This window comes from Rhopilema esculentum, chromosome 11 (assembly GCF_057945365.1).
Source record: "Rhopilema esculentum isolate cy_ngs chromosome 11, ASM5794536v1, whole genome shotgun sequence".
NCBI classification, from domain to species: domain Eukaryota; kingdom Metazoa; phylum Cnidaria; class Scyphozoa; order Rhizostomeae; family Rhizostomatidae; genus Rhopilema; species Rhopilema esculentum.
Window position 1 is genome coordinate 779,788 of NC_142825.1, and position 57,018 is coordinate 836,805.

The following is a 57,018-nucleotide window of genomic DNA, read 5'->3' on the forward strand; positions in this document are numbered from 1 at the left end:
ATTTCCATGTGCTATTACTGTACCAAGATTCAGAGGATATAATGGGAAAAATTTTTCTCTGAAGACGATTATATGTTAGAAGGCTTAAGTACGGAAAACTTCACTTCCTGGGAGAGTGAAGAGTTTTTCATTGTTCTTTCTGAAACTTTCTGTGCCAATGCACCTTGGTATGTACTATTACTGATCAGAGTTTCATTCGATTTCATAAAGAGACATTCACGGAAAATGTCATTCACTTTTCATTGGCTTAAGTATAGAAAGTTGTTCCGCATTGGCGTTTTTTTAGATTTCTCTAACTCACAAACCCTGATAAACACAGAATCCAAATTTCGTACAGATATTCAATGCGTTACGCACTATAGAAGGTGTAAGTTTCATGCTAATTGCTGCAGCGATATTTCTTCTAGACTACATTTCCTGACATAAGCAAAGTGTATAGAAAACGCAACTCGCTGAGAGAGAGAGAAAATTACTAAATCTGTGAAGATTAGCAGTTGTCCATGAAATGTATTTTGTTAATTTGTTGTTTGAGTAAGAATCCTTTCTGATGCACGAAACTTTTGCTGTTTTCTATCTCTCAATTTCTTAAGTGCTTTGTTGCTGTAGTGTTTTAAAAGCTAATTGTGACGAAGATATGATACCAGGCCCTCAAATGAAATAACTGTGTAATTATTTTAATTCTTTGGAGTTTAGATCAGAAATCGTTAACATTTTTTATGAATTAACATACTTTTTTAGGAATTTTTATTCTTAAGAAATTTTCAGATGATGTTTGTATAAACAAGCACCATGGACCAATAACGGCTAACAGGAATATCGTGTTGGAAAATTTTAATATTTGATTCAGAATAAACAGGGAGCTTTGAGGGTGGCCCGCAATTATGTCTTAAAACAGCATCACAAGTGAACAAAGATTGAACGAAGTGCTTTAAAATGAACATTACAGTTCTAAGAATGACCTTAGAAAATATTTAAAAAAGCCCCTTTAAGTCGACAAGGGCTAAGAGTGTACGACTAGAAAATTTTAAAATTTGTTGGAGAACTTTAAAATTTGATTCTGACTAAATAGGAGAACTTTTAGGAATAACCCATGAAATTATGTCAACGAGGATTAATAATTGGTGGGGGCAGGCAGAAGCATGTTGTTGTCAAGCTTTAAAGTAGAATTCAGAATAATAAGCAGAGTTTTTAGATAAGCCTGCAAAGTATTTCAACGATTCATCAAGAGATAAAAAAAGATGGACACTTAAAAACATTGCAATTAGAATAAACAGGAGAAATGAAGAGGGTAACACGTGAAAATATTTAAACGAGGACCACGAATCATCAACGACACTCAAACAACAAAATACCCTGTTCTCCCAGGCTACGCAACCACGATATCTAAAGTCCAAGAGCAGCCATTAAGTAAAGTTATTTTATGGCTCGATACTGACAGCACTCTCGAAGGAACAGCATATGTTGCATTGTCCAGAGTTAAATCGTTGACAGATCTCCTTTTTTTCATTCCTTTGTCACAAAACCAGTTCTGCCCTGTTGCCAATTAATTTTTTTTTATTTTCTAGATGGCTTACATTCATGCAAAGAAGCTCAAGGGAGTTGGCTACTTCCGACACTTTCCGAAGAATTTTTTAAAGCCCTACGGACGTGCCGAAGGGTTCCCAGCTGATCCAATTGCACTCTCAAGACTTCGCCCAGAAGGATGTGAGTGGCTAAGAAGACCACACGTGGCAACGTCTGAGCTTTGCTCCACTATTACTGAAAATATTTCCTTGCTGCAGGAGGACGGTCTTCTCTTAGACAAAGATAAAATCCGCTCCTTCCTCTCAAACATACAACCACTTGCCCTCACTCTTCAAAATTTTCACAAAGACTCTCTCACAAGCCCTTCGGACCTTGACAAACGTTCCCTTCTCTTAAATCTACTAAATCTCTCTCCAGACCTTGACTCCCAGCTCAACTCGTGCATCGAGATAGGTGCAGCTCTTTTTCCATTGGCTTTAATATACGAGTTGCCCATCTCCTCATTTCAAACCCCGAAAAATACGCAGATCTACTCACCTTTGCCCCAAATCCAGAGCCACCTTTCAAATCTTCGAAAAATATTTTAGATCTCCTTCCCTTGCTTCATCATTCAAAATCAACACTGCCACCTTCTTCAACGAACATTGCCCAATTAACCTCTTTGCTACGCTCTTCAACAACACAACAAGCCTCTGCCACATCAACATCCTTAACTTCCCTGCTCACAAATAACCCAACGATCCCCTCTTCCATCTCCACTCATGAAGTGCCATCTCCATCATCACAAAGCAGCACCTCATCCCATCTTCTTCATCCCACTCCCGCTTCTCAACAGCAGCTCTTTCCAGTACCTCAACTACCTTCCCCAAGTCAAATCATGCCAACAGGCCATGGCTCAATATCTTCAATCTCCACCAGCTCCACCTCCTCCTATGGCTCCACCTCCTCCTACAGCTCCACCTCCTCCTACACCTCCACCTCCTCCTACAGCTCCTACTGCTCCTGGATCTTCACTGGCTTCTGCACTGTCTCTACCTTTATCAACTCCTGCAGCTGCACCGCTTCCTGCACAGAAGAAACGAAAACGACGGGTGATTGCAGACGATGATGATGAAATTCCTGGCAGTAACAGTTCCTGCAAAACATCGTCTACAAAGAAGAAGCAAAAGAAACAATAACTTTATAGACATTAAATACGCCTTTCTCCGACTATTACATTGTTTTGCATAAAACATACACTTAAAAAATATTTTCTCTCTTCGCCTTTCTTCTTCAAGTACAAAAAAAACAAGGGTTGGGAGGGTGGGTATAAAATGATGCAAATAGAGTCTCTGGTCATCCCTGTGGTAACTTTTCTGACACCCCTAGCTTAAAACTCGTAAAGACTAAGGGATCGATAGGCCATGCTTTCACAGTTTGTATTCATACTGAAAATCAAAATCAAGTGAGCTTTTACCCTTTTGTTCTACATGAGATTTCCGTTCTCATTGAGCTCACCTTAGGACACCTGCGTTATCATTTAACAGATGTGCCGCCCCAGCCAAACTCCCGACCTGATAGTGTCTTCGGCTCGGATCGACCTGCCGAACGAGGCCTTAATGCCAGAAAGTGAGCCGTGCAGCCCGCTTCCGTTCAACCGAATAAGTAAAAAAACGATAAGAGTAGTGGTATTTCACTGTCGCATTGCTGCTCCCACTTATCCTACACCTCTCATGTCTTTTCACAGAATCAGACTAGAGTCAAGCTCAACAGGGTCTTCTTTCCCCGCTGATGTTGCCAAGCCCGTTCCCTTGGCTGTGGTTTCCCTAGATAGTAGATAGGGACAGTGGGAATCTCGTTAATCCATTCATGTGCGTCACTAATTAGATGACGAGGCATTTGGCTATAACTGGTATCCAATAGTGACACACTCACGGGGCTAATCATTCTGTTTGAAATCATAGCTAGAGTGGTTAATCATTATGGATTACGATTCGAGCAGATGTGCACCTACCACCCGCTTTCGCTAAGGTAAATAGCGTGCACTGGCTGCCCTCCCACTATAGGTGCGCCAGAGTCCAGTCCACGTTCGGCCCATCGTTCACTACAAGCGATGAACTTCATACGCTGGTCTCCGGTGCGTCCCTCGTCTATGTGCAATATAGGTTTTCATTCCATCTGTCACAGTCTTCACGCTTATAAGCTTGAGATCATTCTGTGACAGGCCAAGTTCGGTCATTGACTGAAAGGAAAGTGGTGCCATTGCACCCCTCCAATTCATAGCCATCGCAGTATACACTACAGCACTATTCCCATGGAGCCTCTGCACAAAGTCAGTCACACACTGAACTTCATACTTGCTGACTTTGCTTCGATGTTCGCTGTCCAGGTTCGCGTTGTCCGCGACCACGGTAATATCAATAACATAAGATACCCCATCCCTGGAAACCACCAGATCTGGTTTCATCTTAGTACCATTTGGAAGGTTCATGAATACCTCTTGGCTAACACGGTATCCTTTTCGTGTGAGCTTTCCCGCCACAAAGTTGCATAGATTATCGTGCCGTCTTATGCGGTGGCCCCAGGTCCGCGGACATACCTGGAGGATGTGTCCAACAGTTTCAATTCTTCTGCAAGCATCACAATCGACCCTTCTAGCAGGTCTTCCTCTGCTTGCACGTTTAGCTGTTGGTAGAACACCAGCACGCAACTGCACGCAACCAATGAACTTTGCTCCGCTCATCAACAAGCTTCCATCACTAATCCACCTATGAATCTGGGGGACATCGGGGTGAGATATCAAACCTCGGCCATCTACACTCGAGTGGAGGAGGTCACGCCAACGCAAGGAAGCAGCTGTCTTAGAAGCCACAGCTACTCCTCCCAACTTCGGCAACTTTTCAGATTTCCGAAGCAGGTGTTGGAACTTCTTCGTGCCCAACATCTCAACAACAGCAGGGTCGGCACTGCTCACCAGCTCTCCTAATCTATTGCTTCTCATGATGGGGACGGAGTGACGCAGTGAAGGAATGGCCAGGCCACCATCCCTTTCTTTGGCATGGAAGAAGGCGTTCGTCGTGTCCTTCGGTAATCGTAACCAGCTTCTTACTGCTGATCTTACGCAACAGTCAAGCCACTTGAGAGTCTTATCGGTAACATTGGAAAGTACAAGTGTGTGGTACAACTTGGGAATGAGATGAAGCCGTAGCAAATATAGGCGCTGCTGTGGCTTCAGAGGCGCCTTACTCAGTTCCTTCATCCCATCATCCAAAACCTTTTTGGCTATACAACTAGCTCTGCTAGCAGAGATAGTGATGCCTAGGTACTTGTAGCCCTGCGTTACTGATAACGCAGGTACGCTTTCCTCTCCTGCTTTCAAGAAATCGTGGGGACTCACAACCCACCTTTTGGCTTTCCCATCCAGGTCAATTCGGAGGCTGGCGGACTTCCCATTAGCTCCAGCACTAATTTCGAGTCCTCCCCTGCCCAAGCTCTTCACAAACGCATCTAGCTGGCTTTGAAGACCTTTAGGTGACGACGCAAGAAGCACCACATCATCAGCATAAGCTAATGCATTAAGCTTCTCCTTACCAACATACACACCAATGTGGGGATCCAAATCAGCAAGGGCCATTTCCACTACTGCATTAAACAGGTAGGCAGATAGAGGATCTCCTTGCTTAACCCCACGCGCAGTCTTGATCTCAGCACTGCGCTCTCCTCCCACTTCTAATACCGTTTTAGAGTCCCTATAGAACTCCTTAAGGTATTCCACCAATGGCTCGGGTACACCCATCCTCCTAGCTGCAATGAGGATGGTTTCGTGGCTTACGGAGTCGAAGGCTTTCTTGACATCCACAAATGCCAAGCAGAGTGGTGTCAAGCTATTCTTGTGCTCTTCTATAATGTTCTTCAGCAGCCACACGTTCTGTGCAATGCCGTCTCCCTTCATGAAAGCCTTCTGCCGGACATTCCAAGGTAGCGTACTCTCGAGTCTATTCGCCATGATTTTGTGAAAGGTCCTTATCACATAGGACGCAATCGTGATTGGTCGCTGCTTCAGGGGATCAAGTGATCCGCGTACCTTCTCAAGGAGGACAGTTCGCCCAAGTCGCATTGGACTTGGCTGATACGATGCCAATTGCCAAAGGTTAAAGTGGCTCACCAATGCATTGGCCGATATTCCCTTCAGCTGCTTCCAAGAGATACTATCAGGACCGGGAGCAGTCTTAGAAGAATTTCTAAGGGTCTGCTCAAGCTCATGGACTGTAACTGGAGCGCGTAGCTGCCACAGTATTGGTCCGACAGACACAGGGGTACGAGTGTCCGAGACTGACGGAGTCTCCATAATACCCCTCCACACTGGCTCCATATCCTTCATTTGCACAGAGGTGCCAGCCACCTCAGTCCACTTTCCGGAGAGCACTTCATCAGCACAGCGCCCATGATTCCGTTTATATAGCCCTTGTATGCGTGCATACTGGTACCTTCGCAGTTTTGAAGCATTCATCCCAGCGACATTCCTTGCCATCCCACCTGGTCGCCTATTCCTAGTGACAGGAGAGATGATGACGCTTCTGATCCATTCAGCAAATTCGCTGTCTATAATAGGCAGGGCATTCCTCTCAACCATCGACCGCATTGCCTAACCTTTGTTTTCTCGGCTGATTATGAAACTTTATGGTATAAAGAATAAATTAAGCCCTTACAACATTTTCAAAAATTCATCAAAGTCACGTTACCGATGACGTCAAAAAGGTTATGTTTCCTAGACTCAAAACCATTGTAACTTCTTAAGTATACGTTTGACGTCAATATAACCGCTAGATTTGGGCTCGCCTGAAAGAAAGCTTTCCAATGATATATACACATCAGTATTTTAACGATGTCAGCAATTTTCAATGATGACGTCATCAATTTCAAAATGGCCGTCGACCAGCGAGCTGACTCTGATTTTGCTAGGCACAATTTGGCATTATCGCAGTTTGACATCATGCATGTTTTTGCTTGGCACTTTCTTATAACGGAGAAGAAGCTGCTCCTTCGCCATCCACAGTTTTCATTATTATTCTTTTAATTTCATTAATTAAACCTAAAATAAAAATTGTTTCCGAAGACCGGACCTGAAGCCATCGGTACGAAACCGAGCTTTGCACAAAGGCCAAGGGCTTATATTATTGGCATTGCTAGGAGGCAGGAGGAAACAGTTATTATATGGTTTATTACTTTAAAGCCTTTGTTTAATACCCCTGACAGGGCTAGATAACTTGCCAATTACTCAAAAGGTGCCTGTCTATCCAGTATGCAAGGAATATACCTTGATTCTTTCTTAGATATGATCTTGACATATTTCATGTTTTTGTTCATGCGGATAAAATGGGGGAAGGCAAAGATAAACCAAATTATGGGAACGGATGCTGACTTGTTTAGTCAGATCAAGGTGCTGATGGGTTGCTTTCATCAACTCATGGGTTCGCCAACATCTGTTCCAAAAAACCCACACAGTCAATGCCCATAAGCAATGGCAGATTGATGCAAAAAACTATTGATTCTTGAAAATCGTCAAAAAACATGGTAGCAGCTGTGCAGAAAAGCAACACTAAGCTACTTTTGCAAGCAGTGTGAAATATAATTCTGCTTACATTTGCATTGAATCACATAGACTATGCCCGCTACTGTACATACCAACACCTGCTTCTCCATTGCACTTCAATCATTACTGGGTAAGGGTGAACAAACATAGCATTCCAAGATTGGAACAAATAAGGATTTGGCGGAAATTTCAAAACAAATTATCTGCAATTCATTGCAATTTACATACAGAGCTATTTAATCAAGAAGCTAAAGGGACTGTAGGCCCATAAAGGTCTGGCTTCAGCAAACATTAATGCGGTTAACACTTGGATTGCTACGTCCCACATTCATAGCAAGTTTAGAGAGGCTCTGAAGCAATACTTTTTCGTAAATTCATCATCAATTCACAAGTACAGCATTCCAGGTGGGATAAAGCTCCTTCAGAAGCATAATGATAGCCTTAGGGAACTCTTCGAAGCAATGGCACCAATCGGTTTTCTGTTGCTCCTGCAAAATCGACTTTAACTGGTAAAGAATTACATCAATAAAGTTCTACTGACCTCCTTGCAGCGTCGATCATAGGAGAAGAGAATATGCATCGCTTCACAAATGATCGCCTGATTAATGGCACCGATCAAGAAAAAAAAAGCTGAAGCCAGATCTAGAAAAGGTCAAGGGGACACCTGTAGCAATTACCGTGGTCAAGGAACACAAAAACAGGCCTTTAACTACTCATTTTCAAGGCAGGAAGTCTGCAAGAGGCATTTACTAATCCCATGACAACCGTTCCTCTTTCAATTGCTATCGCTACAGCTGGTTTAACTTTGTGTCAGTCAGACAAAGTAACTTTGCAACGACTCTTGCTCGAAGAGTGGCAATGGATCAAAGACATGCCTCCGAAGTCTGCCGTTTGGATAGTAGACGGAGTGGAAGCAGTTCGCTCCATCAAGCCGATGCCAACGTACCAAGCGCGGATGCACAACCTTATCAGATTTGTTGCTCCTGAAGTTGGGTGTAAGTTGGTGAACCTGGGCCAAGAGGTCATTTAGAAGTGTACTATCAAAACATGTTGCAAGGATATAAATGCCACGAGCTCCTGTATCGAAATTAGAAGCAAATTGATTTTATAAGACTGATTTCTGAAGGAAGACACATTGGGTTTTTGCTTTTCTCCATGTAAAACGCAAATGGTTCCCATTTCGGAAGAGATGTTGGCCTTAATCTACAGGCTTAACATGCGTTATCTGGGTGTAATTGTAGATCCTATTTCCGCAACGTAGGAAAGGTAAGGTTGCTGAAGACAGTCATCAAGAGCCCGCGATACCTTGAACTAGTTTCCTCAATACCTTGAAAGCGATATAGAAGATTTTCTGAAGTTTGTTCAAATGGTAATGTATTCTGGCAAGGTCAAGAGAAGCTATGTGGAACAAGACTAAAAATGTATAACAAAATGAAAGTAACATTAAACTCCTCCCTGATTCACATTCCTAGAAGATAGCCTACTGCTGGTTGCGTTGCGTAGAACCATCCGTCAAGACTTTCTTTCGAAAGTTGTGGCTTGAAGGGTCTTCTTAAGTGTCTTCCTTGAAATCGTTTTGCTTCACGTGCCCTCTGCTGCCTCCTTCTTTGAAGTCAAGACGGAAAGACTTCAGTTCGTCGGAGGATTCTGGCGGTAAATGGATTTGAAGCGAATATATACCGTTAATCCTGGAATTAGCCTGGAAATAGCTATTTTTGGATCGGGGCTTATTCGAGAGAGGGGGGGCTTATACGAGGGGGGTTATAAAATTATTGTAGACATTGAGAAGACATTATTAAAAGACATCGTTTATTTTAATAGGAATTTCTTTATGAGCATTTAATTAATTACTAGCAAACGTATGAATTTGTTGTGGTAATTCAATAAAACGCCGTAGGCAACGTCAGATGGCAAAAATCATTAAATTGAGGGGTCCCATTTGAGAATTTATGGTAGCAGTGGGGGCCTATTCGAGGGGGGGCTATGACAATTTGTGGTTTTAGAGTGGGGGCTTATTCGAGGGGGGGGTCTTTTCGAGGAGAGGGGGACAATTCGAGGATTTACGGTATGTACCTTGCAATGTTAAATTTAGTGATGTAGAATAATTACCTGACAAAACATTGCCACAAAACGATCAAGAAATGCGTTTGATTAGATCAGGGCTTTTGTCTTAAAATGTACTGTTCGACGGCCATTTTGAAAGTGATGACGTCATCATTGAAAATTGCTGACATCGTTAAAATACTGATTGGTATATATCATTGGAAAGCTTTCCTTCAGGCGAGCCCGAATCTAGCGTTTATATTGAAGTCAGACGTATACTGAAGAAGTAACAATGGTTTTGAGTCTAGGAAACATAACCTTTTTGACGTCATCGGTAACGTGACTTCAATGAATTTTTGAAAATGTTGTAAGGGCTTAAATCATTCGTTACACCATATAGTTCCATAATCAGCCGAGAAAACAAAGGTTAGGCAATGCGGTCGATGGTTGAGAGGAATGCCCTGCCTATAAGGGATCTGGTCTCATCTGTCGGTCTCCCTGGAGCTATAGACTCCAGATCGACCGGACAGGCCAGATCTTCAACATTGATGGCTGTCTTCAAGTCCTGCGCCCAGCTCATATTGTCACGCAAGGCTGGGGTGGTACTAGAGGGCTCAACGCACATTCCGGGATCCACTCCATCTCAGCAGGCAGAGACACTCCCAGCAGTCACAGGAGACTGCTGTTCTTTCAATAGTTGAGCCAGAATCATTTTGTATTTCTGACTCTTGACTCACTGTCTTTTAAATTGATCGATGGTATATTTAGGGAATAATACTCTAAGTCGCTGGTTTAGCCGATTTCTCAGCCCAGCGCCAACGAGCCTAGCTTCTTCCCTAGCAAGGAGGTGGAGGACCTCCTCCGTCCATCTTTCCCTTAGTCTAGTTTTCGGAAGCCGTTCAGCATGATACGCTTCCGGTTGCTCAGTTTACTTGTTTGCATTTCCAGATGATTTTTCTCTGAGCATTGTCTTTCCGTCCTTTACCATAACATGGAAGTAGCTGCCCTTCTACGTGAAGTTGTTAAAGAAAGAGATGCGGCGATTGCTAAAAAGAAGGAAAAGCAATTACAACTGGCAGCTAAAAGAAACAATGAAGATACCGAAGTTGCTACTACTAACAGCGCAGAGGAAGAGAGAGCCCTTGTCGAAGTAAGTGATGAGATTTCTGCACAGACTAGTTTGGATTTTTAGGACGTAAAGGAGGGTAAACCGACTTTACAAGATTTACTAGAGGTCTTTCCAAGAATAGACCTCCCAGGAGCTCTCCCGCAAGCTGTTACCTTAATGGAATTGGCAACAGTAACATTGTAACCAGTGTTCACTGCGAACGCGTCTTTAGTAGATTGAAAAGAGCTGTGTCACCCACTAGGAAGGAAATGTTGGTGTTTCTACAAGTGGAACACAAACTATTGTGGTGGTTGGCTCAAAAATCAGATTTTCATAAATACCTTATTGCACTCTTTAGTTCTTTTAATCAACACCGAATGGAACGCTTTTCTTGCAAATAATGTTTTTCAAATCTTCTTTTACTTAGAAATTAGAAAATAAAAAATTTGAAAAGATTTCCCTTTGTCTGTGTTCGTCGATTCATCTTTTTCCTATCACTAATTGTGAAGTAAGTCATTTTAACAGTGGAAAAATTAGATGATTAATGAATCATGTCGAGTTACTTTGAAATGGGCATATCCCCATTCACCAGCAAAGTTAAAGGCGTGGCACCCAAAAAAAATTTGGGGGCTCTGCCCCCGGACCCCTGTTGTCACTTCTGATAGCAGTTCTACAGTCTTTAGAATTTCGATCAAGGAAAATAAGACGTGATTTATTCGCCTGTCGATGCCGTTTAGAATGCGTCTTTCCGAACAGCCTGGGAAAGTGAGCAAACATTTCGGGGATCTGATCGTCAAGTTATGTCACGCTGTCACCTCATAACACTCCATCAACAGTTTTGTGCACTTGACAACTGTCTTCTGGACTTTCTGACACAAATCAGATATTGGCCTCCGACACTGCAGCAGATGCGACAGCTGAACATGGAGAAAGTGCTCATCAGGGGTCCAGTGACATCGGATGCAGTTGTTTCTGTCTTTTGCCAGCATCCAGATGCACTGTTTCTGACCATCTCTAAGAAAGGTGCACGCTTCGTTAACACATCCATTATTGATTCTTTTGCTCACTTGCCTGTGCTCTCCCTCATTAAGATCACAAAGGACCAGCACATTGTTCCTGTCTTGCCTCTCATGCCTCACAAAGGACATGCCTCTCATGTTGCTGGAGAACAGGGACAAAAGACTGGGTTTTGTCAATGGACAATTGTGTAAAGCCTTGTGCATGCAAGGCTCAACACTAATTGTTCGGTTGAACACAGGTACTATAGTCACTGTATATCCTCTAACCTCCTATGTTGATGAACACCCTGTCACTTATTATCCCTGCACCCCTGCATTCTCTTGCACTATTGCAAAAGTGCAGGGTCAAACACTTTCCAAAGTGGTCCTCTGGTTCGACACGCCTTCTGCCCCTAGAGGAACAGCCTATGTCGCTTTTTCCCGTGTAAAAACTTTTCATGATTTGTACCTGCTCACAGAAGTCAGTCCAACACATTTTCGTCAGGTCCAGGTCTCTTTTTCTACTGCAAATTAGGCGTTTCTTTCATTTTGACATACTATCATGCCAACATGCTTTGTAGACTTGCTTGTTGATTAAAAGTGCCTTGTTACTCAATACCATTTTGCAGTATTTCTCTAGTAATTGCTTGTAGCCATTAAGTAGCATTCTTTTGATATCGTCCATTTTTGGTATATAGTATATAGCTGTAGACAATTATTCAGGTCCCCTCTACAGTAGCTTCAAGCACTATGTTGTTCCTTTTCACTATCGCCCTAGTTTGAACTTCCGGTAACACAAAAAACTTGTATATTGAAAGTCTAGTATCTCAACTCTGTGTTGTGTATCACAATTTTGTATTATGTAGTTACTCGCCATCCAATATATTTCTTTTGTTCCTTTCATAGAATGGCACTGAGAAAAGAAACAAAACAGGGAGAGGGAGTCTCATTTTTCTCCCATTTTCCAAAGAATTTCTTAAGGCCATATGGCAAAGCTGAAGAGACAATCACTGAGGAAACCATATTGAGGAGAATTACTCCAAAAAATTGTGAATGGCTTTGTCGCCCACAAACCGCCATCTCAAAGTTGCATGCCACACTCTCTGGCAACATAGAAATACTTGACAAGACACCTCTTCTGACCGCAGAGAAGATTGAGGAAGGACGAAGCAGTATGAGGTCATTAATGGAGCCAATTCAGGCCTTCTCTATATTCAATGACCTTGAGCCGAGTCAACAGAATGTCAAGGACTTCTTCAATGTTCTCTTAACCGATGAAAACGCCGATGCATTCTTCAAAGAAGCCTTTGCTCTCGGCGGGGCCCTGTTTACAACGGCGATACAGTTTTTCACTGTCAAGTCATTGGTCATCAACAATGACGAATTTGGAAAAAGAATAGCAATGAGAGAGGGAGACTTGGAATTCAAAAATTCCCCATCGCTAAAGACGCTGAGGAACATTCTTCTCGGCAAAAAAAGAAAGCAGCCCGTTCCTCAGCATCTACTGCTACTCGTGCTACTCAGCTTCTCGAGGAGCTGGATGAAGACGATGATGACGCTCCACAGGAAAAGAAGAAGAGGAAGAAGAAAGAAACAAAACACCATCAGGACATTGACGAGCCACAACAAAAAAAACTTAAAAAGGCCTAGACAAAATGCTTCTTCTTTGAACAATAGCATCACGCTTCAAGTGTTCTAAAGATTAATAAAGTCAATCGCTGCTTGCTGCTGTATACGTTTTTTTGCTTTTTGATCTTGCTAATGATTATAAAATTTTACCTTCTGGTTACTAATTTCCGTCATTTTTTCTGTTCCTTGCCTCTAGCATCCTGATTCTGAAACATATTTCATTCAAGGCAAAATAGATTAGCAGTTATACTTCAGCATCTTTCTTCATGTTCCCTACAGAAATATGTCCTCCTTTTCTCCTGGCCAAATGTGAAATTTGCCATTTTTATCTTGCTACTCCCTGTGGTTACTGAAACTAGGGTATCTTCAACAATTGACAGGCATTTTTACTGTTGCACAGCATCTTCCATTGCCGTACGGCTTTTTGGCAGGTGAAATTAGGGTAGGGAGGGTTGGGCAAACCTTCGTTTGGTATCGTGGATACTAGAGGGTCTCGATTATCCCTGTGGTAACTTTTCTGAGACCCCTAGCTTAAAACTCGTAAAGACTAAGGGATCGATAGGCCATGCTTTCACAGTTTGTATTCATACTGGAAATCAAAATCAAGTGAGCTTTTACCCTTTTGTTCTACATGAGATTTCCGTTCTCATTGAGCTCACCTTAGGACACCTGCGTTATCATTTAACAGATGTGCCGCCCCAGCCAAACTCCGACCTGATAGTGTCTTCGGCTCGGATCGACCTGCCGAACGAGGCCTTAATGCCAGAAAGTGAGCCGTGAAGCCCGCTTCCGTTCATCCGAATAAGTAAAAAAACGATAAGAGTAGTGGTATTTCACTGTCGCATTGCTGCTCCCACTTATCCTACACCTCTCATGTCTTTTCACAGAATCAGACTAGAGTCAAGCTCAACAGGGTCTTCTTTCCCCGCTGATGTTGCCAAGCCTGTTCCCTTGGCTGTGGTTTCGCTAGATAGTAGATAGGGACAGTGGGAATCTCGTTAATCCATTCATGCGCGTCACTAATTAGATGACAAGGCATTTGGCTATAACTGGTATCCAATAGTGACACACTCACGTGGCTAATCATTCTGTTTGAAATCATAGCTAGAGTGGTTAATCATTATGGATTACGATTCGAGCAGATGTGCACCTACCACCCGCTTCGCTAAGGTAAATAGCGTGCACTGGCTGCCCTCCCACTATAGGTGCGCCAGAGTCCAGTCCACGTTCGGCCCATTGTTCACTACAAGCGATGAACTTCATACGCTGGTCTCCGGTGCGTCCCTCGCCTATGTGCAATATAGGTTTTCATTCCATCTGTCACAGTCTTCACGCTTATAAGCTTGAGATCATTCTGTGACAGGCCAAGTTCGGTCATTGACTGAAAGGAAAGTGGTGCCATTGCACCCCTCCAATTCATAGCCATCGCAGTATACACTACAGCACTATTCCCATGGAGCCTCTGCACAAAGTCAGTCACACACTAAACTTCATACTTGCTGACTTTGCTTCGATGTTCGCTGTCCAGGTTCGCGTTGTCCGCGACCACGGTAATATCAATAACATAAGATACACCATCCCTGGAAACCACCATATCTGGTTTCATCTTAGTACCATTTGGAAGGTTCATGAATACCTCTTGGCTAACACGGTATCCTTTTCGCGTGAGCTTTCCCGCCACAAAGTTGCATAGATTATCGTGCCGTCTTATGCGGTGGCCCCAGGTCCGTTGACATACCTGGAGGATGTGTCCAACAGTTTCAATTCTTCCGCAAGCATCACAATCGACCCTTCTAGCAGGTCTTCCTCTGCTTGCACGTTTAGCTGTTGGTAGAACACCAGCACGCAACTGCACGCAACCAATGAACTCTGCTCCGCTCATCAACGAGCTTCCATCACTAATCCACCTATGAATCTGGGGGACATCGGGGTGAGATATCAAACCCCGGCCATCTACACTCGAGTGGAGGAGGTCACGCCAATGCAAGGAAGCAGCTGTCTTAGAAGCCACAGCTACTCCTCCCAACTTCGGCAACTTTTCAGATTTCCGAAGCAGGTGTTGGAACTTCTTCGTGCCCAACATCTCAACAACAGCAGGGTCGGCACTGCTCACCAGCTCTCCTAATCTGTTGCTTCTCATGATGGGGACGGAGTGACGCAATGAAGGAATGGCCAGGCCACCATCCCTTTCTTTGGCATGGAAGAAGGCGTTCGTCGTGTCCTTCGGTAATCGTAACCAGCTTCTTACTGCTGATCTTACCCAACAGTCAAGCCACATGAGAGTCTTATCGGTAACATTGGAAAGTACAAGTGTGTGGTACAACTTGGGAATGAGGTGAAGCCGTAGCAAATACGGGCGCTGCTGTGGCTTCAGAGGCGCCTTACTCAGTTCCTTCATCCCATCATCCAAAACCTTTTTGGCTATACAACTAGCTCTGCTAGCAGAGATAGTGATGCCTAGGTACTTGTAGCCCTGCGTTACTGATATCGCAGGTACGCTTTCCTCTCCTGCTTTCAAGAAATCGTGGGGATTCACAACCCACCTTTTGGCTTTCCCATCCACGTCAATTCGGAGGCTGGCGGACTTCCCATTAGCTCCAACGCTAATTTCGAGTCCTCCCCTGCCCAAGCTCTTCACAAACGCATCTAGCTGGCTTTGAAGACCTTTAGGTGACGACGCAAGAAGCACCACATCATCAGCATAAGCTAATGCATTAAGCTTCTCCTTACCAACATACACACCAATGTGGGGATCCAAATCAGCAAGGGCCATTTCCACTACTGCATTAAACAGGTAGGCAGATAGAGGATCTCCTTGCTTAACCCCACGCGCAGTCTTGATCTCAGCACTGCGCTCTCCTCCCACTTCTAATACCGTTTTAGAGTCCCTATAGAACTCCTTAAGGTATTCCACCAATGGCTCGGGTACACCCATCCTCCTAGCTGCAATGAGGATGGTTTCGTGGCTTACGGAGTCAAAGGCTTTCTTGACATCCACAAATGCCAAGCAGAGTGGTGTCAAGCTATTCTTGTGCTCTTCTTTAATGTTCTTCAGCAGCCACACGTTCTGTGCAATGCCGTCTCCCTTCATGAAAGCCTTCTGCCGGACATTCCAAGGTAGCGTACTCTCGAGTCTATTCGCCATGATTTTGTGAAAGGTCCTTATCACATAGGACGCAATCGTGATTGGTCGCTGCTTCAGGGATCAAGTGATCCCCGTACCTTCTCAAGGAGGACAGTTCGCCCAAGTCGCATTGGACTTGGCTGATACGATACCAATTGGCAAAGGTTAAAGTGGCTCACCAATACATTGGCCGATATTCCCTTCAGCTGCTTCCAAGAGATACTATCAGGACCGGGAGCAGTCTTAGAAGAATTTCTAAGGGTCTGCTCAAGCTCATGGACTGTAACTGGAGCGAGTAGCTGCCACAGTATTGGTCCGACAGACACAGGGGTACGCGTGTCCGAGACTGACGGAGTCTCCATAATACCCCTCCACACTGGCTCCATATCCTTCATTTGCACAGAGGTGCCAGCCACCTCAGTCCACTTTCCGGAGAGCACTTCATCAGCACAGCGCCCACGATTCCGTTTATATAGCCCTTGTATGCGTGCATACTGGTACCTTCACAGTTTTGAAGCATTCATCCCAGCGACATTCCTTGCCATCCCACCTGGTCGCCTATTCCTAGTGACAGGAGAGATGATGACGCTTCTGATCCATTCAGCAAATTCGCTGTCTATAAGGGATCTGGTCTCGTCTGTCGGTCTCCCTGGAGCTATAGACTCCAGATCGACCGGACAGGCCAGATCTTCGACATTGATTGCTGTCTTCAAGTCCTGCGCCCAGCTCATATTGTCACACAAGGCTGGGGTGGTACTAGAGGGCTCAACGCACATTCCGGGATCCACTCCATCTCGGCAGGCAGAGACACTCCCAGCAGTCACAGGAGACTGCTGTTCTTTCAATAGTTGAGCCAGAATCGTTTTGTATTTCTGACTCTTGACTCGCTGTCCTTTTATCTGGTCGATGGTATATTTAGGGAATAATACTCTAAGTCGTTGGTTAAGCCGATCTTTCAGCCCAGCGCCAACGAGCCTAGCTTCTTCCCTAGCAAGGAGGTGGAGGACCTCCTCCGTCCATCTTTCCCTTAGTCTAGTTTTCGGAAGCCGTTCAGCATGATACGCTTCCGGGTGCTTAGCTCGCATGTGCACGCTAAGACCCCCTTTACTTTTGCACATAAGGCCGCAGAGATCGCACCGAAGTGGATCAGCAGGACCTTCATCCAGCACAAAATTGCTAGGACCAGCCGCGGTGGCAGCTGGTTCCTCTTCTCTTGTTTTTCGCTTTGGAACCCTTGCAAATAACCGCAGTCGGGTGGTTAGCCCGACTGTGGTTGGCAGATTCGGCAACCGGTAATACCAGCCAAACAGCATGCACCGGTGAAGGATCGATGATTACCCAGATCAATGCGCCGGGGCATATGACTGCCCAGGCGCATGTCTCTAGAACGACCTTCACACACGAGTAGGTATCTGCCATGCGCTAAAGGGACAACTACTTCTCTTAATATATCAGGATCAGTGGTGATTGGAGTAGATGTATGGTGTTTTTTGATAGCAGGGTGTCATCATGATAGGTTGATCGGCAAGCGACTATCCTCTGCTATAGGACAACAAGCGAGCTGGGTTCTACTAATATTTCACCCTTATGCTTCAACTTGGCCCAGCCGAAATTAGCTCTGTCGTGTGAGTGAGTGTATTATAAGAGAGTCATAGTTACTCCCGCCAAAGTGAGTGTAATATAAGAGAGTCATAGTTACTCCCGCCGTTTACCCGCGCTTGGTTGAATTTCTTCACTTTGACATTCAGAGCACTGGGCAGAAATCACATTGCGTCAACACCGTTTCCGGCCATTGCAATGCTTTGTTTTAATTAAACAGTCGGATTCCCCTTGTCCGTACCAGTTCTAAGTCGGTTGTTAATTGCCTGCCGAACTGCCATCGCTGGCAAAGCTGGGCCCATTCACCGGCAGTCTCTTCCGAGTCCAAAAGGGCCCTTGCGGGCCACTGCCAGCCAAGGACTAGACGACCTGCTTCAGGTCCCAGCCCGACAGACCCAACCCTTAGAGCCAATCCTTTTCCCGAAGTTACGGATCTATTTTGCCGACTTCCCTTACCTACATCACAGAATAGAAATAGGGCAGAAGGTTCACTCCCTTCAAAAAAGCCTGACTCCAAAAATCTTATACGTCTAGCGTGGAAACGAGGTTACGCAACCCGAAAAAATTTTCTGCCCGGGAAAGCTGCAACGCCACTGTCAACTTCGCGATTTTAGCATTCAACAAATATCCGCTAGCATGTCAAGAAAGGAAGAGAAAGGAAGTTACTGCTCGGCATTAAATTGTCAAAACAGTAGAAGGTCACATCCAGATGTCAGTTTTCATCGTTTTCCAAAAGATCCAGTGCGGTTAGTAGGCCTAAAAATATTTGATTTCCTTTGCATCTGTAATTTCCTAATATTCAACTAGTGTACATCTTAATAAAGTTAACTTGATAACGAAAATTTTTATGAAATTACAGTTGTAAAGAATGGCTACAGAGCTGCCGAAGGCAAGATTTGATGAAAAAATCCGCTGAATACTTGTCAAGAAACTGCTACATCTGTTCGCAACATTTTGAACCACATTTATTGCCTTGCTTCACGAATTCTAGAAAACGACTACCAGCTGATGCGAAACCGACAATTTTTGATATACCAAACCCGCCACCACGTATTGGAATGAAAAGGCCTTTACCGTCACGAAGCAACTCAGGTATACAAAATTCCACTTTTCTTTCTTCACATAGACAACAAACAAAGTACAACAAATATAATGAATAGTCAATTTTCAAATAGATGCATAACGAATTTAACGTTTTTTTCTCTTTTAAAGGAACAAACCAAAAGAAAAGCAAAAAGGACTAGGACAGTTCTAGCTCAGCAGACCATACATATGGTGGGTAATTTTTGTCTACCACTAACATTTTATTTTGGTAACAAAGAACATATTTGGCTAGTAAACTTTTTTATGGTAACATTAAAGTTAAGGTCAAGTATTTTCCCTTCCACCAAAAATTATTTTCATTGGCAAGGTTTACAAGCACTTACTGAATGGTCTCGTTAACAGAAATTATAATTTTTGGTATCAGTTTGTTGTCTGGCTTATACTGATTTGTTTGTTAACCCTTATTCTTGCAGGAATTTTTGTTGATAAGGAACCACAAGAGATGACAATAAAAACAACTGAGCCATGTATGTGAAAAAATTATCATACTCAATTGTAAAATAAACAAACTGCTTAAATTATTACATTATACTTTGACTACATGTAGGACACTAAATTCTACCAAGTGATAGTACTGTATATCATTGATTGTTCCTATTAAGGGAATTTTAGAGCAGAAAAGTCTTTTAAATTTCCATTTTAGCTAGCCCTTTATGCACCAAAATTAAATTAAGACATATTCATACTTAGAAGACAATAACTGAACATTTATTTTCTGTTTATCACAAACATATAGGTATTGCAGATTCATCGATAAATATCGTGGGTTGCAAAAACACAGAAACGATTGGATATGATGTGCCAGAGGCTTGCCAAACACCTGCTTCCATCACTTCAAACACACCACGCAAAAAGAAATTACGGAAAATTATCCATAGGAAAAATGAAAAAATTTCAGTTCTACGATCTAAGCTCAGTGCTTTAAAAACTGATAAAAATAAGAAAAGAATTGAAAATGCCAAACAGGCTTTGAAGCTGCTCGAGGGTGTTGTTTCAACGGATCTGTTGACTTTCATTGAAAAACAAATCCACTTTTCAGCATCAAAAAGTAAAGGTCAGAGATATGATCAAAATTTCAAGGCATGGTGCTTAACTTTATATCATATCAGTGGAAGTGCATATAGATTTTTAGCAAAAACATTTAATCTGCCTTCGAAAAGGACCTTAACTAGAATGGTTTCCAAATTTGCTTCAGACATTGGGTTTTCTAGTAAGTCACTGTTCGTAATTGAAGAACGGGTTAAGTCTCTCCCTGCTGCTGGTAAGTTTTGTACCTTATTGATGGATAAATATCTTTGAAAAAACATATATTTTATGATGCATCAAAAGATACACTTGTTGGCTTAGAAGATTTGGGTACAGGCATCTCCTCTGGAAAGTTGGCTACTTCTGCATTGGTATTGATGCTGAGAGGTATAGTGCACAATTGGAAGCAACCTCTAGCATATTATCTTGTTAATGAATCTTGTGATTCTCTAAAGTTGAAAGATATAATAAGTGAAGCTCTTGGGCATCTTAAATCTATGGGCTTAGAGGTACTTGCACTGGTTTCTGATCAAGGATCAAATTTCCTTAAATTTTTTAATGATATGGGGGTTACTGTAGAGAAACCTTACTTTGAAATGGACGATAAGTATTTTGCAATGTTTGACCCCCCACATCTTTTGAAATCATTGAGAAATAATTTCTTGAAATATAACTTTGAGTTTAACAGGAAAGTTGCAAAATGGAAGGATGTTCGTGACTTTTTTGCCAAATATCAACAGCAAGCGATTAGAATTGCACCTAAATTGACTGAGAAACATCTTAACCCAAAAATGGCTTTGCTAAGATGAAAGTAAAATTTGCATCCCAGGTATTCAGTCACTCAGTTGCTGCTGCTCTAAACACCTATGTTGCTTTAAATGGGCTATCTGGCGATGCTTTAGACACAGCACAGTTTATTGCAAAGGTTGACCAAATTTTTGATTGCTGCAATTCCCTAAGCTTCAAAGACTCAAAGTTTTGCAGAAGGCCATTCACAGAAGACTCTCAACACATGGAAGTAATGATAAGTGGAATACATCTGTTTAAGTCCATAAAGGTTATCAATCCTGGCACTGGTCAAGACAGAACTGCTTCCATCAAATGTCTGAAGGGGTGGTGTCTCACTCTTAGCGCTATAATTGCTTTGTGGGAACAGTTACATCACAATGAAGCAGTCTCTTTCCTTGTAACAAGACAACTTAACCAGGATCCCTTAGAAAACTTTTTTGGCTCCATAAGACAACAAGGAGGAAATGCTGACAATCCAACGCCAATTCAGTTCAAACGTGCATACATAAAAATTATTCCACACCAATCTCTTATCAGTTGTTACAGGGAACTGTGAGCCTGATAATAACGAACCGTTGACAAAACTTGCAAGTTTAGAAGGTATTGCCACTCCCTTAACCAATGAGTTATTGTCTATTGATCCCCTAAAATTGAAAGCAACTGACTATGCCACCGAAACAATGCAAAACAAAGTTATCAGGCAAAATGCAATAACTTATGTTGCAGGATATCTCTTACATAAGGCCTTTGCAAAGCACAAATGTCCAAAATGTTCCATTCTTGTTGATGATAGCATTGATACCAGCACAAGCACCTTCCTTTTTTTCAAAGCCTATGATACAGAATCCAGTATGTTTGGGGGGTTAATTGCTCCATCACAAGATATGATTTTGTATACAACGATGATTGAAGACAAGTTTGTTGACTATTTCAATACTCTAAACAAGACAGTGGGTATTGGTCATGAACTACTGACTTGCTTAAATCAAGCTGAACTCAATGTACCCTGTGGAAATTTCGACAAGGACTATCTTTTGAGACTTTTCATCAGGATGCGCATTTATTACACTTTGAAATTTGCAAATCAGGATTTGGCAGCACCTACATCTAAGAAAAAGAACAGAAAATTTGTCAAAGTTGCACATCTTTAAACAATATCATATATTGTGTGTGTCTACAAAAAGCATAAAGGGTTTGGGGCTTAAATGATAGGGAGGTTTGGGTGCAAATTATTAGGAGTTTGAGGGCAAAAAATAGTGGGCTGGGGGGAAATTACTGAGAAAATCTGTGAAAATTGTGGAAAAGGGAAAAGAGAAGGCTGTTCAAACAAGAAACACTGAAGGAATGCTGTTCTTACTTACCCGTTCAAAAGGACAAGACCCGATAGCTCAGCGGTAGAGCACTTGACGTACAAAGTCGGGGGTCGTGGGTTCGAGTCTCGCTCAGGTCGGTTATTTTCCTGCACTCTCTATTAATTATCTTCAAAATCCTGTTGTCTGTAATATTTATTTTTCTTTCAATTTACAAAAGGTGGCAGGTTAGGTCAATGAATTTAACAAAGGAGAATTGAGACACCTCCTTCCTTCTGCCAGTCTTGGGGTTGTGCCATGGGCAAGCACAAACTACCTCTTTGGCCCCCTTGGCCAGGGTTACGACCAGGAATTTCACTTGCTTCACATTCTTAGTCTTTCTCAATGTGAAAATCGGCATTTTGTGCAATAAATTCAAACATCCGGTCTGCAGCTGAAAGGGAATAGAGAAGCTATCTTTCACGAAGTTTTTCCAAACTATCTAGCTGCACTGACGAGCCCTGACATTGGGCGAAATCGGTTTTGCCTTGTTAGATATCAAAACAAACAGCGTTGCGGTTGTAGATACGATAGCAATGGCAAAACAAAGATAAACAAATTAGGCCGTAACCAAGATATGAATACTATGCAAGATGCTCTTTGGGCAATCTTTTATCGCAGTATTCTCGACAAAAATGAGACCCTTCTGCAACAACATAGGTTTTGTTCACAGGGTCAAAACACGTTGTGTAAATTTCAATGTGATTTGGCTACAAAGACAAACACTTATTCAAATAACAGATGTCTGCCATCAATTTTTCGTGAGGAGCTAAGAGCAATTTTTGAGAGATGGAGCAGCACACCATTACTGCAAAGATGCCTATAAGGTGTTACCCAGAGCCAAAATGAAGCCCTGAATAATACACTATGGGAAAAATTCCCAAAACCTATTTTTGTTGGGAAAGCAAAACTTGAGAATGCTGTTTGGGCAGCAGTTTTTTGTTATTGAACAGAGGAGCCGCAGGAGTGCAGGAATTGCGCTGGAGTACAGCAGCCGGCTTTAGATCAGAGAACAACGCTTGGATTGAAAGCATGCCTGTTAAATGGAGCAGCAATTATAGACAAAGAAGGAAGCATCTTCCTCAGGAGAGAAAAATAAAATTGTTATTTGCTTTCCTACATGTCAGGTGGTTTTGTTGTTGGCAAAGCTGCAGAAACAAAAAAGAAAATATTTGGTTAAAAAATGCACTGTTAATAATGGGTGACATTATTAATATTGGTCTCGTTAAAAAGTCAGATGTTATCCTAAAAATGCATCAGAAAGGGAGAAGGAAAAGAAATTGTAATCATCAAAATAAAGGTATAGACCCATTTTTAGTTGAGGGATATAATTATTTGTGTTGATTCTATGAGACTAACCAATATGAAATGCAGATAAATTCATATGTTGAGCAAAAGCAACTTTGTCAGTTTCAAGTCATGGTACCTTTTATGTGGAAAACTTTAAATGTGTTTTTCTTCAAACATTATTTTTCACATTCAAGTAAGGATATCTCATAAACGGTATGTCAGAAAAAGATGGTTTTTAGAGGGTATATGTAATTTACGATAAATACTGATATGAGCAGAGGAAATTTGAAAATTTTATGCTAGCATATTGTTACAGCAAAATAAACTAGTGGGTGGTTTCCATCTTAACAGTTACTATGACTTTTGGGTTCAAATATGGCATGTTCCTGTCAAAAATTATGCTTAGTTACCCCTTCCCCCAAAGTTCTTCTTTTTTGGACGATTAGAAATGCAAACATCCGAAGAGAAGTTATTTCTTTTATTACCCATGTAAGAGAAAAAGTCCAACAATTGACTGTATAAGGGAACTAAGCAATAACGGAGCCTCATCACATTTAACCCTATCCAGAATATGTGGAACGGAACAACCCCACTCGACCACAGATAGAAGCTCTCTCGCTTTCTTACATCTTGAGCATCGATTGGCTCGTGGAATCATGTGCCCTTTGTTCCATTGTATGGATCAGCGAATCAAACCGCAAGAAGAAGCAGAAACTTTTCTGCCTCATTTCTGCCTGAGAAAAGGCGAAAGTTCCCAAGAACCGAAGCACAAAAAAACGAACTACACTCATTGCGGTAGATCAATCATCCAGCTTCGATTCAAAACCTTATCAGAGGAAATCTGCCCTGCCCTTCTGGCAGGAGAGGGGATAGATTTCGGACCCTGTGGATCCATTGTTGTGGGCTCATTTGCATGTTAGCACTTTAGTATTAGTTAGAGATGAGGGGGTGTTATTAACAAGACAATAGGGGCAACAACTTTGATGTTTTAATCTTGAATCTGCCAGGAAGTAGACGAATGTGATTCAATATTTGGCGCCAGACATTCAACATTAGTACCACGTTTCGGAAGGAATAAGAAGCATTGAATTCTCTTGAACATAGATCAACGAAAATGAGATGATTAATCCATAGAAAATATTTCAAAATATAGAAAAGCTATTCAATAGTATTTCTCGAGTATATAACCCAACTGTATCTAAATCAATGTGAGCGTTTGGAACTACATATGATGATCAAAAGGCAATTTATAGGTGTATATCAATGATATCATCCAAGGCTATTGCATTTTTCAATCCTCTTGAAAAATTTTCTGGCCTTTAGTGATGCAAGGCATAAAGATTTATATTGATTACTAATTAGCATCTTTGGAGAGAGAATCTTTGCTCTTAGCAAATAAACCAAGGTATTTGTAGCAGAACTAGAAATCGAAATATATGAAAACTTTGTTCCATGATGCAAATCTGTATATGTTCCATAGCTCGCAAAAGGGTTTCACTACATTGAAACTTCACAAGATTGGTAAGGTCTCTGGGCAATTAATAATGCACTGCTCTTAGATAGAGCCAGAAGCATCAAAGCAAGCGTCGAGAAAGAATTGGACTGGTTTGCAGAGCCATTCTTAACACCTACTGCAAGTATAAACAGTTTTGAATTGCTTCTATTTTCAAAATGGCGGGAAAATTTCAAGGATGCGTTTTCGTCAATTTTTCTAAATTGATTTTCCTGCCGTTTTCAAATTTTATTAGATCCCAGTCTTATGGCGTGAGTGTATTCGCCATTTTCATCACATAAAATTGGTAATAATGGTCAATTGTCTGGACAATCATGATTGAAATTACTTTCGGCTGTTGCTGAAAATTTTTCACTTTTATGAAGCAGATTTTTATTCCAGAGGACAAAGATACATTTATTGAGTTGGAGGGTGAATATGAGAGTCTCCGCACCGTTGTGATAATTAAATTGGCGATCACTGCCGAATCTAAGGCTGAACAGTGAGTGCATCTTTGACGGGATTATGAACCATTCCTATATTCAAGGTAAGTATATAATTGATTTTGTCTAAATGTGAAATGTCTATAGCGTTTTGGGTGGGGAGAGGTAAAAACCTAATTAACATGAATCTCGACACAAAATTTACCGATCATTTGCGAGGTGTTTTTTTATATTATTCTTTGCGTTCGAACAGTGGCGCCAATATAGGTTAAATAGCAACGCATGATGATGAACTGGACAAAATATAAAGTGGAAATTCGCTTTGTAGAGGCATGCAATGTTTTTTGTAGACAATGTGGTAAAAACACGCTGAAATGGGGAAAATGGGCCTAATTCTAGCTGCGAGGCGGTTTTGTTGTGAAAATCCTGTGTGCTGATTGGCTTAGAACATGGCAGCGAACAGAGCTCTCAGCCAATCAAAGATTTGACCGCTATGCTTATACTGCATATATTTGAACTATACCATGAGCAATCCTGAACACCTTATTACAAGGAGATTTTCCGGTAACAGACCACTCCGGCATCCATTGTCTGCATTGTTAATGTTGGCAGAGAAGCCAACAGAAAAGTATTTCTTGGAAGTGATTGAAAACAAGGAAATCATTGGGCTACTATATATGTTGATCCATCTAATAAGCGTATCACATACTGTGACTCACTCGGTTGGCCTCCGCCTGAAAACATGTATCAACGAGTTAATGTGGTATTCAAAGGAATGTACGGATACGATATGGTAGGATTTACAGTCATTGGAGCCCATGACTTCACTCAGTCTCCATCTGGCAGTCACCTTGCAACAAATTTACTTGTGCAACATACTTCCCTTTTCAGACATGTGCCGAAAGTTGGGGGTGTTGCTGCCATAGTCGTAGCCGCAATAGCAAGTCTCAGCCATTTTTTAGATACATTACAATTGACCACCATAGACATTCCCAACACGTCCCAAAGCTATATATTCAGCAGCCAAAAAGGTACGCACAATTTTTAAGATGTGTAATCATGTCATGGATTGGATCATATTTGATTGATATCTGTCTTCTCGTTCCCCAAGTTGACACTTTAAAAACAAATTTGAATCACCCATCCAACCCTTGTTCTGATTCTGACGAAGATGAAGACAAATATACTAGAAATCAAGCAGGCGAACATTAAATCAGAAATAATTGACGTTTCAGTGTTTGAAAATGCAAAGGAAAGAAAAAAATCCACGGAAAACAGGGATCCTAAACAGTTTGCAAAACAAGAAAGGTTTCAAATGATCAAGATTTGCCAGCCAAAAAACAAATTATTTTAATGGTTTTATCCTTTTCTTCAATTCTAACTTGAACCATAGTTCTTGACGCTGCCCAAATGATATCTAAGTCTTATAATAATTATATATTAGTGAGACAGATATGTGTCTTCACATATGACTTTTTTGGTAACATTATCTCCGTTGCCTAACGACAGAAGCAGTTTAAAGTAACCTGTTTGTTATTTAAAACAGTATGTTGTAGTATTCACATTTTGTAACACTCAAAAACAACAAAATTTATATTGATATATTTGATTATAATTCTTTATAGATTTCGAGGAATTGAAAAACAATGTAGAGGAGCAAGAGTTGTGCTCGTTCTCGTCCATAGTGGGATCTAAAACAAAAGAAGAAGGCTCTAAGTTTACTTATTTGCAATGTAACCGTAGCGGATCTTACATTTCAGCCAAAAAAGGCAAAAGGCAACAGAATTTCCAAGGTATCTTCCTATTCATAAAGCATTCCCTAAACGACTGTATCTTTCATCAGCATTAACGTATGGCCAAGAAACATATCCCGGCGGCATGACACTACGTATACCATCTCTTGCTGACCCAGCATGACTTAAATTCATTGATTTTAATTTTAAAGTTAATTTAATCTAAATGAACTAGCATCATTTGGAATTAAATTAAAAGGATGATCAAATATCTTGCTTTCACATCTATCATAAATTACTATATTTCAGAAAATATTTCAGGAAGTATTGTTCAGTGAATTTTTGGCGGGGAGTGAGTTGGAGTGTTGTAAAGCAATTCAAACCTATCAGAGTATTTTTGAGGCTAGCAAATAATTAATTCAGGCTGCTTCAAAACCAGACTGACTTCTCACCAATACCATGAATTCGATATTTTGGATAGATCAACAAGATTGCAAATCTTTATAACCTAGTTTAGTATGAGATTTATGATGAAAGGTGTATGAGATCCATTAAGGATGTTTTCGGTTTTAAATAATGGGGTCTAACAGTTTAGACTAGGCATGCATGCACCAATTCAATAGAATGAACGCAAAAAGAATGCTTTTTTCCTCTTTAGGAACTTGCAAGATAGAAAAAAAATTGCACTTCAACAATGAAAGTTACAAAAAACGCAGATTCGACTGTCATTGTTGAAGTATGTTATACACACTACGGGCATCAAGAAGAATTGCAGCACATTTGGCTTTCAAAAGCGGATTTTGGATGATATTCGAAATAGTCTTGGTGCATCCCCATTACCTTGTTGAATCCAGGGACATGCTTAATATTAAAAAGGAATTTGGATTAAATGAAATGCAATGTCATGACAATGATCAGCGAAGCGTGTTTGCATGGATAAAGGAATGGGAACAAGTGACTCAAACCCAGTCATGTTTTATAAATTGCAAGGAGAAGAATGCCGTGATAAATTATTGTCACTATCGAAGAATGACTTTATTGTCATCTTACAGACAGAAGAGCAGAAGCACCTTGCAAGACAGTTTGGTCATAAAAGAGTTTGTTGCGACTCAACTCACTGAACAAATGCTTATGACTTCTTTTTAAGAACTGTGTTAATAGTTGATGAATTTGGAGAAGGTATGGTGTATATCTAACCACAAGACGTACGATAAGATGAAAATATTTTGTTCAAAGGTGAAAGATAATGTTGGCTCTATATCTCCGGCTTGGTTGATGTCAGATATTGTGACACAGTTTTATGACGCCTTTGTAGCTGTTAATGTATGCCAACCAAAAAGCTCCTTTGCACATGGCATGTAGATAAAGCACGGCAAGAGGCAATACATCAAAAGATAAGGAATTTCAGGAAACAGGCAGATGTGTACACAATGATGAAAACTGTCTTGGACGAAACTGAAGAGGCATCATTTCAAGATCGTTTGAGCACAGTTTTTACTGGATTTGCATCTTCGCAAGGAACACATAGCTTTTACGAATATTTCAACAGTTACTGGGCAAGCAAAACAAGCAAATGGGCATACTGCTACAGGCTACGAGAGGGTATAAATACCAATAAGTACAGATACCTGCGTGGCAAATCCAGTCGTCGACTAGACAACTGCCTGTTCCACCTTCTCAAGTATAGCCAAGACAAATGCTTTTAATGTGTTATAAAGCTCGCCAAAGGAAAGTCAAGCAAACGCATTAACATGATTCATGGCAGACACAGGTAGAGCCTCGAACTGTCCTTCAATAGAATATCATAGACAGAGTTGAGCACAGTTTGGAAAATACAATTTTCTGAAGGTGCCGAGAAGTATAGCTTAAAAAAGATGTTCAGGAATGCATGCTTAAAAAAGATGTTCAGGAATGCATGCTCTGGTGCCACGAATGTATAATTTGCTGCCACATGTACATGTGTAACTGTCCTTATTCCCTGATAACGTGTCATCTCTGCAAGCACATACATCTTCTTCACAGGTACCTACAAGAAAAAAGTAGCAATGACATGGTATCAAGCAATTGTGAATTTGACAATGGCCAAAATTAATCTAATGCTTCTACAGAACTTCAAAATTCCGTAAAGATGATTGCAAGAAGTGACCAAGAAGCAGATTTTGAAAGAGTGAAACTAATGCAAATGGAAAACTAAAGCTAATGGAGCAAGCACTGGACGAAAGCACACGAGAGGATGTAGAAGTAATTCAACAAATAAGTGCCTATCTTATAGCTGCTCTCAGCAAGTTCCAGTCACTTGTCAAAAGAAAGGGAACAATAATTTCACTTAAGCGGAAAGAGCCACCAAATAAAAAAATTGCAGTACAAAGATTTTTCTCCACTAGAAAAAAGCAGAAAATGATCAACAGAATGCGATTTGCAAAACCAGATAGGAAAGTCATGGAGAAAATAAATGTGACATTCACGGAAAAGATGATCAGCATCAAAGGTCAACAAAGAGATGGCCCTAACATACCTGCAAGAAATATTTTGGATACGAAATGCAAGATTTCAAAAGGTGAGCTTCTGCCTATTTAAGGTTAGAGCTTTGTGGCAACATACTTCAGTACATTAGAATGGAAACATTTCTTAATTTCAATAGAAGAAAAAACTAGCAAATTTTTCTGGCTCAGACAAATTCTAAAATAAAAAATTTCTGCTCATTAAAGATAATTTACAATTTCTTTTAGATACATTAAAATTAGATATTAGGACATCAATCATACTGTTAAGTGATCTGTTGCAACATGAATTATTTTTTTCTCAAGCTTAAGTTCATGGTCATCGCTATTATCTACTAGCTAAATGGTAACTGACAAAACATATACCTAATTTCAATGAAAGGTATATCGACAAAAGACAACAATGGATGGGTTTTTGCAATTTTGTTATCGCAAATCTCTGGTTATATCCAAGAAAGATTTTTCTTCCATTTTTTCATTATACCAAGTCAGGCAAGCTTGTCTTGATTGGTATCTCACCCTAAAAGCAACAGCCAGGGGACTTGGAATAGAGATATCCAAGTAGAAAAAGATTGAAAAGTTAATTAGCAGGGAGACATATTAGGTGACATATGAAGTGTCAAATTTTACCACATTGCACCTCTACACCTGTTAAGTAGCCAGAGAAGAGACAATGTGTGTTTAGTAGCGAAACATATACATAACATTTTAGCATTTACACGAAAACTAACATAACTCAGCAGTGAGCTCGTTAAGAATGTTAAAAGCGATTATTAAGCAATTACGAATGTCATGTGATTGTCATGTGACTCTGATTGTGTGTTTAGTAGCAAAATATATACATAACATTTTAGCATTTACACGAAAACTAACATAACTCAGCAGTAAGCTCGTTAAGAATGTCAAAAGCGACTATTAAGCAATTACGAATGTCGTGTGATTGTCATGTGACTCTACTTGACAACACCTCTTTTTAATATCATACCTAGCTTTTTATCTGTTTTCAGTCCACGATAAACTTCATTAAAGGCATTGCTGCATGTGCATGTATGCAGTGAAAGTTGAAAAAGATGTCTTTATTGCTGGAATCGCAAGAGTGATCAGAGTAAGTGCCGCCCCCTTAAAACTGCAGGGCAGTTGCAGACAGAGAAAGTCGCAGCATCTACAGCATGTCGAGCATCAACTCATTTTGGGAGTTGATGCTCGGACCTCTGGATAAAGAAAGGGAAAGTTTAAAGTTTTTGTCAAGGGAAAAATATCTAGATCAGAGATGTTTAAAATATTATAGCCATTTAACCATGAGGACTTGGGTCCGCATTTTATATTCACACTGTTTGTAGTTAGAACCGGAGGGTATCATGTTTCAAGTTGAGTTGTTATGTTGAGTTTTGGTGAAGTCGCAAAAAGAGAATTCATCGCTAAAGTTTCGCTATTTTATACGAGCGAACTCGCAAGGTTGGGGTATTTCCAACAGAGACATGTTCGTATGGGAAACATGCAATTAAGAAAACCAAGATTGAGAATGTCACTATAAACATTGGTTTGAAACCATTTGGGGAAAGCGTCTTCCTATCACAATCAACAGAAATGCAGCTTACTGTCAACTTTTGGGGAAGGCTGTGGCATAGTGGGCTGTTTTTGTCAGAGGTTATGGAAGTCTAACAGAGTACGTGCTACTGTATGAGAATGGCAGCTCAGCTTTGTTTTTGCCAAATATCAAAAAGGAATTTTTTGAGTTGCAAAAGTACAAAGGATTTTAAACGTATCACCCTATATCTCTGTTTGACTCAAGACCATTATGAGGCTGAAGGCATTCATTATACTGAAGAGCCAGATGATCTGGAAATAGCCAGCACAGACTTATTACCAGGCAATCTTTGTGACATCGCACACTATCGTGAACACATAGATTTGATGCAAAATGCAGTTGCACTGCCAGGTGAAACTCACAGCTTAGTGCTAGCAGATGAAGTTTATTGCAGTAATTTCAAAAACGAACTTGATTCACTACCAAAGGAGGAGGATTCAAGTAACCAAATAACATCAGGCAGTGATGTATTGAAAGTTTTACAAGAGAAGGTCGACAAAACAAAGCAATTCTTCCTTACAACAAGGGGGGGAGTACAGTTGTCTCGTCTCCTTCATTTTCGGCAGAGACAGGAGAAGAAATCACTTGTGACTGACACCTCCGTGGTGAAATATGTTGGGGAAGATGGTAAAGACCAGGGAGCATTGTCAAGCGAATTTCTTGCTGATACTAAATCAGATGTGTCAAAGCACTTCTCTCCAGGTGGGAGTCCCATAAATTCAACACTTGATGTTCAGGATGGCAACTTTATAACATGCGGGAAAATTGCTGTAATTTCTCTTTCACAAGATAGCCCCTCCCGTGCTTTCTAGTAAAATGTGTTTATGATTCCATGTTCAGAGATAACAATACGCAACAAATCACCTATGATGATTTCACCACAACTGAGCAAAATATCATCAATGAAATCAAGAAAGATCCTCAAGCTCATACGGATGCTCTTCTTGATAGTAGTTACCCTGGTATGATAAATCAAGAATACATAGGTAATATCTGCAATTCCTTAAAATTAAGTGTCCTTTAAATTTCTAAAAAGCCCAGTAACAATTTTGTTAAAAGTAAAGTTTAAGTATTTAAATCTGAAACGTCAAGGTAATGCTGATACACTTATATGAAACTCTATATGAAAGAGTTTGCTAAAGGCCTTGAGCAACATGTTTGTGTGAAAGAAGCAAAGGGGAGTTGTTAGCAAAAAGTGTACTGATGGCTAGGTCAGTTGGTTTAACTTATAGGTTTTCCATAAATTTGATCCTTTTGAATGCCAAGTATGTTTGAATTTTTTACAAGGAAGTCTAAACTTTTGATACTACAAATAACTGTAAAGCGATGTTCTTAATAAAGACAAATTTCAATATTACCAGTTGGACAGAAGAAAACGACTCGAAGCTTCTAGAACGCTGGCATCCTGCTGCGACTATGAACGCATTGACAGAAAACAATGAAGATATTAGACATGCTGAGTAGACACTTAATAAAAAAGAACAATAAGCTTCGTAATGAACTAATTATAGAAATGTTGCGTCATTCCTTTGTAATTCGTACAGCGGCATTCCTTTGTAACTGCTTGACCTATTAATTACCGTGATTTCTTGTTTATTCTGGAACTTTCCGTTTAAAATGGTATAAAAGAAGCATTTGTACGATTTGAGCTTTAGTATTAGTTAGTTTGATAGTTAGTCTTTACGCTCTTCGACGATAGACGATTATTATTAAGACTTATTATTGCTCTCATAATCGGAGAGTTATTTTTCTATGATCAATCTTCGGATCATAATTTGGTAGCATGAACTGCTAGAATGTTGCCATTTTGCAAATAGACAGTGGAGCCTTTCTCTAACTTATCATTTTTGAATTTACTGGGAAATTCACCTCTGTTTGTTCGTATTGTTCCGCAGCAATAGATTTTTCTATATAATAGATCTTTCAAAAGTTTGACACTTGTATAGAAATTGTCAAAGAAAAGATGAAAACATTTGTCGAGATAACATCCCATCAAATCGAAAACAACCCTTTGTACAAGTCCATGCTCTGCTGTGCCATCAGTCTTGCCAGCATACACTTGAAACTGAAGACATTAGCCCGTCATTGCTTCGCATAGTGCCCATACTTTAATCCCAAACTTTTTAGGCTTTTTTGGCATATATTGCAAGAATCCAATTCTTGACTTTGTGCCAATCATTTGTTTATCTAAGCTTAGAGTCTGGGAAGGACAGTACATTTCCTGAAAAGATTTATTCAGGCTGGGGACAATATTTCCAAATTTGAAAAGCCTATCTTTGTTTGGATCATTCCGGGGCAGATCTTTAGAGTTATTTACAAGATGAAGATAACGCAAAAGTTGTTTGAAACTGTTTCTTGTAAAAATACCAGCAAACCATGGCATATAAAAAAGACTTCCTTTTGACCAGTAGTCATCCATTTCTGGGAGGTTAGCAATTCCCATAGCAATATTCACACCAATGAATGCCATTATCTCCTCAGCAGTTGTTGCTGTCCATTTCATTGGTGGAGGTTTCAAAGTTTTCAATTGTACTTGGTAGAGATTTGTTTGCTCGGCTATATTTTTGAACATTTCATAGGAAAAGAATAAGAAGAAAAAATCCAAAGGGGATTTTGCACTCAAAGCTTTTCTGCTCAGCCCGCTATACTCCAAAAATGGTTCAAATTGGTTCGGGTTGACAAACGTCCCAGTTACTTCCTGCCAGGAAGAGTCACCATCAGCTTTTTTCTTCAGTTCTTTGTTGTTATCTGCTCTTTTTGTTACTGTTTGTTTTTGCTTTCCTTTTGCACACTTTATTTTTTGCACTGCCTTTTTTTGATAACATTCTTTGTTCTTGCTGACTGCAATACAGCGAAGCTACTCTCATTTTTGGAACCATAAAAGCTACTCTTTGGTATTTCTAAAAGTTTTTCATTGGTCTCCCTCTGTAGCACTTGGCCATTGTCAGAATCCGGCTCATCATCTGATTCCTCAGCACTCACAACCTCTACCTTTTGCATAACCTCTTCCTTCAAGTAAAATTAAAATTAAAGTCAAGGAAAATCAAATTTGTTATGTTTTGCAATGAGATTGGATATTATAGATTTATAGGGAGGATAATGACCCTTTTGGCCTACAACGCTACATCCTTGCGATAGAAGAACCGACAAATTCTAATTTTACTTGAATAAACTAATAAACATTGCTGTATTTCTACAAAATCTAGAATAGAATTATCAAGCTTGAAAGGAGTAAACTTATCTCACTCTCTAGCAGTGTTTCTCTGTAACATGGCGAAGGGAAAGTTGCAGGAAATTGATGCGGTAATATAAAATTGTTATCTTCTCCAACCGAGGTATCTAAATCATCATCATAAGAATTTTCATCATCAGTTTCAGATTCATCAATATATTCTTGATTATCTTCATCAAAAAAAGTAGCCAAAGCTTCCTCTGTTGAGAGCTGCTTCGCCATTGTTGTTGTGGTCTGTAGGCCCGATGTCGAAGGATGGTCAGCCATCTTGGAACTTTGAGAATCGAACTATTCTATTCCTTTGTTTGATAGTAAAAATTGTAAACGAAGGCTGAAAGTAGCTTAAAACAATTGCCTAGGCATTAGTTAGCCTTTTTCTGACAGCTTTGAGGCTCAAGATAGCTCAAATGATCTTTTCTGATTGGTTGTTTAAGGGGGGTCATTAATGACCCCCTTGGCTGCGAACAGGTTAAAATGCTCCTTCGGAGAAACGGGGACGAACTCTACCGCCATTAACTCATAATGCAGTTCTAAGTTTTGTAGGGGCCGATCGAACTGTTAACGTTCCAAAAGTTCGTTAATGGTTGCTATACAGTTTTTGGATATTGCATTTATTCACTTTTCGACGTAGAATGCCACGCTTTTCAACGAAAAAACGGAAAGGATTTTTTGGTAAAAAGAATTGGGAAATTGTTCGCCAGGAAACAGCTTCAGATACCTCTATTGGTGAAAGTGACGATGGGCCTAGGCCAAGCACAAGTAGAGCTGAACATTGTGAAACTCCTTCAAAACAAAAGCATCCAACAGCTATAAGAAACTTGTCTGCAGAGAAGCTGTCAAATACAGATTTTGAAAAAGTCGAAAAAAGAATAATTACAAGAGATTTCAGTAAAAGAATTGGCTTATCAAAACCAAAAGCACATATCGAAGAAGCTAGCGGAGTTAAGATCCAAGATTTTTCACTTTTTCAGCAATGCCTTGAAACGTTTGCAGTTTGCTCTAAATGCAAAAGCTCAAAGTCCAATTCGAAAATCTTTCAAGACAATAAGAAAAGAAAGGGATTTGGAGAATACTTTTTCATGAAATGCAGTCACTGTGGGCTAAAAAGGAGTTTTTATCAAGCAAAAAGATGTCTGGTCAAGGAGGTGGCTTTGAAGTGAACAGAGAAAAATTGAAAAGATTCTGTGCACGACTGAATTTGCCACCACCAGTAATGGAAGCATCATACAACAAGCACTTGAAATACTCATAGTATCGCTACAAAACGGGAGAACCGTTTAAAGAAAATTGTTTTTGTGGAAATGGCGCAAGGTTTTGAAGATTAAATCTTTGAAGACGAACGTTTAACAATCAGAAGACTTCAGATTGAACCATTTATGTTCGAACCTGGTGCTGACGGATTAGAGAGAGAGGATAGTTTCTTAACTAAGCAGGGATCAACTAGCGATAGCGACGAAGAAGAAGAGATGCCTGATGTAAATCTAGAAAGAATCGGAAATACTGAGTGGTATGTTGATTTCACCTACACCTTTGCATTTTGTTATGTTTTTGAATGCGGGCGTTCGGATTTTTGCTTTTTTTGTCATGTTTTGACTATTGACTAAAACAGTGTGGTCATTCATTAGCTAGGCCTCTTGATAGAGATCTCTAGATAGAGATGAACTTTGATATGCCTTATTGACCGGAGGCCAGTAATAGTAGAACGATGACATAAATTTCAATTTATCTCCCGTTTGTAAACATTTTTAGGTGCCAATGGGGGAAGTGCAAACGTATGCCTGAGAGTTTGTGTTGTCGCGAAGTTTACAGGGTGTGGCTAAAGGCAGATGACAAGAATTTACAATGTATAGGTGAAGACGAAGATTTTAAGACCGTATGCTTAAATACAGCAGTAATATTGACAGCAATCTACCAGTATGTTGAGGATGAAACTTACTTGGATGATGAACCAACATTTGAGTAAGTTATATTATTACATATTTTATCTGAAGCATTTTAAATAGTTAGAGGGCACAGCAAGGGGAGGACACTGGTATGTCTCACAAAACTGCAATTATCCTAAGAGTACAAATGACTATATACCTACTAAAGAATTTTCATTGAATGTAATAGGTTGGAATCTACAAATCTAATATTTCTAAAATATGTAAAAAGGACACTTATGACAAGGGGCACTTTTTCAAATTTCGAGACACATGTCCCTGATCCATAGTGCCCCTAATTCTGACATCTTTGCAATTGTTTATATGAGCACCCCTTTCATCAATTTACCTGCAGGAGTTATCATCAGTACAAATTAACATATGAAAAGAAAAATTCCCTTGATATGAATAATCTAGTCACTGTACAGTTTTTTGTTCTATGTACACATTTTATGTAAGGTAACATGTTGTTTATAAAATCTTGAATGAATATGAGAAAAACTATGATGAACTTTCTTTCTACATCAATCACTAGGTATTTTTCAGGAGGTCCTATTCATAGGTGTTTTGTCTAGCACCAATTGGCCATGTGAAAAACCTATTCAATTGGCCATGTTAAAAAACCTATTCTCTCATTTATCTATTCTAGATTGTTTCGATACATCAGCTACAGACAGTTTGTAAGATGGATTTGGCACAGACTTGGAAAGCACAGACGAGAAATACTACCTGCTTGTGTTGTCTGCTCCATAAGGAAAAAATTTCCTTCAAATGAATATACCGGCTTTAAATACCCAAAACTGGACATCTAAGATTTAAAGCGCAAAAATGATTATATTTTAAAATTTTAATCCCGAAAAAAATTTACTGCTTCTAGCTGCTGTGTAGAGAAATTGAATACACATTTATAATTTTGCAAATCTTGTGTGATGCCTTTCAATTTCCTCTGCCTTTGACATATTTTTGTGCTTATCCGAAAGAAAGGCTGGAGTATCACAAGAGGAAGAAGCTTCTTTTGCAGCATGTAGCCTGTTTTCTTCTCAACTCAGCTGCTTTCTTTATTAATGCAGTTACGTATTCTGCAAAGAATATTCAGTAATTGACTTCTGATTTTAATCAGTAATCAGTAAACCTGGGTTTAAGGTATTTATGCATGTTTTATATAAGGTTTTATGCATGTCAACATGGGTTTAAGGTATTTATGCATTGGAATAAAAGAATCATCAACTCCAACAACCAGAGCCAATTGATGCTGTTGAAATGCATTTCTGATGATAACCACATTTACAAAGGAAGCTGAACAGCGAGCTATCATGCAGCGAGCTATCATGCTAACAAGAGAAACTGGGAAGCGTTTCAATATGTCATACAAGTTATCTTTAATTCTATCACTGTCAGAAAGAATGTTACCTTTGTATAGTTTATCTATCATATCTTGTGTTGGCACATGATAGCAAATATGATGGAGAAAATTAGGTAGAATATCATCCTGAGTTCTATGTTGCAGATACAAATCTCGCATAGGTTTTCTGCAGTATATGCCAAAGAAGCCAAAAAAGTTTGGGATAAAACTTTGGGCTCTATGTGAAACAGCATCTGGCTACTGCCTGCAGTTTCAGATCTATACTGGGAGGTCTTCTGATGGTGCAGAACATGGGTTAGCAGTGTTTGTAGTGTTTGATCTGATTCTTCCTTACTTGGACAAGAGATATCATTTGTTTTTTGATAACTTTTACACAAGTTTGAAACTTGTGAAGGACTTGCTGGCCAGAAACATATTTTCTTGTGGGACAATCAGAGTTGACAGGGGAGCCTTTCCAGTTTCATTCAAGAATACAAAGCTTGAAAGGGGTGAAACAGTGTATATCAGGAATGGTGATATTGTTGCGGTTTTCATTGGAAGGATAAGAGAGATATTTTCGCTGCTTCCTCTTTCCATGGAACATCAACAAGATTATTGAAGAGGCATGGCAAGGAAGATATAAGCAAACCAGAGCTCATTTGTGACTACAATAATTTTATGGGAGGAGTTGACAAGTGTGACCAATTTCTTTCTTATTATAATTTAGGAAGAAAGTGCAAAAAATGGTGGAAAAGGTGTTTTTAGGATGGTGGAGCTATGCATCATAAATGCAATGTGCCTTTATTTTACTTCAAACCCAACCTTTGCCAAAAAGAGAGGATCTCATAAGAAATTTAGAACCATCTCGATTCATGAGCTGGTTCAAAAATATTTGGATCTTAGAGAGGAGTTTGAAAAGCCACACTCAAGAACATCAGAGATTTCAGAGGCAAAAAGCAATAAACACCATCATAGGGTTTCAAGAGCAGCAAGACTTACCGGAAAACATTACCCAGTCAGCAAATATCCAAAAAAGGAGAAGTGTACATCCTGTGCATACAGGATTTGTGAGGATACAAAGAAGATGCTGGGCACCCAGACATGCAATCATTGCCCAAAATGTGATGCTTATATTTGCAAGAAATGTTTTAGAGACTTTCACAGTAAAAGTTTGCCATAAAATGAAAGCTAAACTTGTGTAGTCACCCATATGGACGCTTGTTTTGGCTACTTTGTTTGACTAAATTTTTATTTTTTTTATTTCTATAACCAGTATATTATAGTATACTTCACCTATTTTGAAGCTAATCTTCTACAGTTGAAAAGGGGACGATGCAACAGACTAAATTTTGTCAGAAATGTATTTCTTTGTAATGTGCATTGATCCCCAAAAGCCCCCCCACCCCAAAAGTATTAGAGTTACAAACAAAAAACCCCAACAAGATAGGCAATAGATCACATTCAGTGAATTTTGTTCAGAAAACAAATGCACACACCTGTTACAAAGCATAGATATTGAAGTATACAATGTGACTGGGAAGGTACCTACAACATGTGCTTACCCCCTGTTTCATTGAGAAACAATTTATCAAAAATTCGCTTTTCCCTTTTGTTGATATGGTTAGGTAAAGTGTTTTCAACAAGTATTTCTTTGTAGTTATATGATTATAAGAATGAAACACAAATGTTGTAAACAATGCATCATAAATTTTTTATGGCGAAGAAACAAAAACATACTTGTTGACCCCCTGACACTCAACAATAGAGGTGAAAAATTTTTTCTCTTGTGCTTCACTAACAGCTTTTTTTATAAGCTTCAAAATGATACATAGGTTTTTATGGGTAAAATTTTTGTTTTCCATTTATGAAATGATTTTAAGCAAATGGTGTTATGTTTTCTTTTTTGAGCAAATTTGGCTGGCTGCCAAAGGGCTAGACAGCTCCCTTCTGGCGTCCACGAACCATTCGCACATATCCACAACTTACATCCGCAAGTAGTTGCATCAACTGGGATGCAGACAACAAATGCTAGTGGAAAAAGCAAATATTCAAAGGCTATCAATGCGTTTTTTGTTCACAATCTCATGAAGAAATCAATTGTCATAATGTAAGGGACTTTAGAGAACCTAAAAATATTGCAAAAAGTACAGTCTTTGCTTTGTTTGTTTAGCAAAGGGACATTTTTCTTTCAAATGTAGAAGAAATATGTCATGCAGTATTTGTATGGGTAAACACCATAGTGAACAGGGTAATGTTTATTCTACAGCGAATAAGGATGCCCAAAAGGTGAAAAGAATACCTGTGTAAAGAATGTTGAAGGTGGGGGAGGGTAGCTCTCCAACCGCACAAGGTTATGTTGAGAGTTACGTAAACCAATGCTTTGATATGTTGCAAGGAAAATGCGCCAATGGAAGCCTAACACTTGTTTTAATATGCGAAGCCCAGATTTTGAAATCAAATGCGAAGTTTGTGGAGAGATATGCAGAAAAAAAAGGACTTCAGACGTTTTGCCATTATTGAATCATTTAGTGGTTAGAGTTATTGGTTTCTTGACAAACACTGAAACAATGGAAGATGCTACCAACATAATAAGATTATCTTATATTGCATTCATGTCAGAATTTACTACCCCAAATGAAGTAGATGCTTTTGACAATTTATCAATAATAATGAATGAGTTCAGAATGAATGACGAATAATGTGCGACGGAAAAACATACAGATATTGATAAAGAAACTGACTGTGGTGTAGCTTTAGTTGCACTGAAGTCCTTTTATGAATTCCAGAAACACAGAGTGACACTCACAAGCTACTGATTTACCGTCAGATGACTTTAAAACAAGAAACAAGTATTTTTTTCCAAGGTATATGGATTACCTCCAGTTAGTTATCATACCATATCTCCCATTGTGGACCAGAATCATTTATAGACAGTTTCCAATGAATCTATTTATAGACACTTTCAAAGTTTTGTGGTCTTGGGCAGCGTGAAGAGCTCGTAGAATGCTAAAAAGGGTTAAAGCGTCTAGAGAGGTCAACTAGAGAGGCTTAAAGCATCTAGAGAGGTTACCCAAATGATGGAAACATTTTGTTTGAAACTAGCAGCGAAGCTGAAATAGAGGAAAGGGAAGAATGGCATAAACCATCAACTAGAAAAGATACCAGTCATAGTTCTGGGCAGTATTCTTAACCACCAACTACTCCAATTGTTTTCAAAGCAGCGCCTAAACCATTAAACAGAAAGGTGAGCCCTAAGTAACAAAGGACTTAGACCTAAAGATGGAAAAATGCGATTCAATGCCTACAAAGAAAAAAATTCATGTGTATCTAAAACACTGCCAACTACCGAAAAGAGCATAAATGAGCTGTGAAGGAATTTTCTGAATCTGTCTGATTCAGCAAAGCAGGTAATTTCTACACTAAAGGCTCGAGGTAAAGAGGTAAACTGTATTTGTAAACAGCTATTCAGGCTGTCGCACTCTTGCATGCTTTAGAGGAAGTGATACGAGGCTCGCTGTGTAGAAAAATGGCTCCAAATGAAAGTCTCATACCTTCAAAGATAGTAAGCAGGTAATGCTTAAATTTTGATGAAATATAGATTTGATTTTCAAAGTTGTGGTACCTTACATTTACATCTGCTTGCCTGGCTTAAAAGCATTAATAGCAGATTCAATTTGATAGAATTCATGGAGATTAGTAATTCAAGCAAGACATTCTTCTATTCTGTCAGTAGACATTCATTATCATAAGGTATTGCAGCTCAAAGAGCAACTATTACAGTTCTTGACACAAGGTGACATGGCTTTTCTAGATGGGACAGCATCACAATGTTACAATTGAAATAGATCAGCTCTTATAAGAGAGTTTCTGTTTGCAGACAAAGCTACAGCAGGGATGTTTGTGAAGCCTGAAAAATGAAAAATTCCAGATTCATCCACAGTCTACACTTTTTGAGAAATGAATTTGAAGTACTCAAGATCTTACTCTAGACCGCGGGACTTTCTTTACATTTCACCGTTCTCATCATGAAATTCATACAAAGCCTAATTCTATCTTTGAGGGTTATTAGTATACATCTTTCGGGGAAATTTTGGGGCAAACCTGCCCTGACAAGTGAGAACATTGCGCCACAAGCCTTCAAAAAGATTCAAAATACATTTTTTGATCATATTTATTGGAAATCGATTTTGATTTTAGCAATTTTTCTCAATAATTGAAATATTGCATTTAGTTTTAAGGATGTAGCTTACCCCCATATCCCAAAAAAAGACAATACCCCCATATCTCCTGGTTGGTAGCACGTACAACTTTGAAAATATCAGAAAGGGAATCAGCACCATTGAAGCCTAAAGGTAGATATAGGTTTCAGTGGCATATCTAATAAGCTTAAAAATGAAATTCAGGGAAACATTGTCAAAAGTACTTGAAAAGCCAAGTGATTTGTGTTGTGTTTTTATATTTTTCATTTTTATTCCTGGATACTCCTTTTTCCCCACTCTAAAACAATGTTGATAATTTAGAAAAATATCATAAATAAAGCATGAAATAAAGTGCTTCCTAAAATCATGACTTTTTTCATAGTAAACCTATGTTGTTCTGTGGGGAAGAGGGAGATGATTGATTTTGATCTTGAAAACTGAGATCAGTGTTCTAACACTTTTGGCAAGGATGGTACTAGAGAAAGACCTATTTCATATCTTTTGTAAAAAACTTAAGGAATAAAACTTACAACTTACAAAAACTTACACTTTATGGAATAAAAACAAAAAAAAACAAAAAACCAAACACCGCTTTATACCAAGAGTGACATTGAGCATTAGAATATAAGGGCCCCACTTCATATCAGATTCGTTTCATACCAGATAGGCCTTCTGTTCACACCAGGAAGACCTGATCTGATATGCTTTTGCTCCGTTTTTGCAGAGTGGAATCACTCCACTAGAAATGTGGCATGAAATCAATCTGATATATACCGGATTGCCAATTGTAAAATTGTCTAAGAAATTTTTACGATGTGGCTGAAACACACTTTAAAGTGCTGGACTCTATGATGGTAGATGAGACCACATATTCTTGTATCATCGTTTCGTTGCTGCTCAACAAATCGCTGGAAGCTGTTCAACTCAGTATGTTGTGAGCTGTGAAAGGCTCTAAAGATTTATCACTTTCGTGTTTTTTGGAAGTGCTGAGAAGCAAGCTGAAAGTACGAGAGTCACACGTATCAATTTTTAAGTCAAACTTTGCTAGTTCGTCTGGGATGCAGACAACAAATTCTAGTGGAAAAAGCAAATATTCAAAGGCTATCAATGCGTTTTTTGTTCACAATCTCATGAAGAAATCAATTGTCATAATGTAAGGGACTTTAGAGAACCTGAAAATATTGCAAAAAGTACAGTCTTTGCTTTGTTTGTTTAGCAAAGGGACATTTTTCTTTCAAATGTAGAAGAAATATGTCATGCAGTATTTGTATGGGTAAACACCATAGTGAACAGGGTAATGTTTATTCTACAGCGAATAAGGAAGCCCAAAAGGTGAAAAGAATACCTGTGTAAAGAATGTTGAAGGTGGGGGAGGGTAGCTCTCCAACCGCACAAGGTTATGTTGAGAGTTACGTAAACCAATGCTTTGATATGTTGCAAGGAAAATGCGCCAATGGAAGCCTAACACTTGTTTTAATATGCGAAGCCCAGATTTTGAAATCAAATGCGAAGTTTGTGGAGAGATATGCAGAAAAAAAAGGACTTCAGACGTTTTGCCATTAGTGAATCATTTAGTGGTTAGAGTTATTGGTTTCTTGACAAACACTGAAACAATGGAAGATGCTACCAACATAATGAGATTATCTTATATTGCATTCATGTCAGAATTTACTACCCCAAATGAAGTAGATGCTTTTGACAATTTATCAATAATAATGAATGAGTTCAGAATGAATGCCGAATAATGTGCGACGGAAAAACACACAGATATTGATAAAGAAACTGACTGTGGTGTAGCTTTAGTTGCATTGAAGTCCTTTTATGAATTCCAGAAACACAGAGTGACACTCACAAGCTACTGATTTACCGTCAGATGACTTTAAAACAAGAAACAAGTATTTTTTTCCAAGGTATATGGATTACCTCCAGTTAGTTATCATACCATATCTCCCATTGTGGACCAGAATCATTTATAGACAGTTTCCAATGAATCTATTTATAGACACTTTCAAAGTTTTGTGGTCTTGGGCAGCGTGAAGAGCTCGTAAAATGCTAAAAAGGGTTAAAGCGTCTAGAGAGGTCAACTAGAGAGGCTTAAAGCATCTAGAGAGGTTACCCAAATGATGGAAACATTTTGTTTGAAACTAGCAGCGAAGCTGAAATAGAGGAAAGGGAAGAATGGCATAAACCATCAACTAGAAAAGATACCAGTCATAGTTCTGGGCAGTATTCTTAACCACCAACTACTCCAATTGTTTTCAAAGCAGCGCCTAAACCATTAAACAGAAAGGTGAGCCCTAAGTAACAAAGGACTTAGACCTAAAGATGGAAAAATGCGATTCAATGCCTACAAAGAAAAAAATTCATGTGTATCTAAAACACTGCCAACTACCGAAAAGACCATAAATGAGCTGTGAAGGAATTTTCTGAATCTGTCTGATTCAGCAAAGCAGGTAATTTCTACACTAAAGGCTAGAGGTAAAGAGGTAAACTGTATTTGTAAACAGCTATTCAGGCTGTCGCACTCTTGCATTGTTCAATGCAATGTGTGTGAAGACTGGTTCTAGTCTTCACGCATTAGACTGGCTCATCAATCTTCGGCAAATTTGATACCCCGATACCACTGTAGCATATGCCTGAAGAACATATACTGAATAGCATATGATCGCTATTGATACCAGTCGATCGTAAAAGGTCTAACTAACTTTTATTAGCAAACAGTTGGTAATTTCTCTCTTCGACAGAACTTTGACCTTTGACCTTTGACGAATAAAAGCCGCAGTTTTTGATGAAAAATAATTTTAAAAGTCGCTCTCAAATAGAAGCTATGTTCAGAAACAATAATGGAGTAGCCGCCCTTAAATAGAAGCAGCATTTATTTATCAACACTGTCAGGCATGAAACGGGATGGTTACAAGATGTCATTAGATTGCTTTAATCTAGCCCCACCGCACATATCATTCTTACATACCCTTGATTTCGCACATGCTTTAGAGGAAGTGATACAAGGCTCTCTGTGTAGAAAAATGGCTCCAAATGAAAGTCTCATACCTTCAAAGATAGTAAGCAGGTAATGCTTAAATTTTGATGAAATATAGATTTGATTTTCAAAGTTGTGGTACCTTACATTTACATCTGCTTGCCTGGCTTAAAAGCATTAATAGCAGATTCAATTTGATAGAATTCATGGAGATTAGTAATTTAAGCAAGACATTCTTCTATTCTGTCAGTAGACATTCATTATCATAAGGTATTGCAGCTCAAAGAGCAACTATTACAATTCTTGACACAAGGTGACATGGCTTTTCTAGATGCGACAGCATCACAATGTTACAATTGAAATAGATCAGCTCTTATAAGAGAGTTTCTGTTTGCAGACAAAGCTACAGCAGGGATGTTTGTGAAGCCTGAAAAATGAAAAATTCCAGATTCATCCACAGTCTACACTTTTTGAGAAATGAATTTGAAGTACTCAAGATCTTACTCTAGACCGCGGGACTTTCTTTACATTTCACCGTTCTCATCATGAAATTCATACAAAGCCTAATTCTATCTTTGAGGGTTATTAGTATACATCTTTCGGGTAAATTTTGGGGCAAACCTGCCCTGACAAGTGAGAACATTGCGCCACAAGCCTTCAAAAAGATTCAAAATACATTTTTTGATCATATTTATTGGAAATCGATTTTGATTTTAGCAATTTTTCTCAATAATTGAAATATTGCATTTAGTTTTAAGGATGTAGCTTACCCCCATATCCCAAAAAAAGACAATACCGCCATATCTCCTGGTTGGTAGCACGTACAACTTTGAAAATATCAGAAAGGGAATCAGCACCATTGAAGCCTAAAGGTAGATATAGGTTTCAGTGGCATATCTAATAAGCTTAAAAATGAAATTCAGGGAAACATTGTCAAAAGTACTTGAAAAGCCAAGTGATTTGTGTTGTGTTTTTATATTTTTCATTTTTATTCCTGGATACTCCTTTTTCCCCACTCTAAAACAATGTTGATAATTTAGAAAAATATCATAAATAAAGCATGAAATAAAGTGCTTCCTAAAATCATGACTTTTTTCATAGTAAACCTATGTTGTTCTGTGGGGAAGAGGGAGATGATTGATTTTGATCTTGAAAACTGAGATCAGTGTTCTAACACTTTTGGCAAGGATGGTACTAGAGAAAGACCTATTTCATATCTTTTGTAAAAAACTTAAGGAATAAAACTTACAACTTACAAAAACTTACACTTTATGGAATAAAAACAAAAAAAAACAAAAAACCAAACACCGCTTTATACCAAGAGTGACATTGAGCATTAGAATATAAGGGCCCCACTTCATATCAGATTCGTTTCATACCAGATAGGCCTTCTGTTCACACCAGGAAGACCTGATCTGATATGCTTTTGCTCCGTTTTTGCAGAGTTGAATCACTCCACTAGAAATGTGGCATGAAATCAATCTGATATATACCGGATTGCCAATTGTAAAATTGTCTAAGAAATTTTTACGATGTGGCTGAAACACACTTTAAAGTGCTGGACTCTATGATGGTAGATGAGACCACATATTCTTGTATCATCGTTTCGTTGCTGCTCAACAAATCGCTGGAAGCTGTTCAACTCAGTATGTTGTGAGCTGTGAAAGGCTCTAAAGATTTATCACTTTCGTGTTTTTTGGAAGTGCTGAGAAGCAAGCTGAAAGTACGAGAGTCACACGTATCAATTTTTAAGTCAAACTTTGCTAGTTCGTCTGGGATGCAGACAACAAATTCTAGTGGAAAAAGCAAATATTCAAAGGCTATCAATGCGTTTTTTGTTCACAATCTCATGAAGAAATCAATTGTCATAATGTAAGGGACTTTAGAGAACCTGAAAATATTGCAAAAAGTACAGTCTTTGCTTTGTTTGTTTAGCAAAGGGACATTTTTCTTTCAAATGTAGAAGAAATATGTCATGCAGTATTTGTATGGGTAAACACCATAGTGAACAGGGTAATGTTTATCCTACAGCGAATAAGGAAGCCCAAAAGGTGAAAAGAATACCTGTGTAAAGAATGTTGAAGGTGGGGGAGGGTAGCTCTCCAACCGCACAAGGTTATGTTGAGAGTTACGTAAACCAATGCTTTGATATGTTGCAAGGAAAATGCGCCAATGGAAGCCTAACACTTGTTTTAATATGCGAAGCCCAGATTTTGAAATTAAATGCGAAGTTTGTGGAGAGATATGCAGAAAAAAAAGGACTTCAGACGTTTTGCCATTAGTGAATCATTTAAGCCTAGCGCACACAGCAGATATTTGTCGCAAAAGACGAAGATTTTTGTCTTTTTCATAAAAACTGATTGCCCGCACACAGCACGATTTTTTTCGGATTAGTGCCTCGATTAAGTTTTGTGACCTCTTTTTCACATTGTTTGAACTTCTTGGCGCGTAAAATAAAATTCCAAACACGAATAAAATTGCTCAAGAAACTGACAAAGGTTATGAATTTGACAAAAAAGAAAGCACGGTTGGCTATTATCCTTTTAATAAGACGAAGAAGAAGGAGGCGAATTGCGAGACGAATGTGGGTGAAATCCTGGATTGAGCGTAGAAATGAGCTGGGAGCATATCAGAATCTTGTTCAGGAGTTAGCATCGGAGGATAAACCTATGTACCAACGCTATTTTCGTCTCAACGAAGACCTTTTCAAATCTCTTCTTGCCAAAGTAAGACCAATGATTCAAAGAAAAGACACTCACATGCGAAAATCAATTAGTGCAGCAGAAAGACTTGCAGTCACACTACGATACTTAGCAACAGGTGAGATTTCACAATAGTCTGCCAGCTTGATTCAAAGAGAAAATATAGGATACAAATGAGAAAAGTAAAAATATATTTGTGAATAATAAAAATAACTTTAAATATTCTAAATGTTTCTTCTACAGAGTTCGTAGCAATACTTAATAACAATAATGACAATACTTCTTACTAATTGATATCTTTCACAAACCATTTCACCTTTAATGCCAATCATAATGAGCATTTTGAATTGAGTATCATCAAAATGAATGCAATCATAAATCTGATAATCTTACATGGAGAAATTGAGGTAATCATATCATTTTAGATATTGATTGGTATAATAAGATGTTGCATATCTTTACAGGAGAGTCATTTCACAGCCTGGGATTTTCATATAGACTTGGAGAAAGAACAATTTCATCAATAGTGACAGAAACTTGTGATGCAATTTATCAGAATCTTAAGGATAGATATCTTAAGGTACATAACATTTTTTGTTTTCTACTTTTTGGTTTTCAATACAATATTTAATGTGCTAATTAAAACCAACTCACATAACATTGAAGAGTGCAGTGAAAGCAATATACTGTATGAATTTTAAAGATTAGAATTGTCCGTACGATGGCCCTTCACTCATATCTTGCTGGTCAAGTGACTGCCTGAAAGACTGCATTCTAGCATGTTGACCAGCATGATATGGGTTGTTGAATTCATTTGAGAAAGAGCCCATCTGTGCCTGAAAAAGAGCATTTTGAATGTTGTTCATTGCAACAAGTCTTGTTTTCTCATCCATCACAGACAAAGCATGTGTAACGTATTCCCCAAAGGCAGCTGAAGGGCTTGGCTTTGCATCCTTTTTTGCAGCTAAATTTTCATCTGCAGAGAAAGATGATGCAAGAGACTTCAGAATGGAGAGTTCTTCCTCTTCCTTTTTCTGCTTTGCAGTTTTGGATTTTTTAACAGCAGCCAGTGGCCTGCTTGTTGAAACTGGTGTCTCTGCAGCAGGGGCATCATTGTCGTCCAAGTCTCCATCACAGTCACTGTCACCAGTGTTAAGCTGTGGCTCAGATAAACTTTCAGTTGAAGACTAAAATTTAATATTTTTGTATTTTAGATTCCAAGCACATCTCATCAATGGAAAACAATCAGTGATGGTTTCTACAATTTATGGGACTATCCTTTTTGTGTTGGTGCATTAGATGGCAAACACATTGCAATCAAACAACCAAAAATGTCTGGATCAGAGTACTTCAACTACAAGGGATATTTCAGCATAGTCCTTCTAGCATTGGCAAGTTATGACTACAAGTTGATATTTGTTGATGTTGGTGCAAGTGGAAGAAATGGTGATGCTGGACTTTTTGAAACATCGCCTCTAAATCAACAGATGAAAGACAAATCAATTGCCTTTCCAGAAGCTGAGCAATTTGGGGAAACATGCATCAAATGTCATTATCATATCATTGGTGATGATGCATTTCCCTTGAGAAATGATATCATGAAACCATTCCCATTTAGACAACTGTTACATGAACAGCACATTTTCAACTACAGGCTTTCTAGAGCACGACGGGTTGTCGACAAAGATTACAAAGACAAAGACAAAGCTGACAAAGATTATGTTGGAGCCTGAAAAGGCTAAGCAAATTGTGCTGGCAATTTGTTGTCTGCACAACATGCTGATTGATGAGCAGCCTTCATATAAAAATGCATGTGACAGTGAAAGAGACAACCATGAGCTTTTTCAAGGCAGCTGGAGATTAGACAAATCTCTAACTGAGTTACAGAAGACAAAAAACAGAAACTGTTCATTAAGTGCTAAGGGTCAGCGTGAGCTTTTGAAACAATATTTTTGCTCAACATCTGGATCAGTATCATGGCAAGATAGTATGGTTGCAACAAAAAATAATGAACTCAACTAGCTAGTGTTGTATTGTACCTGCAAATTAGAAATAGACACTCTGTTGGATACATATGGGCTTAAAAATTGAAGGCGGTCTTCTATCCATTGAGTCTTCTTCGTCTCTTTTGGTCGTGCACTTCCACTGCTTGGGATTCTGCGGGAGCGTGCATATTGCGTGCGCAGAGATGCGATTCTTTTTTTTACTTGATTCACTAGAATGAATAAAACATGAATTCGTACAGCAATGTTTCACTTCAAATTGAGTAGGCCTAAGAAAAGAGGACTAGCCTAGCTAGCTAGTCAAAATTATTCACTCACCGTTTGAAGAAAGTTTAGTTGCAATTTCGTTCAGGGCTGCTAGCTTCTTGTTTCTGTCTGAATATTCTGGAGACGTAACCATATACAGACAAGCCTTTTCTTGCCACAGATCGACAAGCTGCTCCTCTTTGCTTGCTGTCCATATACCGACTTCGTCTTCTGTATTCTCCATGGCGTTCTCAATCTTTTTTCTTTTGGCGGGAAAGAAAGGCTCCACAGAATTCACGTGACCATATAATCCAAGTTTTATTGGTTTAAAAATTAAAAACTTGTCTTTCGACCCCGCACATTGCACGATTTTTGTCTTTCGTCGTAAAAGACAAAGACAAATATCAAACATTTTTTATCTCAAAGATAATCGTAAAAGACAAAAATCTTTGCGATTTTGCCCCGCACACTACAGATTTTCGTCTTTTGAGACAAAAATCTTCGTCTTTTGCGACAAAAATCTGCTGTGTGCGCTAGGCTTTAGTGGTTAGAGTTATTGGTTTCTTGACAAACACTGAAACAATGGAAGATGTAACCAACATAATAAGATTAGCTTATATTGCATTCATGTCAGAATTTACTACCCCAAATGAAGTAGATGCTTTTGACAATTTATCAATAATAATGAATGAGTTCAAAATGAATGCCGAATAATGTGCGACGGAAAAACACACAGATATTGATAAAGAATCCAGAAACACAGAGTGACACTCACAAGCTACTGATTTACCGTCAGATGACTTTAAAACAAGAAACAAGTATTTTTTTCCAAGGTATATGGATTACCTCCAGTTAGTTATCATACCATATCTCCCATTGTGGACCAGAATCATTTATAGACAGTTTCCAATGAATCTATTTATAGACACTTTCAAGTTTTGTGGTCTTGGGCAGCGTGAAGAGCTCGTAAAATGCTAAAAAGGGTTAAAGCGTCTAGAGAGGTCAACTAGAGAGGCTTAAAGCATCTAGAGAGGTTACCCAAATGATGGAAACATTTTGTTTGAAACTAGCAGCGAAGCTGAAATAGAGGAAAGGGAAGAATGGCATAAACCATCAACTAGAAAAGATACCAGTCATAGTTCTGGGCAGTATTCTTAACCACCAACTACTCCAATTGTTTTCAAAGCAGCGCCTAAACCATTAAACAGAAAGGTGAGCCCTAAGTAACAAAGGACTTAGACCTAAAGATGGAAAAATGCGATTCAATGCCTACAAAGAAAAAAATTCATGTGTATCTAAAACACTGCCAACTACCGAAAAGAGCATAAATGAGCTGTGAAGGAATTTTCTGAATCTGTCAGATTCAGCAAAGCAGGTAATTTCTACACTAAAGGCTTGAGGTAAAGAGGTAAACTGTATTTGTAAACAGCTATTCAGGCTGTCACACTCTTGCATTGTTCAATGCAATGTGTGTGAAGACTGGTTCTAGTCTTCACGCATTAAACTGGCTCATCAATCTTCGGCAAATTTGATACCCCGATACCACTGTAGCATATGCATGAAGAACATATACTGAATAGCATATGATCGCTATTGATACCAGTCGATCGTAAAAGGTCTAACTAACTTTTATTAGCAAACAGTTGGTAATTTCTCTCTTCGACAGAAATTTGACCTTTCACCTTTGACGAATAAAAGCCGCAGTTTTTGATGAAAAATAATTTTAAAAGTCGCTCTCAAATAGAAGCTATGTTCAGAAACAATAATGGAGTAGCCGCCCTTAAATAGAAGCAGCATTTATTTATCAACACTGTCAGGCATGAAACGGGATGGTTACAAGATGTCATTAGATTGCTTTAATCTAGCCCCACCGCATGTTTGAAGCTGTAAAGTTAAAGATAATACATTGGGTGATGAAATGGTGGAGGTTGTTTTGGAGGGCATACCGTAAAAACCAGACCCTGAGATCCTTAGACCTAGGACCCTAAATTACTAAAATAAAAAAGGACCCTTAACACCAGAACACAGAAGGGTCTTCCCCCCGATAAGACAATAATCGATCAAAGTTGACTGTCATCATCGCACCATGATGACAGTCAAATCTGCATAATTATTTGGGTTTGAAATTATTGTCTGTGCCACCTCGAAGTTAGCCCCAATCGAAAAGAGAGCAGCACCAAGCTCAACACATTTATCGAGTTGTGCTGCTAGTATCGCTGGGATTTAAAATGGCCAGCAGAAGATTAAGCCTTTGTACATCATTTGGCACAGTTTGACTTTCCTTGTGAAAAGGAGCCAAGAGCTGCGCCAGAGGCTGTAGGTTTCCTGTCAAGTCCGTTATTTTCCTGTCATCAAGAAGGAGGCTGGACTTCTGTAACACTTTCAGATTTTCGGTTATTGTAGAGCACAGCTCTGACGTTGGCACTTGGGGTCTTCTAAGCCATTCACAGCCTTCTGGTCTTAGGCGTGAAAGAGCTACCTGCTCTGGCGGATATACTTTGACCCAACCATATTGCTTTAGAAAGTTTTTTGGGAAATGGTTGCAGTAACCTACTTCCTTGATTTTATTTGATTGTGTGTAGGCCATCTGTAAAAAATAGAGACACTGTAAGTTGTCGGGTGACAACAGGAAAATACACATGCAAGTTTTAATAAAAATTTTTAATGAATTTGAAAATCATACTTTATATCAATGAGTATAATTGTAAGGAATTAAATGCTGTTGAGAAATCTGCATGATTTAAAGCCTAATGGCGAATTTAAAGCGTATATGTTTAGCTAATGTGACTTTAGGAAACTGGTCTAAATTGAGTCTTATCAAAGGAGTCTAAAAGTGTAGATCTGTTAGTTACTTTACTCGAGGCAAAGGGACATATGCAGTACCCTCAGGAGTGGTTTCTGTGTCAAGCCAAACTATACTTTCTTTACTGTCTGGCCTTGCACCTTTGAAAACTGTTGTAGCATATCCTGGGAGGAAGGGGTATTTTGTAATTGTCTGTTCATTTATTATAGCTGTCATGGGAAATATATCAATGACATGGCTGTTGGGATGTGTGGCAATTATTGTTTCAGAGGAAATACATTTGACAGTGACTAATTTATCATTAACAAAACCAATAGATTTATTCACATGTCTGGTTAAAATCAATCACATTCCCTAATGAATGGAAATCAAATTTTCATCAGCAGCAACAACAAGGATGTCGATGAAAAAAGTTTTTAACCAGCAAATTGTTAAAAAAAGATGCAGATCGTCGAGTAGTGTAACGAAATCTGGATGATGTTTGAGAGTTTCAAAAACGCTTTCTAATACTGTATCTGAGTTACAGAGAATTTGGCCATTTGATATTGCGTGTAGCACCGAATCTGTTGGCATCGAATATGATGCAAAAATTCTAGAAGAATATCATCCTGTATTCTGTGTTGCTGTGAAAGTGCAAACTTTGCTATGTTACACATGCAGTAGACACAAGAAAGAATGTTTTCTTCTTGTTTTGTCTTATTGTTTCGTGTAGCAAGAGGCTGTTATTGACTAAAGTCTCCACAAAGTACAAGGATTGGCCATCTAGACAAAATGTTGTTAGTTTGCCATTTTGGCAATTTTCCAAAATTTGACAAAAGCTGGTCAGTTATTATGCTGTTGCAATTCTCACATTTGCTCCAGCAAAGTGTTTGACACCAGCGCAGCAAAGACGAGACAACATTACTTTGTTTTGAAAGATTTTCTGTTGAAGCTACTTGGGAACGAATTGTTGCCATTTGAGCATCCTGTTCTTGTAATTGACGTTCCCTGGACTGAATGAAATTTACCATTCTGTAACTTGCATTTGGACCTTTGTCAATAACATAGAATTTCTTTTCATTCCAGAAAGACAATGCATCATCTAAATTCCAAGGTATAGGCATGATAATAAAAAGAAAGGTTGGTACTAACAGTTTGTAGTTGAAATTTGGTGCAAAAACTGTCAAGTGTCTGTAAACAAAAGATGATCTAGTGACAATAAATGAATTATATACTGCAACTAAGAAAAGTGGAGAAAAAAGACGTTACAAAAAAGCGATTTAAATTGAAAATGAATCTTGGTTGAAAGTAAATTGGAATAAATGAAAAAAATAGAACTTTGCCAATAATGAATGTTTTGAAAACGGATAGAAAATGGTACTTACAGTGATTTGAAAATAATTTTCTCTTGAGAAAAAGATACCAAAAAATATTCAAGGCATCTATGAAAGGAAGATCACAAAGTGACAAAAGGAATCTGGCAAATAATGCTCTATAACAGAGCAAAGCAATTTTATAAGAACAAGACAGAATAGTACACATAATAATACACAATTTACAAATAATACACAGTGTCAGACATTAAATACCCTAAATATATGCTGTAAAGTCTTCATAAAATATAAAGTACCATGAGCTGAAGCGAAAATAAAACTGTCTGCTAGCTGCCAGAACCTGAAATGAGAAAGAAATCTGTGTACAGATGACTTTTGTTTACAATTTAAAACTAGGACGAGAAAGGTATAACAACTTTTCAAAACAGGGGTTAAAAGATGCATTATTTGATACCATTCAATAGAAAAGTTCGCTTTTTCTAATGATATATACATATGTTATAGTTTGAATAATATTGAAAGAGATAGAATCAAAGAACAATTGCCACACCCCAATTTCCATAATAGCTGGCCAAAAATCACAATGGCTGATCTGAGTAACAAAAATTGTAAATCAAACAGTATTAAAGATATTAAATTGAAAATTGAGACACATGTGGATATAAACAAGAAAAGATTATTGCAGAAAACAAGATTCAAATCGGACCTTTGGGCGTGGACTTATGACTTCATATGTTTTTGTAAATCTCAGAACTGAAGCCTTGTAGGATTCACAAGCCTGTTACTCACACATCCTTGAAAGAAAGTCAGTAGCCAACTAGAAAGGACTATTAAGGCAGGTTTCCACTTTGGCGAATCTGGTTGCGCAAACCTTGTGATCGCTCGATTGCTATCGCAGGATTGATTTCCACTCTTGAGATTTGGCCACACGATCCTTGTGAGTGCCCCAGAAGAATTAAGCGCGTCAACAATATGGTGATTACAAGGCCACAAATTTTGATTCTCATTTCGTTGAGATGACGATTAAAAGGAAAGGCATTGCAAACTCGTAACAAAAGGAGATGCTGGGTAAGGAAAATATGTGCAGAGAGATGTGAAAAGGGAGAGTATCGTCAGCTTGTCAAAGAGATGAAACTTTTCGACATTTTCAAAAGCAATATAATCTGACTGTACTTTAGGGGATTGACTTTGTTGAAACTGGCATGACTTTAGAGCGACATGACTTCTGGATCGATTGTTATTTTTTCCATGGTCTTCTTCTCAGCGTAGCAGGGCGTGGAGTTGACTTTTTGGATAAGCAGCAAAGAAAACAAGACAGGAGGCATTTTACATAAACCAGACAAGAAAACAAAGCATCTAATTGGTTCTTGATAATATGGTCGCAGAAAAGTTAAAATCTATTCAACTCCCAAAAGCAGTTCCGCGATCGCCAGTGCAAAGGGGAATCACTGTCATTCGCTTTAATGCGCATGCCCAGTACAGCAGTTGCGCGATTGCCTGACCTGAATCACTGAAGTGAAAACCTGCCTTTACACCAGCTGCTGCTTATGTAGAAATGTGTCATATTTCCAGAGTAGGGGTAAAAAGGAAATTTTCCTGTACTGAAGCCTTATAGCATTGAAAGGTCTATAAGGTAGACATCATTGAGAACTATGACACAAGCATGTGATATCACTTTAAACTTATCAAGATGCATATTTGGGTGAAATATGAAATGGATACCTTTTATAACATGATCATAAAGACATCCCAAAACTATGTTCCATACTGAAGCATTTTTCGTCAATCTAAGTACTGAAGCCTTATAGGATTCTCAGGCCTGTAAATCATGCATCCTTGAAAGTGATGACATAAAACCAGGAAAGTTAGTAGCGACTATCTAGGACTGTTACACCAGGTGGTGCTTATGTAGATATAAGTCATATTTCCAGAGTAGGGGAGGAAAGAAAATTTCCCATTTCTGAAGCCTTACAGCAGGGGTCGGCAACCTTTCTAAACCAGGGGGCCAAAATTAGACTTTGGAATGCATAAGAAGGCCGCAACTCAAAATACAGTATAATTTCAATATATACTCATTTTACTTCAACTAACTACTAATCTAACCAATTAAATGTATTTATCGGCAAAAAGCTATACTGTAACTTTGAAGCAGTACACTCTTTTTTGGATAATTCGTAAATTTATGTTCAGGCTTATTGTTGTTAAATGTTTTGGAAAACTGAGGCTGGAATGTTCTCATTTTCTTCTTAAATTTATAAAGTATAGGCAGTGCCATTGCCAGCTTAAGTGTTAAGGCCTCATTTGCCAACAAACTGTGCGAGACAACCTTGGTTTGCCACCATGGTTGATTGTTGATAAAACTGGATGATATCAGTTTCTTTGAATTTTTGTTTCAATTGACTGGTACCCTGCAGCTCGATCAACTTCATTTGAAGATTTTCAGGGGGAGCTTCAACTTCGACTTCGAATGGGGAAGCAAACAGCTTGAAGTTTTCACCTTGACACTGCATATCTTTAAATCGGTCATTAAACTGCATGGAAACGTCACTAATGAAAGATGCATACATCGACACATTGACAGGTTGCTGTTCCTGCAAAGTGGGAACGAGAGCCAAGTTCCCATGATCCAACTGAGTATTCCAAAGGCCCAGCATACGTTGGAACGTCACCACATGCTCATACATAACATGCACAAATTTACCATGGCCTTGAAGCTTCTTTTTTTGCCTGTTCAAGTGACCAGCAATGTCAATGAGGAACGCTAATCTAGACAAGAAGCTAGGATCACTGAATTCGGGTGCTATAATATTCTTGGCCATCATGAAATCGCTAATCTCTTTCCGAAGCTGGTAGACTAGTTGAAGCATTGCACCCCGACTTAGCCATCTAACCTCAGAAAAGTACAACAAGATAGATACAGCTAGAAAATCTAACAGTTTGTTTGTTCTGAGAGCAAAGAATTCGTCATATCCAACTTTTTGCTCTGCCTCTACTCTCATCTCCAACCCTCTTTCTTCCAAAAAAAAGTTGATTGATAAAGGGTAGTTTGTAATTATTTAACAAAATATTAGTTCCAAATTATGACAAGTGAAAAGAAAAAGCCTTAGGAAACGGACAGAAGATCATGAAGGAACAGAATTTGGTCTAGGCATTTATATTGGCGTAAATCAAACAGTTAACTTTTCAGTTTTTTTCATTATGTGACAATTGAAGATATCCTTAGAGGTGGCTATGATAAAAGATAATATATATTTAATGAATAAATTCACTTGACGGGTTTGATAAAAGGACTTGTAACAAATCTCTTTCGCAACTAATCAAAAAGCCACAGCAAGGAAGTACTAGCCTCCATTGTCGTACGAGG

At 39.0% G+C, this 57,018-nt stretch overlaps 2 protein-coding genes, 1 long non-coding RNA gene and 2 pseudogenes across 3 annotated transcripts; 3 read left to right on the top strand and 2 right to left on the bottom strand.

Moving 5' to 3' along the window:
• Positions 1-27,755: 27,755 nt before the first annotated feature.
• LOC148958776 (uncharacterized) lies at positions 27,756-28,598 on the top strand (annotated as a pseudogene).
• A 249-nt stretch (positions 28,599-28,847) lies between these two features.
• Positions 28,848-30,445, top strand: LOC148958777 (uncharacterized). The gene is made up of 2 exons (XM_089111579.1): positions 28,848-29,380; positions 30,332-30,445. Exons 1-2 carry the CDS (start codon positions 29,023-29,025, stop codon positions 30,349-30,351), a joined length of 378 nt encoding a protein of 125 aa, XP_088967705.1. The 5' UTR covers positions 28,848-29,022; the 3' UTR covers positions 30,352-30,445.
• LOC148958778 (uncharacterized) lies at positions 30,370-31,735 on the top strand (annotated as a pseudogene).
• A 15,737-nt stretch (positions 31,736-47,472) lies between these two features.
• Positions 47,473-50,103, bottom strand: LOC148958779 (uncharacterized). The gene is made up of 3 exons (XM_089111580.1): positions 49,611-50,103; positions 49,329-49,504; positions 47,473-48,476 (listed from the first exon to the last, which is right to left on the bottom strand). Exons 1-3 carry the CDS (start codon positions 49,948-49,950, stop codon positions 47,994-47,996), a joined length of 999 nt encoding a protein of 332 aa, XP_088967706.1. The 5' UTR covers positions 49,951-50,103; the 3' UTR covers positions 47,473-47,993.
• Positions 50,104-52,918: 2,815 nt separating this feature from the next.
• On the bottom strand, positions 52,919-56,798 carry LOC148958780 (uncharacterized). The gene is made up of 3 exons (XR_016144226.1): positions 56,661-56,798; positions 53,889-56,115; positions 52,919-53,762 (listed from the first exon to the last, which is right to left on the bottom strand). It is a non-coding gene; the product is annotated as an uncharacterized LOC148958780 (long non-coding RNA).
• Positions 56,799-57,018: the final 220 nt, after the last annotated feature.

Excerpts from the sequence above, each read along its gene's own strand:
- LOC148958779 (XM_089111580.1), bottom strand. The coding sequence starts at position 49,950 with ATGTTTGATATTTGTCTTTGTCTTTTACGACGAAAGACAAAAATCGTG. Across the intron at positions 49,505-49,610 it reads AACTAAACTTTCTTCAAACG|TGAATCAAGTAAAAAAAAGA; the intron begins GTGAGTGAATAA and ends TATTCATTCTAG. Across the intron at positions 48,477-49,328 it reads TGTCTATTTCTAATTTGCAG|TCTTCAACTGAAAGTTTATC; the intron begins GTACAATACAAC and ends ATTAAATTTTAG.
- LOC148958777 (XM_089111579.1), top strand. The coding sequence starts at position 29,023 with ATGGAGCAAGCACTGGACGAAAGCACACGAGAGGATGTAGAAGTAATT. Across the intron at positions 29,381-30,331 it reads GAAATGCAAGATTTCAAAAG|TCCACGATAAACTTCATTAA; the intron begins GTGAGCTTCTGC and ends ATCTGTTTTCAG.